Source organism: Cnephaeus nilssonii (assembly GCF_951640355.1).
Source record: "Cnephaeus nilssonii genome assembly, chromosome: 13".
In the NCBI taxonomy this organism is placed as follows: Eukaryota; Metazoa; Chordata; class Mammalia; order Chiroptera; family Vespertilionidae; genus Cnephaeus; species Cnephaeus nilssonii.
Genome location: NC_137084.1, coordinates 5,077,633 through 5,141,280, shown reverse-complemented (window position 1 = coordinate 5,141,280; position 63,648 = coordinate 5,077,633). Strand labels below are relative to the sequence as shown.

The 63,648-nt window shown below is 53.9% G+C and overlaps 5 protein-coding genes across 6 annotated transcripts; 2 read left to right on the top strand and 3 right to left on the bottom strand.

The window, feature by feature from the left end:
* Positions 1–12,861: 12,861 nt before the first annotated feature.
* NAALADL1 (N-acetylated alpha-linked acidic dipeptidase like 1) lies at positions 12,862–21,626 on the top strand (the record flags this gene model as incomplete). The annotated part of the gene is made up of 18 exons (XM_079787950.1): positions 12,862–13,061; positions 13,145–13,317; positions 13,469–13,590; positions 13,962–14,084; positions 16,506–16,789; positions 16,883–16,984; positions 17,649–17,734; positions 17,842–17,961; positions 18,821–18,906; positions 18,984–19,047; positions 19,134–19,201; positions 19,406–19,497; positions 19,585–19,675; positions 20,402–20,483; positions 20,565–20,738; positions 20,812–20,899; positions 21,010–21,102; positions 21,386–21,626. 18 exons carry the CDS (start codon positions 12,862–12,864, stop codon positions 21,570–21,572), a joined length of 2,235 nt encoding a protein of 744 aa, XP_079644076.1. The 3' UTR covers positions 21,573–21,626.
* A 74-nt stretch (positions 21,627–21,700) lies between these two features.
* SAC3D1 (SAC3 domain containing 1) lies at positions 21,701–24,328 on the bottom strand. Its single transcript, XM_079787951.1, has 3 exons — positions 24,227–24,328; positions 23,488–24,067; positions 21,701–22,646 (listed from the first exon to the last, which is right to left on the bottom strand). Exons 1-3 carry the CDS (start codon positions 24,320–24,322, stop codon positions 22,144–22,146), a joined length of 1,179 nt encoding a protein of 392 aa, XP_079644077.1. The 5' UTR covers positions 24,323–24,328; the 3' UTR covers positions 21,701–22,143.
* A 405-nt stretch (positions 24,329–24,733) lies between these two features.
* Positions 24,734–32,935, bottom strand: SNX15 (sorting nexin 15). The gene is made up of 8 exons (XM_079786879.1): positions 32,708–32,935; positions 30,733–30,768; positions 30,438–30,558; positions 28,938–29,053; positions 28,671–28,839; positions 28,224–28,367; positions 25,554–25,811; positions 24,734–25,270 (listed from the first exon to the last, which is right to left on the bottom strand). Exons 1-8 carry the CDS (start codon positions 32,804–32,806, stop codon positions 25,164–25,166), a joined length of 1,050 nt encoding a protein of 349 aa, XP_079643005.1. The 5' UTR covers positions 32,807–32,935; the 3' UTR covers positions 24,734–25,163.
* Positions 32,936–36,334: 3,399 nt separating this feature from the next.
* On the bottom strand, positions 36,335–41,753 carry ARL2 (ARF like GTPase 2). The gene is made up of 5 exons (XM_079786853.1): positions 41,595–41,753; positions 39,312–39,422; positions 39,053–39,215; positions 37,600–37,680; positions 36,335–36,801 (listed from the first exon to the last, which is right to left on the bottom strand). Exons 1-5 carry the CDS (start codon positions 41,657–41,659, stop codon positions 36,667–36,669), a joined length of 555 nt encoding a protein of 184 aa, XP_079642979.1. The 5' UTR covers positions 41,660–41,753; the 3' UTR covers positions 36,335–36,666.
* A 12,441-nt stretch (positions 41,754–54,194) lies between these two features.
* On the top strand, positions 54,195–59,049 carry BATF2 (basic leucine zipper ATF-like transcription factor 2). Of its 2 annotated transcripts, none has more exons than XM_079788276.1 (3): positions 54,195–54,404; positions 55,565–55,669; positions 57,224–59,049. In XM_079788276.1, the coding sequence occupies exons 1-3, from the start codon at positions 54,366–54,368 to the stop codon at positions 57,857–57,859; spliced, it is 780 nt and encodes a 259-aa protein (XP_079644402.1). In that variant the 5' UTR covers positions 54,195–54,365; the 3' UTR covers positions 57,860–59,049. The 2 variants fall into 2 exon arrangements, with proteins under 2 accessions (XP_079644402.1, XP_079644401.1); XM_079788275.1 differs by having other exon boundaries at positions 57,221–59,049.
* Positions 59,050–63,648: the final 4,599 nt, after the last annotated feature.

Here is a 63,648-nt window from a genome sequence, read left to right as displayed (position 1 = left end):
ATGTTCATTTTATTAGAAACAACCACCCTGACCCAAAAAAAGTTTTGACCAGCCTCTCCTTTTAGCTACTACCATTATTCCTTTTGAGGTTAAGCTCCTTGAAAAAAATGTTAGGAAATTGCTCGCTGCTTCTGTCCCATGTACTCTAGGTGCCCTCACTCATTTACTGCTCAGTGACCACATAATCCGCAATGCTGCAGGCTCAGGCCTCTGCACCCTGGGCCAAGAGCACCCTTCTTCGGGCCCCTTTCTTTGCTTCCACTGAAATGTCAGGACACCTAGGTTCAGTCCTGGACCCTCTTTTTTTCCTTTTCTTTATTGATTAAGGTATTACATATGTATCCTTATCTCCCCATTGTCCCCCTTCACCCCCCACTCATGCCCTCGCCCCCCTGGTGTCTGTGTCCATTGGCTAGGCTTCTATGCATGCATACAAGTCCTTTGGTTGATCTCTCCCCCTTGCCCCCACCTTCCCTCTGAGGTTTGATGGTCTGATCAATGCTTCTCTGTCTCTGTTTTTGTTCATCAGTTTCTGGACCCTCTTTTCAATCTGCTTGACCTCAAGCTCTCTAGGCCACCTTGTTGCCCAAGATTGGCCAGTCTTTCTCTCCCACCCGTATATCTCTCCTGAACTTCAAACCAGAATCTAGAACTATATTCTAGAACTGTATCTCAACTCAGAAGTTACCTCGAACTTAGCTTATCCATCAGCTTGCCTCTTCCTGTGCTCCCTACGTCGTTAGCATCACCTCGAGCTGACCCAATCACACAAGCCAGGACATTGGGGGTCATCTGCAGCTCCACACTCTCCCTCACCCCATCCCTTCAGCCCAATCTCAACATCCCTCCATCCTCATGGCTACTGGACAATTGCCTTGGCCTAGTGATTTTCAATCTTTTTCATCTCATGACACACATAAATTACTAAAATTCTGCAGCACACCAAAAAATAAATTCCTTGCTGATCTGACAAAAAAAAAGTGTAATTTTGATTCATTCACACCAGACAGCTATTCTGTTGGTTGTTGTCTTTTTTGTTTTTGTTAATCCTCACTCAAGGATATTTTTTTTTATTGTTTCTTTAGAGAGTGGACGGGAGGGAGGTAGTGGAGAGAGAAAGATCAATGTGAGGCACATTGATTCATTGCCTCCTGCACACTCCCTGACTAGGGCTGGGGATCAAATCAGAATCCAGGTTGTGCCCTTGACCACAAATCAAACCTGCAACTTTTCAGTTTGAGGGCCGATGAGAAACACTGGCCAGGGTGATTGTTGTCAATTTTTTTGTGTTTTTATTATTATTTTTTAAAATATATTTTTATTAATTTTTTTCCAGAGCGAAAGGGAGAGGGATAGAGAGTTAGAAACATCGATGTGAGAGAAACCGATCAGCTGCCTCCTGCACACCCCCTACTGGCGATGTCCGCAACCAATGTACATGCCCTTGATCGGAACCGAGCCTGGGACCCTTCAGTCCGCAGGCCAACGCTCTATCCACTGAGCCACACCGGCCAGGGCTGTGTTTTTAAAAATGTATATATTTTAGCCCTAGCTGGTTTGGCTCAGTGGGTAGAGCGCCGGCCTGCAGACTGAAGGGTCCCAGGTTTGATTCCTGTCAAGGGCACATGCCTGGGTTGCAGGCTCAGTCCCTGGTAGGGGCGTGCAGGAGGCAGCCGATCAATGAGTTTCTCTCATCATTGATGTTTCTATCTCTCTTTCCCTCCCCCTCTCTGAAATCAGTAAAGATATATTTAACAAAAAAAGAAAATATATCGATATTTTTATTGATTTCAGAGAAGGAGATAGAAACATCAATGATGAGAGAGAATCATTGATCGCTGCCTCCTGCATGCCTCCCCCCCCCCCGCCCCATTGGGAATCAAGCCCACAACCCAGGCATGTGATCTGACCAGGAATCGAACCAGTGACCTGGTTTATAGATTGATACTCAACCACTGGACAACATTGGGCCATTTTTTAAATTTGACAATCTAAGTTGAGGTCAATGCCCTGACTAAATAGTCATGTGTTGCATGTTTTAAAAGTTCTTGCAGCACATCAGTGTGTCTCTTGTGCTACACCAGTGTGCCATGGCATACCAGCTGAAAATCACTGCCCTGGCCTAGTAGCTCTTCAAACTACACTGCGGCCTGAATCAGTTTCCAAGAGAAAATATGGTGTTGTTTTTCCCCTGCTTAAAGCCTTTTTAAAAAAAAATTATATATATATATATATGTATATATATATATATATACACTTTTTTTATTGATTTCAGAGAGAAAGGGGAGGGGAAAGAGAGAAACATCAATGATAAGAGAGAATCATTGATCAGCTGCCTCCTGCATGTCCCCTACTGGGGATTGAGCCCACAACCCGGGCATGCGCCCTTGACTGGAATCAAACCTGGGACCCTTCAGTCCGCAGGCTGACATTCTATCCCAGCGGTCGCCAAACGGTGGTCAGCGGACCACTGGTGGTCCGTGAGGTCCGAAAGGTTGGCGACTGCTCATTTAAGGAAACCTTTGGAGCAGCGGTTGCCAACCGGTGGTCCGTGAGGTCTGAAAGGTTGGCAACCGCTGCTCTATCCACTGAGCCAAACCAGCTAGGGCTGCTTAAAGCCTTTTGATACAATTCCATTTCTGGGTGTAATACCCAAAAGAATTGGAAGTAGGGTCTTGAAGAAATATTTGTACATCTATGTTCATAGCATGGCTCACAATAGACAAAAAAGGTGGAAACACCATAAATATCCATTGATGGATGAATGGATAAACAAAATACAGTATGTAGGTACAATGGAATATTATTCAGCTCTATCAATTTCAAAAGGAATGAAATTCTGATACATGCTACAACATGGATGAACCTTGAAAACACGATGATAAATGTAATGGGCTATACACAAAAGGATAAATATTACATGATTCCACTAATAAGAAATACTGGAAGCAGTCAAACTCATGGAGACAGAAGTAGAATGATGGTGGTTGCCAGGGGATGGAGGAGGGCGAATGGATTATTATTTAACTAGAGGCCCGGTGCACAGGATTCATGCACTGGTGGGGAACATGACCTGGGGAGATTGGCCCGCTGTGGGAGCAGCTGCTCCCAGTCAGTTGAGCGTCTGCCCCCTGGTGGTCAGTGTACATCATAGCGACTGGTCGATCATTCTGCCTTGGTCGCTGGGCTTTTATTAAATGGAATGAGTATAGCGTTTCAGTTTGGGAAAATCGATGGTGGTGATGGCTGCATGGCAATGTGAATGTACTTAATGCCAATGAACTGTACACTTAAAAGTGGTTAAAATGGTAAATTTTATGTTATGTATTTTGTCACAATAATTTTTTTGAAAAATACCCTTTGGTGACTTTCCATTGTCCATGCAGTATCATAATGATGGTTAGTGGGTTTTTGGATGCCCAGTGTCTCAGTCTCTATAAGTGAGCTGGCTGCATGGGACATGCTTACACAAAAATTGTTCATTGTTTATCTGGCAATGAAACTTAACTAGCTCACACTGTTTCCCATCGGAGTGCCCCACATCTTCGACACCATCCTGCCCAAGCTGTTCCTTCTGGATTGCCCTTCACTGGCCAGGATACCCCACTTGTGGAAGATCAAGCAGCACCTCCCTGATGGAGTCTGCCTGGAGCTCCTAAGCCAAGTGTGTGGCCCCCTCCTCTTGAGACCAGGGCTTTCTGTCCGGGCCTCTTTATGGCACATCTCCCTGCACTAGGATCCCCTGTGAACTGGGCCCTCTTGCGTCCCCTGAAGCTTCTCTGGGGCAGAACCAGATCACGATCATCTATCTGTATGTTCTCAGGACCCGGCCTGAGGCCTGTCCTGCAGACCTGTTGGTCAACCAGTGCTTCCTGGGGACCATTAATTGCAGCGTGAATTGTATTATATTACTTTTGTACATCATAATTTATTTACCTTTTCTTATATTTGGGCCCTTTAGGCCAGTTTTAGTTTTTCTTCTTGGTATAAATCAGCCACTGTGGGCCTCTGTACAAATTTTTATTTCTTTTGGAGTCATTTCTTTAGACCTAGTTTCCAAAGCGAAGTTACCTCGGAAGCATTCTCAGGCTCAGCCCAGCTCCGGCTCCTCTGCCGACCCAGCTAGGGAATACCAGGGGAGGCAATTTTGCTCAGCAGAGAAAAGTATGGTCCGAATTCAGATTGCAGAAGGGGATGGGAATGGGACAGGGGTGAACATTATGGGCAAGAGCATGGCATTGGGGAAGGTTTGGCATGGGGTTGGGTTCTAACCCACATAATACTCTGCTCCTGGCTGGTATGAGCAGAGTATTATGTGGGTTAGAAACAATGGTGTCCATAACAGAGGGTCTTGAATGCCATATTAATTACTTTTCAATGTCCAACTAATAGATGATTTCTATGCCCAAAATGAGAGGCATTCTCCACTGTTTACAAGTTTCTCTAGGGTTCCATTACATAGTGCCATCCCAGCCCCCAAATCCCACCCCCATCCCTTGCGTTTGCAGGGACCTGGTTGGCTGGACAAGAATTGGTGATAGAGACTCTCCAGGCTGGAGGCTGCCCCAAGATAACCAGATGAGGCTGGAAAGGGGAGGCCCATGGGTTGATGGATGTGGCTTACCAACTGGGCTTCTGTCTTCCTCAGTCTCCCCAGAGCAGACAAAAAGCCCATTCTGAGCCCGTTGAGGAGCCAGTGGTACAACCTGTTGAGCAGGAGAACCTGGAAGACCCTCAGGTCTGTGGGGAGCTGGGCACAGAGGTGGCAGGAGGGCTGGAGACGTTCTTCTTTCCCTGCTGGGAGGAGACTGAACTCCCAGCCAAAGCTCCCGGGTGTGGGAGGACCCAAGCTCTTGGGCTGCCAGCCCCGTGTCACTTTGGTCACCATGACACCTTCTCTGCCAAAGCCACCTTCTTCAGAGTCACAGCAGGACCTGCAACCAGAACCCACGGTCAAGTTCCTGTTTACACTCCTGAGCTCGGTGGAGCCCTCTGAGCCCAAAGAACCTCAAGAGTAAGTCTGTGTGAGTGTGTGAAGGGGAGGGAGGGCCATGGTGCTTCTCTCCCTATTCCCAACCCCCATATTAACACTCAGATCTGGGCCAGGGCTCAGCCCTGGGGTGGGCAGAAGGGAAGCCCAGATAGGACTGAAGGAGCCTGGGCCTTGGGCTGCCCCACCTCTCTGACCACCCAGTTCTCTCCCAGCCTATTGATCCTCCATCCTACCCTCACTGCAAACCCATCCTAGGGACTTGGAGGTCCTGGAGAGCCGGTTCCTGGATAAGGAAGACTGGGGCACCCAGCAAACCTCGAAGGAAATTAACCATTTGCAGAATGCTTGCATGAGGTGAGCCAGGTCTGGGCAGGTGCAGGCAGGTAGGGTGACAGGACTTTTCTCCAAGGAGGTCATGGCCTGGGGCTTGATGGCCGCAGGCTTGCACCTTCTTGCCCCTCTTTCTTCCCTCCTTCCCTGTTCTACTGTGGAGACATCCTTGGCCCACAGTCTCTTTCCTCCCAAGCATCATGTCCTTGTATGTTGGTGGACCTGCCCTACAGGTATAGGGGCCACAACTCTTCCCTAGCAATTGACTGTGTGCCCACATGCCTGCTTATTGGGCAATCTCCTAATAATCAGCTTAAAAATCAATATCCCAAAAGGCAATTTTGGGGTGGTAAAACTTTGGTTCCCCTCAATAAGACTGGACTCTGGGTGAAACCCTGGGCTCAGATGGCTGTGCCAGGTCACACAGCTCACACAGGAGGCATGGGTTGGGGGTGGGGCTGCCTAGGACAAGAGCCTGGGGGCTGAGGGGACATCTCTTTCAACCCTAGGCTTCATGAGTCCCTGAGCACTATTCAAGCAGACAATGTGGCCCTGAGGGAGAAGCTGCAAAACCTGGTGAGGCCCTCAGCCAGGACTTCCTTCCTTTTCCCTACCTCCTCCCTGCCTCCCAGCCCAGCTCCCTGCTGGGGAGCCTCGGGCGGTCCTGTCAAGGTCAGCTACCCCCCTCTCACCCCTGCAACCCTGTGTTCTAGCCCGACTTGTTGTATAACATCCTAACGGAGGAACTGAAGGATGTCCCGGAAGAAGGGAAGGCTGCCCAGGAGGAAGAGCAGGATGTCCAGGAAACAGGGCTGTTCCAGGTGGACAGGCAGCCCCACGGAGAGTGGTGAGGGGGACACACCTCTCTCCCCTTGCCAGCAACAACCCAGCGTCCAGAAGGCAGCCCTGCTCTCCCTGTAGCCTGATGCTGCCCATGACCACAGAAACCAATGTCAGCCTGAAGAGCCCGAGGCCAGAGATGGGCACCTCCTCAGGAAGCCACTCCAACAGCAATAAACTTCCCTAGAGCTGAGCGGAGGCTCCCGTGTGTCTGTGAGACCCTGAAAAGCAGGTGGAGCAGGAAGCCACCAGCTCCAAACTGAGCTTGGTTCCTGGATGCCCTCTGGTGTCTCCCACGTGGTTTGCTGGTGCTGAGCTTCTCCCCACCCTGAGGAGGTTCAGGTCTGGTTAGTGTCAGCCTCAAGGTCGATGTACCTGGGATAAGCACTGGGGCAGGACTGGATGGGGCCACACCCCTTTCTAGGAGGATGAAGGTACCAGGTCTAACTCCAAAGGGCAGATGTTCTAGGGAGGGGCAAGAAGAACCACTTCCCACCTTGTGACCCCACTGGATCAGTCTCTACCCCTTTGTCAGTCATGTTATGGGGGCGGGCAGTTAGTAAGAGCTCCCCAAGGGTGCAGCACCCTTCAGGCTGGAGTTGCATCTGGAATTTGAATCCCCCCTCTCACCCAACCTTCACCCTCCAGCCAGGGCTTTCTGGGGCCTCCCATGAGACCTCACTCCCTTCATCTCTAGGGCTCTCCTTGTCCAGGGCCACCGTGCTGGCCCCTTACCCGCCTCAGGACTGGCTTCCTGAGCTCCCAGCTGTGGTCACTGTGTCCTGGTCACCCATAGGCCTTCAGGGCTTGTGTCCACCAGCCTTGCTGCCCTCAGTGCCTGGCTAGTCCTAGGGAGCCTTGCCTTCTAGTCCCATGATTCATGATGTAAGGAGAGAGAGAATAGGTAGAATATTCAAAAACTTAGAAATAATTCCCATACAGCTAGACAAGGACTGTGCTTCCATCTTTTTGTGTTTTTTATTTTCAACTCCTTAAGAGAGATAACAGCAGGATGACAAAGCTAGTTTAAATGAGAATACAAGAAACTGACACATATATGTAGTCAAGTGGGGAAAAAAAGAAGGAATCCTGAAATTTTGCTAAATTGGATACAAAATTGGTCAATACCATATAGGGTAATCTTTTTCAAAGCCCTATAAGCCTAAGGGTGACATTACTTACTGGGCAGAAATCCTCTAGTTCGTCATGGAAAGGACTGTAACCATTTTTCTGCTTTATACCCACTGCAGGGGGACACTAGCCAAGCGGATGGAAATTCAGGTTTGTGGCCCCTCCTCAGATCTGACTTAAACCAGACCCCATGACCATGCCCAGACCAGTAACTGATGCCAGGATTGATTAGTGAAGGATTGATTTGGTCACAGCTGCAGGCTGAGCTGAGCGGAGCTCTGCTTAGCAGCCCACCCCTCCCAAGACCCACCCTTCTTGCCCGATGGCTTTAGGTGCCCCAGGCATCCCTCATATAACTTCCTGACCAGTTCTGGACAGACCCCTGTTCCAGCTGACGGGTGACCCATTTTCCCGAAGGGAGTCATCCGATGCTGAGATTGAGGGAGGATAGTTGGACCAACAGCCTAATGGTTAAGTACATTTCACCGCTTAAGGACTTCTAGCAACAATACATAGTCATCAGGATGGCTTCCTCTAGAAACCTCTGGCATCTCAGCCTGGGAAAGCAAGCCCATGTGGCTACATTGGTAAGACTCCGCTGTAGGAAATGGGAGTCTGTTACAGAGCCCCTCCCGGCTTCCCAGGTGTCTAAACCACAGAAATTGCTGACAGATGCCCTAAGTGCATCCTGGCTACTGCCCAGTGGCCCAGGGCCCCAGCCCTGCACTGCCCTGAGCTCAGTCCCTAACAGCCACTCCTGCTGACACCAAGTCCCACCAGTACTGCAGCCCAGTCAGCAAGGCCCTTTCAAGGGGAGCTCCCAAAGCAGCAAAGCTGCCTGGGCCCTAGGGCACTCCCAGTCTTTTAACTCTCTCTTTCTCTCTCTCTCTCTTTCACACACCACACACACACACACACACACACACACACACACACACACACGCACACACACACACTCTTCCCAGAACTGCTAGTCAAAGTAGGCTACTGTGTCAGTCACAAGCTTGGCTCAGATCTTCCAGGCCTCTGTTATTAAGACACTGGGGCTGCATCCAGCTGGTGTGGCTCAGCGGTTGAGCATTGACCTATGAACCAGGAGGTCAACGGTTCGATTTCCAGTCAGGACACATGTCTGGGTTATGGGCTCAATCCCCGGTGGAGACGTGCAGGAGGAAGCCAATCAATGATTCTCTTATCATTGATGTTTCTTTCTCTCCTCCCTTCCTCTCTGAAATCAATAAAAATATACTTTTTTTTTAAAGACACTGAGGCTGCCGAAACCGGTTTGGCTCAGTGGATACAGCGTCGGCCTGCGGGCTCAAGGGTCCCAGGTTCGATTCTGGTCAAGGGCACGTACCTTGGTTGCAGGCATATTCCCGGTGGGGGGTGTGCAGGAGGCAGCTGATCGATGTTTCTCTCTCATCGATGTTTCTAACTCTCTATCCCTCTCCCTTCCTCTCTGTGGAAAATCAATAAAATATATTAAAAAAAAAAAAAGACACTGAGGCTGGGTTAGAAAACAAAAGACACCAGGGCTGGGTTGGCAAACCCCTTCCTGTGTGTCCCCCTGGTCCCATCTCTCTTGTGAGGCGTGGGATGGAACCCTCCCTCTTGCCTAGTGTCTGAGAGGTGGTACTGCTCCTGGCTAAGGCTGCAGGAGTGCGGCCTCTCCCTGAACCCTCATCTCAGCCGGGCCAGTTGTTAGCATTCCGTGAATGTCGGCGATTATGAGCTGACCTCCAGTGGGTCTACCCACTCCGAGAGGCCCAGTGGAAGCAGGTTGGGGTACCTGTGCTCCCTGCAGGCTCCCCATTCCTGCCCAGCCTAAAGGTCCTGCCATTCCTGCCTGAGGATGCCCGACCCTGCAATCTGGCAGCATCACCTCCATCCCATGGCATCACCCTTCAGAAACATCTGCTCTGGAGGCTGTGAGGTCCCACATTCTCGTCTCATGAGGGCACCTGTGTGATGCAGGCCTACACCCGTGGCTGGCTGCAGTCGTAAGAATCAATCAAAGGACTTGTATGCATGCATATAAGCATAGCCAACAGACACAGTAGGGGGTGAGGGCCTGTGCTGGAGGATGGAGGTGGGCAGGGAGAGGTCATGGGGGGAAAAAGACATGTAATACTTTCTACGATAAATAATTTAAATAAAAAGAAGCAATCAATTCTATGGGGGGGAGGGGGACGGATAGGCAAGCACAGTCATTGGCTGAGAGAGAGGGTGGAGGCGACCATGTTGGAGGCTTGAGAACAGAGGAGAGGGTGTGGCGTCACCATCTAGGAGCCTGGGAGGGAGAGTGAGTGGGCCAGGAAAGATGGCAGGATGAGGGCCTGCTTGAGGTGTGGGATCATAAATTTATTTTATTTATTTATTAAAATTTTTATTTGATTTTATTGACTTTTTACAGAGAGGAAGGGAGAGAGAGAGAAACATCGATGAGAGAGAAACACGATCAGCTGCCTCCTGCATACCCCCTACTGGGGATGTGCCCGCAACCAAGGTACATGCCCTTGACCGGAATCGAACCTGGGACCCTTGAGTCCGCAGGCCGAAGCTCTATCCAGTGAGCTAAACCGATTTCGGCATAAATTTAAACCAAGATCAGCGGGGTCGTGTGGCTCTGCAGGCACATTAAGGGTCAGGGTGCAGGTGCAGAGTGGGTGGTGGGTTGGATATAACCAGGTTGGGGTTTTACCCAGTGACTGTGACCAAAGCAGAGAGGATCACGAGTGGTGAGAGGCTTTGCAAGGGACTGAGTCTGGGCAAGGAGGGAGGTGAGTCCACGTGGGAGGTGAGGGAGAGTGGCAAGGAGCTGGCACAGATGGATTGGCAGTCCCGGAGAGACTGAAGAACTCAGAGTGAGCACGATCCTGGGAGTGAGGTGAGAAGATAAAGGAAATCAAATGCATTGGCTACCTCAGGCGATTTTCATCAACACCCACAATTCAAAATATTCAGGGAGGGGCCATACCACCCACCCAACTAAGACAGGGGAAGGAAGATTGATCAAATTAACGTCTGCTGCCTACAGCAGTGTAGACACCAGCTGACTCCCACAGCCTGCGCCAGAGTTCTCGGGACTCTCTCTCTCTCTCTCTCTTTCTCACTCACACACACACACACACACACACACACACACACACACACACTACACTCAGGTGGAGTAGCTCACTCAGATGTCACATACTCTTGTCCAGGTGTCGTGTTTGTAACTTCACATGTTCAAGGGACTAAATCCTTCCAGGAGGGGGCGGGGGTGGGACCATAAAGCTGTACCTTGTGGTGTCCTCACCCTGTCTCTGCCTCGGTTATCAGCTGACCTTGGCGTCCCAGTGCCTTCCTGGTGGTAACCGTCCTCCTGGGTCCTCGTAAGGAACATGTGTGCTCTCCATGCTGACAGGCTTCTGATAAGATCCAACGTCAATAACCTGGGTGCTGATAACCACCTCGCCAAGAACAGTGGCTTCCTGGTACATGTCCCCTAAGTCACTGATCACACTCCCCCCGTCTCCCCGCCCCCACCTCCAGTCCTCCTATGCTAACATGCAAACCTTCCTCACCAGCAGCACAAGGGAGATGGCATGGTGGGGCCTGGGGCAGGTGAATCAAGGGGGCTGCTCCTAGAGGGGGCTGTGAATCACACACACACACGCACACACACACACACACACAGTCCACCATGGCCCAGCTCCCTCAGCTCTTCAGGCATCTTTGGGCCTGTCAATGGGCAGCAGCCTGACTGTGCCAAGGCAGGATAACATGGGAGGTGGGAGGAGGCACAGCTTGATGCCCAGGGACCTTCCCGGCTCTGCTTGGCGCTCTGTGAGATGTGGAAGAGGCTCATTATTTGTGCTCAGTACTTAGTGTCTCCCTCTCCCTGTCTCCCAGCCTTTGCACATGCTAGGCCGTCTGTACAGAGGGCCAGTCCCTCGCCCTCTCTGTGTCTAAATTCCTTCTCATCCTTGGAAGATCCCCTCCAATGGTCCCTCCCAGACAGAATTCCTCGTTCTCCCCACTGGGAGCACTTTGGTCCTCCTTCTGTAGGGCACTTCCCACATGGTGGAGTCCAAGGCCTGTCTGTCTCCCCTGCTGGACTTGAGTTCCTGGCCACCTTTGCTTCCTTAGGGCCTGGCATGGATCTGGCATAGAGCTGAATGAATCAAGGATGCTTGCAGGTATAAGTGATGGAGAGAAAAAAAAATGGAGAATGGATGGATGGATAGATGGACAGGTGGATAGGAAAGTGGGTGGGTGAGTGGGTGGGTGGATGGATGGATGGGTGGATATGCGTGGGTAGTGGATAAATAGGTGAATGGATGATGAACAGATGAATGGATTCCATTTTTTAAAAATATGGTGTTTATTGATTTTGAGAGAGAGAGGAAGGGAGAGAGAAATAAAAGCATCAATGAGAGAGAAACATCGATTGGCTGTCTCCTGCACAGCCCCCACTGGGGATCGAGTCCACAACCCTGACCAGGAATTGCAACTATATCTCTTGGTGAATGAGTGGATACTCAACCACTGAGCCATACCAGCTGGGCAAATGGATTCCAAATAGGGCCAGGAGATGGAGGAGGAAGTCACATTTCCAAAGAAGCGTGGGCTTCCCTTCTGTCTTCTAGAACAGCCTCCCTAAGAGTTCCCTTTCCTCCCATAAGCTGGACCCCTGCAGGCTAGATACAGGGGATTCTTGTGGGTCCCCCTTCTTCCTTTAAGGGGTCAAGTGAAGCAGGAGCGGCTAAAATGTACTGAGCTCCCACTATGTGCCGGCCACCACGCGAGTTGTTTCTATACATGTGGTCTGTAATGAAAACAGAACCACAGTTCTGTGAAATAGGTTTTAATATCCCCATTTTACAGCCAAGGAAACAGGCCAGAAAAACCAAGTGAATTGCCCCAGGTCACACTGTTTATGTAAAAAAAAAAAAAGGGATTTATTTTACTTTTTAGAAAATATATTTTTATTGATTTCAGAGAGGAAGGGAGAGAGAAAGGAAGATAGAAACATCAATGAGAGAGAATCATGGATCCGCTGCCTCCCGCACACCCCTTACTTGGGGATCGAGTCTGAAACCCAGGCATGTGCCCTGACCGGGAGCCAAACCTTGACCTTCCAGTTCATAGGTCGATGCGCAGCGCTGAACCAGGAGCTGGGTGGAAGGATGGGATTTAAACTCAAACCTGCTCAAGCAGCCAGTGCTGGATGTGCTGGAAATCAAATGACAGCGAGGAGGCAGAGGCAGGGATGACACGCAGCAGGCGCAGCCCTGTCTGGACACGGGCTCGGAGTCCTGGCTTGGCCTCTGTTTTACTGAGCACCTGGGTCCCTCTCTGGGCCTCAGTGTCCCTGTGCGGAGGTAATGCCCCGGGAGGCCTTTTCCAGGTGAATGATACAGACACTGGGGGGTGTGAACAGCTCCAGGCCCTCCCTGCAGGGCTTTCCCTCACTCTCCCTGATAGCGTGGAAGCCAAAGGGCAGGGCCATCCTGGGGTAATGGTTATCTAGGCCTGACACCCCATCTATAAGAAGCCACCCTAGCTGGCCAAGACTCCACAGGATGCAGTGGGTGAAGGTGCTTGGGGGAGTTGTGGGGGCCGCTGCCCTCTTGGGGCTAGGGATCATCCTGGGCCACTTTGCCATCCCCAAGGCAGCCAACCCGCCAGCGTCCGGTGCCTCAGCCTTCCAGGACCTGGACCCAGAGATCCTTGAGACCGTCATGGGGCAGCTGGATGCCAGCAGGATCCGTGAGAACCTTAGGTGAGAGGCCTATCTACCGGCCCCTTCTGTTTGCCAGAGGCCCCTCCCTGAGCCTGGGCCTGCCCCCCTCTGCCCCCCTGCAGAGAGCTCTCCAGGGAGCCGCACCTGGCCTCCAGCCCCCAGGACGAGGCGCTGGTGCAGCTGCTGCTGCGGCGCTGGCGGGACCCAGAGTCAGGTCTGGACTCGGCGGAGGCATCCAGCTACGAGGTGCTGCTGTCCTTCCCCAGCCAGGAGCAGCCGAACCACGTGGCCATTGGTGAGGTCCGGCCCCGCTGGCTTAGGGATGCCTGTGGGGTGGGGAGCTGTGGGGCCCAAGGGCGATACCTCAGGCACATACCTCGGGCATGAACCTCATACCTTGGTTGCAGGCTCGACTGTAAGCTCCTAACACTGCCCCCCTTCCACAGTGGGTCCCACTGGGGACATCCTCTTCTCCTGTCGCCAGAGCGAAGAGAACCTGACTGGGGAGCAGGGGGGTCCTGATGTGGTGCCACCCTATGCTGCCTACGCTCCCCCCGGAACCCCACAGGTGGGCCTAGAATACACCCTCCCACTGGCATGGCCCAGCTGCCCCGGCTCCCACTCCAGCTTCTCCCATCCTGACTCAGGGGCAGTTGAGAAAATGTCTCAACTGGGGCTCAGCTCCCCAACCCCAGAGTTTACTCAGCTCCACACTCCATTGCTACTTGTATCGCCCATCTCTTAGTAACTCAACAAATACTAATGGCTCCCGCTCAAGGCCGGGCCAGATAATGGTACCTGGACACCAGGAAACCAGATGGGACTGACCTTGGGGAGCTTACAATGGAAACCCTTTATCCTGCCACCCAGCTGTCCCTCTCCTTCCCCACTCCATCTTCCCTGGGCCTGGCTCTAAGGGTCACCTCCTCTTGGGACTAGGGCCTCCTCGTCTACGCCAACTGGGGCTCAGAAGAAGACTTTAAGGAGCTACAGGCTCAGGGCATCCAACTCAAAGGCACCATCGCCCTGACCCGCTACGGGGGTGTAGGACGCGGGGCCAAGGTGAGCAGCGGCCCCCAGTGCAGGGTGCTGGGTGCGGGGAGGGGCGCAGCAGTGGACGGGAGGAAGTGTGGGGAAGGGGAAGAAGCAATATTGAGTGGTGGGGTGAGCTGTATTGTGTTAGACCACTGATGTGCTGTGTGACCTTGGATGCCTCCCCTAACCTCTCTGAGCCTCATTAGGCAACATTTTCAGCTTTGATATTTTAGGAGTCTAAGACCTCCTGTGAAGTAATTCTTCCCAACATTCAACTTAAATACCTCCAGCTGCCCTCCCCACAACCTGCTTCTTTTCACTTAAAAATTTTGACTAAATATTACATGTCTATAGTTTAAAAAATTTAAAAATATATACAGGTATAGCGCGCAAGAGAGTGTTTAATGGATATGGAATTGCAGATTTGCAAGACGAAAAGAGTTCCAGAGATGCATGGTGGTAATAATTGCACAATAATATGAATGTATTTAACACCACTGAGCGGTACACTTTAAAATGGTTAAGACAGCCTAGCCGGTTTGGCTCAGTGGATAGAGCATCAGCCCTCGAACTGAAGGGTCCCAGGTTCGCTTCTGGCTAAGGGCACATACCTCCACTGCAGGCTCAATCCCTGGCCCTGGTCAGGGTGCCTGCGGGAGGTAACCCATTGATGTGTCTCTCTCACATCGATGTTTCTCTCTCTGTATCTCTCCCCCTCCCTTCCACTCTCTCTAAAAATCAATTTTAAAAATCCATGGGGGAGGGTTAACAATAAAATAAAATAAAGTGGTTTAGATAATAAGTTTTATGTTGTGTGTACTTGATCATAGTTTTTAAAGAAGTGCCCATAATAAGAGCTGAAAAAAATAAAAAGGGGAGAAAAGAACAGAATAAAAGGGGGTGGGGACAGGCATGATGGGATTTCCCGTTTAAAGAAACACCGTCTGAAATGAAAAGTTCTCCTGTGAGCCCATCCTCCGAAGAGGCCGCCACTCTCCGGCTCCTGGGATACCCACCCAGCGTTCCCTCTGGAGGAAACAAACTCTGTCCTGTGCTGCCTTTTGGAAAGGCACAGTTCTGTTTTTGTTGTAGCCAGATGTACTACTTTATCCGCCTTTAAGTGTACAAGGCAGTGGCATTAAGAACATTCACAAAATGGGGCAGTCACCAGCAGCAGCCACGCCCAGGACTCTGGCTCCACTCCAGATGAAACTGTCCTCACAAACTAACTCTCCTCAGCCCTGGTAGCCTCTATCCACCTTTCTGTCTCTCTGAATTTGCCTGTTCTTGGTATCTCGTGTAAGAGAAATCATACGGTGTTTGTTCTTTTATGTCTGCCTTATTTCCCTTGGCATAATGTTTTCAAGGTTCATCAGTGTTGTATCAGCATCTCCTTCCTTTTGAGGCTGAATGATTCGTTATATACCACATTTTGCTTATTCATCCATCCGTCGATGGCCCCTTGGGTTGTTTCTACCTTTTGGTGATTGTGAACAGTGCTGCTATGAACATGGGTGTGCAGAACATCCTTGCTCTTTTATACAGCTGCACAGTATTTATGGGGCGCGGCTACAGGGTTGGGACAGGTTCAAGCCTTGGACTAATGAGAGGTCACAGTCCTCTCATCGCCACGTGCAAGTCCCAGCTTGGAGGGCAGAGCCCCACGTGTCTAAGTGATACAGGCTGCAAGTAAACAAAGCTTGATCCGGTGCATGTAATTGAGTAGGATCGAAACCCATGAGAATGTTGTAAACATCTTGACCACACCCTTACTTTGCCTCGAGGCATCTGCTATAAAATAAAGACAGGCTTGTAGTCCGTGGAACTGTCTCTCAGGAAGCAGAGTCCCACCCAGACCCAGCTCTCATTCTCTTGTGTGTGTTTTTTAAATATATTTTATTGATTTTTTTTACAGAGAGGAAGGGAGAGGGAGAGAGAAACACTGATCAGCTGCCTCCTGCACACCTCCTACTGGGGATGTGCCCGCAACCAAGGTACATGCCCTTGACTAGAATCGAACTCAGGACCCTTCAGTCCACAGGCGGAGGCTCTATCCACTGAGCCAAACCGGTCAGGGCTCTCTTTTCTAAGCCTTTCAGCCGCCCCCACTCAGGGTCTCTGAACCTGGTGGAGCTGGTGAGGCACATACGGCGCCCTGGGGCTGAGTATGCCATGGCCGTGCCAGCCCACCACAAGCATTCCCTTGTGAGATGCTTCCACTTATTCAACCAGCCCCCCACCCCCACCCCCATAAGCACTGGCTTGCCTATGTCCAAGCAGAACTGCAATAAATGACTTGGGTTAGCATCATCCTGCCAGTGGGAAGATAGATCTGTCCTGGCTTCCACAGCCAGAACAATAGGTGTGCATCCTCCTCACCCCTCCCCTAAACATAGCCTCCTCCTTCACCTCCTCCTCCTCCTCCTCCTCCTTCTCCTCCTCCTGCAGGCTGTGAACGCTGCCAAGCACGAGGTGGCTGGGGTGCTGGTGTATACAGACCCCGCAGACATCAATGACGGGCATAGCTTGCCCAACGAGACCTTCCCGCACTCCTGGCACCTGCCTCCCTCTGGGGTGGAACGAGGCTCCTACTATGAGTATTTTGGGGACCCCCTGACTCCCTACCTTCCAGCCAACCCCTCTTCCTTTCGCCTGGACCCAGCCAATGCCTCCGGATTTCCCCCAATTCCCATTCAGCCCATTGGCTTTGAGGATGCCAAAGTCCTTCTCTGGTGAGCTTGTGCCCTGGGGTCTCCTGCCCATCCTCCAATGGCCTCCAAGTTTCTACCCATATTTGCTCTGAAGGCTCTCCCTCTCCTCCCCAGTAACCTCCAGGGACCCTCAGCCCCGGCTGCCTGGCAGGGGGCGCTGGGCTGTGACTACAAGTTGGGCCCGGGCTTCCAGCCTGGTGGCGTCTTCGCAGGCAGGTGAGCTGGGCCCCTCCTCCCTCAACTCCTCTCCCCTCCCTCGTTATGCTTCCCTGACCCTGAGTTTCCCCTCTGCCCACTTCAAGGCCTGGCCTTCCCCTTACTTCTCTCCCAAGCTCTCCCTTGACTCCAAAATGTCTGTCTTGACTTTGGGGAACCAGTGAGACAGCTGTGTGGCCCACAAGTCCCTGTGGGGTACCCCTGCTTTATCTCAGACCTCCACTCTCCAGCCGCCCCCTCTGTTGAGCACACCAAGCTTACTCCCAAATCAGGGTCTCCGCACTTGCTGTTCCCTCTGCTGGGAACACCCTTCCGGGCGCTCCTGCCATTCCTGCTGCCAGGGAGCCTCTCACACGTCCACTGCAGTTGGTTGCTTCCTGGTGGTCTGGCTCGGGAGAGGGAGGCCCCTAGTGCGGTGCCGGCTACACCAAGTATCTGATAAGCACGGAGGGAGGGAGGGAGGGCGGGCACCAAGGAAAAGGAGAACAGGAATCAGAAGAGCTGGGCTCTCGCCTTACTGTCTCTCCTGGTACTTCTGGGCACGTGATCTTGCCTGTCCTATTCCGCCCTGGCCTCAGTTTCTCTTGCACTGGGGCAGAGAGCGGGGCGGTGGACGTGGGGGTGGGGGAGCGGGGCCAACACTGCCGTCCCCTTCACTCCGCAGCCAGGTGAACGTGAGTGTTCACAACCGCCTGGAGCTGCGCAACTCCTCCAACGTCCTGGGGATCATCCGCGGGGCTGTGGAGCCTGGTGAGCCCCCAGGAGCATCCCTGCTCTGAGCCCCTGACTGCGCCCCCTCCACCCTGCCTGGCCGACCCACCCTCTTCTCTGGTTTCTGATTCTGCTCCTCCCGCCAGACCGCTATGTGCTCTATGGAAACCACCGGGACAGCTGGGTGCACGGGGCCGTGGACCCCAGCAGTGGCACCGCGGTCCTCCTGGAGCTCTCCCGCGTCCTGGGGGCCCTGCTCAAGAAGGGTGAGGCCCGCCCCTCACCCAGGGCTCTCCCCCGGAGGGCGCCTCCAAACCCACTCCTTCCTAGCTCTGGACTTCCTGTCCACCTCCTGTCTCATTCTCCCGTGCCCACTTGTGCCTGAGGGCCCTGGAGGCAGACACGCGTGGACACCAGCCCTGGCCTCGAGTAGCCCAGTAGGGTACAGGGAACGGAACGGGCCATTGATGAATTCGTACAGTAGCTTCTGAGGCCTGTTGTGCCCCTGGATGGAAGGAGGCTGGGATGCCGCTGTGAGCAAGGCGGTGTCCAGGCTCTGCCTCCGCGAGCTTCCGCCCACTTGAGGCAGGAATGACAGTCCTTAGCTCAGCAGATATGTCTCGGTGCCACTACATGTCAGGCCGGTTCTAAGCACCGGGGGTCCCACAGTGAACCCCCAGAGCGCCTGCATGTGATGACAATTGGGATGGGCTATAAAGAAACGTATCTGAGGGGCTTTCCAGGTGCAAGTCGGAGGGCAGTTCGGGAAAGGAGAAGGTAATGTATGGTCGCCAGGTGAAGACTGTGGGCCAGTGTTTCTAGGATGATGGGTGGAGAAGGGAGTTGGAGGTGGAGGGTCAGGAGGCCTTCTCAAGCATGCCTCTAGCGAAAAGGGAGGCTGGGCGTCTGGGTAAGGGACCACCTGACTGAGGGATACTGGTGCTGGGGGCAATGTTGGGGTGGTGGTGGGGTGTCACAGCAGAGGAGGGAGCCTCTGGGAAGACTTGGCTGGAGAGGTACCAGGACCTACCTCCAGCCCTCCGTCCTCTCCACATCCCCAGCCTTTCTGTGAGTCACCCCAGGATCTGGGGACCTCTGCCCTCTAACCCTTTACCCCTTCCCCAGGCATCTGGCGTCCCCGCAGATCGATCGTGTTTGCGAGCTGGGGGGCAGAGGAGTTTGGGCTCATTGGCTCCACAGAATTCACGGAGGTGAGTGAGCCTCCAGGGTAGGCGATCAAGGGGGTCCCGGGCCGGGCAGTGCCGGGCTGACGTCCCCCTCCCCGCAGGAGTTCTTCAGCAAGCTGCAGGAGCGCGCCGTGGCCTACATCAACGTGGACATCTCGGTGTTCGGTATGGGGGAGACTGGGCTGACTGGGGGGGGGGGGGGAATAAAGGGGCTGGGGTCAGGATAGAGCCCTTCTCCGGTCCTCCCACAGCCAACGCCACCCTGAGGGCGCAGGGGACGCCCCCGGTCCAAAGCGTCATCTTCTCCGCAGCCAAACAGGTGAAGGGGGCGGGGCTACATGGGTGGGCGGGGCTGGGACTGGCACTTACTGTAGGGGCTGGGGTGGGACTGAGCCTGGAGGCGGGCCTTGTGGGACCCGCAGGACTGTGCGTTGGCTGGAGACTAGGGTGGGCCGGGCCGAGGACCCGTTCAATGTTGGGTCGGGGAGGGGCCCACCCCGAGACTAGATTCCCCTCTGGTCAGGTCCCCGCACCAGGCCCTGGCAGCCTCAGCGTCTACGACAACTGGATCCGGTATTTCAACCGTAGCAGTCCAGTGTATGGCCTGGTCCCCAGGTGAACCCGGGGCTGGGGCCGGGACCGGGGCCCCGGGTGGGCGGGCCGGCCCAGCAGCCTCTAGCCCATCCATCTTCCTTCCCGCAGCTTGGGCTCCCTGGGTGCCGGCAGCGACTATGCACCCTTCATTCACTTCCTGGGCATCTCCTCCATGGACATCGCCTACACCTATGACCGGGTGAGCGGCACCGCTCCGTCTCCCAGCTCTAGACTTTGCTCCACTCGCCGCCCCCTCCTCTCCTGGCTTCTCTAGAGCAGTCTGAAGCAGGCTCCATCACTCAGTAGCTGTGCTACCTCGGCCAACTTTCTTCTCTGATAATCTGCTTATGCTCATCTAACATCAAATTTAAGACACTATTGACTGTAAGATGCACTATTATGATATGCACTATTCGGGGCGGGGGGGACTGCACTGCCAATTAGGTGTAGAATAACATTGACTGTAAGCATCTTGATTCCAGAATCCTTAAAAGATGAAAAAAAGTTTATCTCAGAATAGATTAAATGACAATGTAAAAGAGGACAACTCATGGCATTGGTGTGAGAGTGCAATGAGATGGGTGCATACAGAATACCCAGCCTGTGTCTCCACAAGTAGTCGCTCCCCTTCCTGACCTGGGTAGTGAGCTAGATTTAATCCTGTCTCACTCCAAAGCTCCGGGCTCTTCTTCATGTGAAACAGGAAACTGGCACCTGACCCAGCTCTGCCACTTATTAGCTGTGTGATAGCAGGCAGGTTACTTAACCTCCCTGAGCATGTTTCTTCTATGAAGTGGGAATTCTAAAACTACCTCATGGACGGGGCAGTGATTTGAGGGAATGTGTCTACATTGTAGCTCACTGTAGGTACACCTCCTCCCACTTCCCATCTCAAGCCTGTCACCTCTGGACTTTGTTTCTCCAGAGCAAGACCTCTGCCCGGATCTACCCCACCTACCACACAGCTTTCGACACCTTTGGTTACGTGGACAAGTTTGTGGACCCCGGTGAGGACAGGGTCAAGAGCATCCTGAGGCTAGGGAGGATGGGCTGAAGACTGAGCCCTGGCCTTGTCGCCCTCTCTGCAGGCTTCAGCAGCCACCAGGCCGTGGCCAGGACGGCGGGGAACGTGCTCCTTCGGCTCAGTGACAGCCTTTTCCTGCCTCTCAATGTCAGTGACTACAGTGAGACCCTCCGAAGCTTCCTGCAGGTTGCCCAGCAGTTCTTCGGGGCCCTGCTGGAGCACCACAGCATCAGCCTGGGTACGAAGGCCCCCTGACAAGAGGCACGGGGAAGCCTGCACCCCCCGGGCTAATATGCTGGCTGTACCCACAGGGCCTCTGGTGACGGCAGTGGAGAAGTTCGAGGGGGCAGCTGTGGCCTTGGGCCAACACATATCAGCGCTGCAGAAGGGCACCTTCGAGTGAGCAAGGGCAGCAAGCGGGTGTCTGGGAGGGTGGCATCCAGGGCAAGATGCAGGCTGGCAGCTGGGCTGCTGGCTCCAGAGTGACTAGCGAGTCCTGCCACCTCCAGCCCCCTGCAGGTACGGATGCTCAATGACCAGCTGATGCTCCTGGAAAGGGCCTTCCTGAACCCGCGAGCCTTCCCAGAGCAACGCTACTATAGGTGAGCCTGTCCCAAAGCTCTTGGGAGGTGCAGTGGGGTGAGGCTGGGTCATGGGCACCGAGGGAGGAGAATGTCAGCATTTCACTGGCCTTTAAGGGAACCAGGCTCAAAGGAAGGGATGCAAATCAGTCACGGTCACCCTGGGACTAGAATTTACGTCTTCTACCAAGAGCCGCAGCTTTTAGAGGCAGTGGGAGGTGCTTTTATGCCCAGCTCTATACGGGAGCTGAGCCCATTCCAGGCTGAAGCAAATAACCCTGATGCTCCCTATTTCTCCTGTTAGCCACGTGCTCTGGGCGCCTCTTAACAGCTTCGCAGATACATTCCCGGGCCTGGCCGATGCCTGTCTCAGGGCCTTGAACACAGACCCAGGATCTGCGGCCTGGGCTGAGGTGCAGAGGCAGCTCAGCATTGTGGTGGTGGCCCTGGAGGGTGCAGCAGCCACCCTGAGGCCCGTGGCTGACCTCTGACCCCAGCCCTCCTTCCTCAGCTCACCACTACCCCCCCTTTATCTGAACCCTCTCCCACTCCAGTTTTCTTTGGGTGTCCCAGTCTTCCCTGATGCCAAGAGAGGTCATGACTATGGGATCCTTTCAATCTCTGGGGCAACAGCTCAGGGCCCTACCAGTTGTGGTCACCTGAGGGGAGTGACAAGCCCTGAATGAATCTCCCTCATCCTGGCTCTTGGTTGACAGAGGGTAAAGGAGGCAGGGATGGTGGGAATGGCAAAACCCTCAATTGCTCTTGGTGGTGGGTGGGTGAGGATAGTACACATGCCAACCTTAGATGCCAGCTCAGAGCCCACCAGGGCTACTCCTCAGGGACCAGCAGGGAAACTGAGGCTCAGGGTAAACAGGGCCTTGTCCACTCTGGGTTCCTCCACCCTCATACCTCACACTTCTCAACTCCTTCCTGCCCTTCCCCAAATAAATCAAGCCTAGCTATTGTCCTTACAAAACAAGTTCCTTTTATTGTGTGGGAATCGTGAGAAAAGGAGCCTGAGTGTTCAGACCCAGCTCTGGGAGACGGCACAGTCCCTCCTTACTCAAGGGGCTTGGAGCTGTCCCCACCCACCTCTTCCTCCTCCGCCATGACTACTTCCTCCAAGGAGCGCCCTCCAAGCTTGCTTCCCACCAGCACCTGGCAGGTCCCCGCTGGCGGCAGCCCGTCCTCAGTGTAGTAACCCCTCTGGAACACAACTCTGTCCTGTCCCACCAAGGGCAGTCCATGGGCCTGGCACAGGTCCCGTGCCTCCTCGGGGCCATCCAGGGCCAGCAGGCGGACCATGTATCCCAGGGGTAAGGTCTGGCCCTTGGGGGTGCTCAGGGCACGAGCGAGGCAGGCCAGGGCTCTGCGGCGGGCGTGGCCCACGTGGCACTGCACGGCACAGCTCTGCAGGTATGGCAGGGTCCGGAGCAGGCGGAACAGGCGGGCAGCATTGCCTTCCCGGAAGGCTGCGTCCACAGCCAGGGCTGTGCGTAGGGCTGGGCAGGAGCGCAGGGCAGCTGGCAGCCGCAGAACACTGTGAAGGGCCTCCACGGAGCCTGTGAGGGCAGAAAGCTGGGATGAGGCCCAGATGAGTCCTTCCAGGCCCAGGCCCAGCTTTCATCCCATCCGCTTCTGCCTCCCTCCCCCACCCGAGCACCCAGGGCCTCCAGGCCTCCACCAAGCCCATCTCCCCACCTCAGTCCGGCTACCATCCCACCTGGCCACGCCCCTCCCCTAGGCCAAGTGCACCCTCACCTTTTCCCATCAGTCCTTCCTGAGACATAGCTGACTGAGGTTGCCCTTTCAAACAGTTTGGATCCTTCTAATAAAGCGAAGCAGTGTTTATGGATGAGGGGAAAAGGCCCAGATGATTTAACAACTTGCCTGAGACTTGAACTGTCCTACAGTTCAGATGTAGTAGAACCAGTGCAATCAAATCCAAGTTTTCTGACTTGAAACCCAGTTCTTTCTCCACTGCCCTACCTGCCCCACAGATCAGGGCACCGGCTCGGCCACACCTTCCCTGTCCCTTTGGCAAGGCCATTTCTTCGAGGAGATACTGCCCCTGCTTCCCTTCTAAAAGAATCGGACACTTGGAACCTTTGGCCACTTTTGGAAGCTGAGGCTTCTGACCCGTTAGTGGGTTGTGAAGTCAACAGCATTTTATTACATTTAAATAGACTATTACTTATTAGAATGCACCATCCATCCACAGAAAGGATCTAAAAGTCTTGGTTGGTGGATCTTGTGCTTTGACTTGACACACATTTAAGAGGCAGGGAGGGGGAGAGGGCTAAGGGTGAGATTTTGAAGCTTCTCTTTCCTTCCCGGCATCCACTGTCCACATACAGGATACCACACCGCCGCGTACTGTCCCGCCGCTGGGCCCCGACTCACCCAGGTTATAGAGCAGAAAGAGGCCCTGGAAGGCGGCCTGGCGGGGGTGCGGCCCTGCACCCTGCGCGTAGCAGCGCCGCAGCGAACCGAAGCCCTCCTGCACCTGGGCCTGCAGCAGCACCGGGTCCACTAGCCCGTACGCTGCATTGGGCCGGAGCTGCGCCACCACGGCCAGCAGCACAGCCAGCGCCGCCTCCAGCACCGCCGCTGACTCGGCGTCGCCCGCGCTCTGCAGGGCCAGGTCCAGACGCACGGCGCGCAGCCGGTCCGCCACGAAGCTGGCCACCTCCGCGCGGGATGCGTCGGTGCGCTCCGCCACCTCACTGGCCAAATAGCGCACCGTGGCCAGCAGCACGGCCGGCGGACGGAGCTGGCTCGGCTGGGGCCGGACCTTGCCGGCGGCTGGCCGGCTGTACTCCTTCACAGCGCGCTGCGGGTCAGCGCGGGGCCAGTTCCCGCAGCACCCCGGCGCCACCTCGAAGCGGTGCAGGCGGCCCTCCTTCTCGCGTCGGGCGCGCTCGGAGGCTGGGCACATGTCCGGGCAGGTGCCCACGGGCAGCTCGCAGCCGGACATGGTGGGCTGGGGAGAGAGGATGGGCGCTCAGCATCCCGAGGACAGCGGCGGCCCCTCGCCCCATTCTGCAGGAAGTGGGGGGCACGCCGAGCCCGACAGAGGACCGGAGAAGACGGGGCGGGGTGTAAACGTCCCCGCCGGCGTCGGCAACCGCCCTCCTCTCACCGAGTCAGTTGCTTCCCATAAAGCTCGGAGCAGGCTTCCCGAGATGCACTGCGTTGTAGTTCCGTGCGGCACGCTCAGGACCGCAAATGCCCCCATAATGCGCCGCGCTCAGCCTGGGCCACTCCCATGATGCACCGGCTTGTAGTCCCTCCCACAACCAATCGCTTTGCAGCGGGGCGGGCAGGAGCAGAGCCACGCCTTCCCAGCATCCTGCGCACATAAGGGTCCTTGTTTGGCTTTGGAGACCCACCTCTGCAAAATGGATAACCCCGCTTCGGGTTCCTCTCCATCATCCATCCCCGTCGGCCAATAACCTGGCCCAGTCAGCCTTACTGTCATTCTCCCCTGTTTCCCAGGAGACTATTCTCCCCATTTTCTAGATCCAGGGTCAGCGAGTTAATGTTTGGGACTTTTGGTAGCTACTACATACCTCGGCTACTAGTCAACCCTTCTGGTGGAGTGAGAAAGCAGCCATGGACAATACTAAATCAATGAGCCTGGTTGTAGTCCAATAAAATTGTATTTTTAGATACTTAAACTTCATTTTCACCTGTCACAGAACATTATTCTTTTGATTTTTTTTCAACTATTAAAAAAATGTAAAAACCATTCTAGCTCACAGGCTTTACAAATAAAAAGGTGGTGGGCCAGATTTGGCTGCAGGCTGCAGTTTGCAGACCCCAGTTCTAGAACGATAAACAGAAAGTTTAGAGCTACTGCCCACACATCAAGATAGACAGGCAGGATCAAAAGTGTGAGTCCCTGGTTCCATGCTGGCGGGTGTGGTCAGGGAACTAAGTTATTGTTTTTCTCATTCTTGGTCCAGTTACATACAGAAATGGTCTCTTGAGTTAAAGACCAGGAGATAGGGCAGGCTCCACGGAGAGGAGAAGGGGTGGCTGGCAGTGCTGGAGTCCTGGGGAAGGGTGGCTCCCTCTCAGGGTGGGACTTTGGACAGGTGTCGGTGCAGGATTTCCTCTGCCCGCTTTAGGTACTCCGCTGCCTTCTTCTTCACACCTTCCCGCCGGGCAGGCGATGGGTCACCTGTGGAGCGAGAATGGCTCAACTGAGGTACTGGGTTCAGAACCAGTCTAGCCCCTTATAGTTAAAGCATGCCTCTTTCCCCTTCCCTGGGGATCAGATCTAGCTTCCCATTTGATAAACAAGAAAACGGAGGCCACAAGAGGTAGAGAAACTGCCCAAGGCTTTACAGCTGGTCAGTAAGGAGCAAGTCTCATCCTTGACTTGCTTGTTCTCCACGTTCCCTTCCCTTCACCGCACCATCTGGGACCCCAGGGCTGACCCTCATCTCTCCAGTCCTACTCACCGGGAACTCCCTGAAGCAGGATGTGCACGCCGTCCCGATAGCCCTGCAGAGCTGCAGGGTAGGCGCCTGCCTTCTCATCCCGCAGGGCCTGGGTGATGAGCTCAGTGGCTTGGCTCAGATAGGCAGGGGTGGGCCCTCCTTCCTTGTCCTCTTCCTCCTCCTGTCCTCCAGGCTCCCAGGCTTCCTGGTCCAGCCTCTCAGACTCTGCCTCCATTGCTGTCAGCTCACCTATGTGGGTAGGGCTGGGGCCTGCACCTTCTGCAATCAGATATGGAGGACTCAGGTTATATCGGCCGTCCCTTTCCCAGGGCCTGCTGCCCACCCCCAAACCTCTCTTCCCATTAGGGGACCAACCTGTGGGGAGAAGCAGTGCCTGAGCAGTTCAGAAGCCATGTCTATTTGACTGGTGGAGTTCATATGCTTTTGTGAACACAGCCTACCTTCCTAATTATTTAAGTACACATTAACGTTCGTTTGCAAGCTCCGGGCCACTAGTCTTACTTTCCTCCTGACTACAGTTGATCTATCAATCCAAGAATTCCCTCAATAAAGTTTAATTGAAGGATGCTAGGCCAACTACGCCAGGCCAAGGGTAGAAATACTCCAAGCCTTGGAATCTTAGGGCTTAAAAAACACACACACATATTTTTATTGATTTCAGAGAGGAAGGGAGAGGGAGAGAGAGACAGAAACATCAGTGATGAGGGAAAAATCATTATCAGCTGCCTCCTTCATGCCCCCTATTGGGGATCAAGCCTGCAATCTGGGCATGTGCCCTGACCAGGAATCGAACCTTGACCTCCTGGTTCATAGGTCGATGCTCAACCACTGAGCCATGCTGGTCGGGCTTAGGGCTCTTGTTGAGGCCCCACATGCGAAGACACTGGGTAGTAGGTATCCTCACAGTCCAGAGAGAGGGCTCATATCCCCCCCAGGACTGGCAAAGAGGTGGCTGAACACCCCCTTTGTAGCTTATACAAAAGAAGACTAGCGATCTGGTGAATCTGTGATGAAAGGCCTTTGGAGGCAAGGTGCAGGAGCAGGAGGCACCATGGCACACCCTGGCCCAGAGAGGGAAGTGACCCCATGAGCAGCCCAGGGCTTCCGGCGGGAGGGAAGGTGGCAGCTCACCTCCCAGCTGCACCTGCAGCCCTCCCTGTGCTGCTGATGGAGGAAGGCAGGAGAGTACTGGGGGCCCTGCTACTTGAGTTCAGGACTTCGGTGTGAGACGAAGAGAGGCAGTGCCACTCCTGTCTGGAGGTTCTGATGCCGAGGGGCTTGCTGAGAGGCCACAAGAGTAGGGCGAGAAGACGAGGCAGCATCTGAGCAAACCGAAGTTCCCGGCTTGGGGGGTCAGGGGTTTGCGAGTTCCCCCACAGGCTGAGGGAATGTCTCATGGGAGCCACCTTGGAGGAATCTTTTTTAAAAAAATATATTTTATTGATTTTTTTACAGAGAGGAAGGGAGAGGGATAGAGAGTTAGAAACATCGATGGGAGAGAAACATCGATCAGCTGCCTCCTGCACACCTCCCACTGGGGATGTGCCTGCAACCAAGGTACGTGCCCTTGACCGGAATCGAACCTGGGACCTTTCAGTCCACAGGCCGATGCTCTATCCACTGAGCCAAACCGGTTAGGGCGTCTTGGAGGAATCTTAATAGGGCTCCTGTCTAAGCGTCTGGCCACCGGGCAGCGCAGGATGGGGCAAGGCCGAGTATGTGGACACCTGCCTCTCAGAGCCGGCACATCAGTCTCAGTGACACCACTCCTGCCTTGCCCCTCCAATTCCTTCCTCCCCACCCTGGAGGGGCCGGAGCAGGAAGGGGAGGGGGCAAATTAGAAGAGCAAAAGAACCCTCATGCCCTTGGTCACCATGGGCCTGGTCACCAGGACCAGGGGCCAGGCCACCAGTCAGGACTGAGCAGGGTCGAGAGGGTGAGGGTGAAAACCGGATGAGAGACCGAGGGCCTGGTTGGGACCAGACCTGAGGGTGAGAGAGCTCAAATGTCTGAAACTGATCCGAAAACTCAGGATCTGCCAGGAGGTCACCAAAGGAGGAATAAGAGAAGCCAATAAAATGGGCCTACAGGCTGCTGAGGAATCCAAATGAAGCTGATTCACGATGATCCCTCAGTGAGATCAGCCACTTCCACACAGCAGCTGCAGGAGCAGCACAAACCCAGAGAATCTCACCATGAAGAGATGCCGGGCCTCAGAGTCCAGGACTGTTAGCCCCCCCGATCTCACCAGGACCTCTATGGCCCCCACCCCAACAGCTTCTCCAGGGCCCTCCCCTGCTGCTCTCTGAGCCCAGGCCTCACCCGCCTGGACCAATAGGCCTCTCCTGACTTCCGGGTCTACAGCCAGACCCTGAGGCAGCCAGAAGCAGGTGGCCCCTGCTCATCCCAGAGCTTTTGCAGGGGGAAGATCCACGCTGGGGAGTGGCTTATTTCATTCCTCCATGGTTGCTCACTGCACAAGGGCGTCCAGCTTGCCACGCCCTGGCACAGGGCTATGGGACCTGCTTCTCATGCTCATGGAGGCTGCATTTGCCACAGCGGGCACCTTCTCAGGTTTACAGGCACCACAGCTACCCGGTGGCACCGCCTGCCTCCCTCCCTCCGAGCACCTTCTGCCCAGCCCTCCCTCTGACCGTCCCAGCTTGTTACCTTCCTTGGAGAAGGGGTCGAAGAGGGCCAGCTCGGCCTCAGTGAGGGGGCCTCGGGCAGGGGAGCTAGACGCCTCCTCGGTGCTCCCACAGTTAAAGAGGAGATCCAGGGCCTCCTGGGCAGGGCTGGATGGCAGGGGCTCCGCTGAGGAACAGATCATGGGGGACATTTACGTCTGCCCTTATTACTTCACAGCTTTCACAATGGAGCTATCTCACTGAATCCTGGCAGCAATCCTGAGTGTAGACAAGCCCATTCTTAGGGTTTGTGCCCATTTTACAGATTAAGAAACTGCAGCCCAGGTCCCCTGTGCAGAGCTCCCGGCAGGCTAGTGGTAGAGGAGCCGGAACACACCCCAGGCTTTTCACTAAGATCACTGAGGAGGGAGTGGGCCCCCGCCCCGCTCTGGACCCTCCAGCCTTGGCTTCCTCCCCCACCCCTAAGTACCTGGCACCTCCAACTCCTCAAGGCCCCTCTTCTCTGTGGGGAGTGGCTGGGGTAACCAGGACTCATCAGGTGGTGGCTGGAGCTCCTCGGGGGGCGGTGTGGGGATCAGAGGGGGTGGCAGGATGTGCAGGTCCCTGGACACCTGGGTGGGCCTTGTCACCTCCCCACCCTGCAGGAGAGAGACCAGCCAGGAAGAGTCACAGGGTGCAGCCGGGGAGCAGAAAGGTTCCCCGGGTGCTGGGGCGGGGGGCGAGCAGGTGCACATACCCGGAAGAACTCCTTGAGCTGGGGGCTGTTGTTGAGCGCGGGGATGTGCACAGTGAAGCGAAGCAAGTCCTCAGCCCCTTTCCGCCGCTCCTCAATCACAGAGGCCTCGAACCTGCCTGCGGCCCCAAGAGAAGGGGCAGGAAGAGAAGCGGTGACTCCCAGGGCCTGTGGCCCCCAGGCCACTTCTGGTTCTGCCTGAGAGGGTCTGAACAGCCCATCCGAGCTCCCCACTCTCCCAGCAATCTTCCCCAACTCCTCCAGGGTGGGGGGCACTTGAAAGAAGGGACCCATCTCCCTGTTCATCCATTTACCAGACGCTTACTGAACACCTACTATGTGCTAGGTTCACAAGGTGAATGAGAGAGAAGCAAGCTCTCTGCTCTCATAGATATCACATCCTAGACAGAGGGAGGCAAGCAACCAACAAGAAACAAAATAATTTCAGATGGCTTTGATGTAATGAGGAGCAAAGTAAGGCTCAGAGAGGGGCAGAGACTTGCCCAAGGTCACACAGCAAGTAGCCCCCTTTTATTACAGTCTCACTGCTCTGTTCTAGGTAGCTGTCTAACTCTAGCCTAGACACCATGCTGCCCTGCTGCCCTCGCCACGGCCTGGCACAGCCTGCCAGCAGAACCTGGCTGCAGAAAACATCTCAGGTGATTCTAGAGAACCAAGTGCAGGTCAGCCCCGTCCAACAGAAATATAATATGTAACTTACAATTTCCTAGTAGCCACATTAAAAAAAAAAAAAGTAAAAAGAGCCCTAGCCAGTTTGGCTCAGTGGATAGAGCGTTCGCCTGTGGACAGAGGAGTCCCAAGTTCTATTCCTGGCGGGGGCACATGCCCAGGTTGTGGGCTCAATCCCCAGTACAGGGTGTGCAGGAGGCAGCCGATTAATGATTTTCTCTCATCACTGATGTTTCTATCTCTCTCTCCCTCTCCCTTCCTCTCTGAAATCAGTAAAAAAATATTTTTTTAAAAAAGTAAAAAGAAACAGATTGTAATATTTTTTATTTAACTCAATATATTCAAATTATTCTCATTTGAACATATACTCAATACATACATTGTTGTGATAGTTTACATCCCCCCTGTTTATGTGACCCAAAAAGCCCATCATATCTCCAGCGCTGCCCGGCCACGTGTGGCTCATGGCTACTGTTTTGGGACAGGGCAGGTCTACTGGAAACGGGATTTGTGGGTAGGAATTCTGGTTCTGTCACTTACAGGCCCAGCCCCTTCATTTCCCTGAGCCTCGATGCCTCATCTTGAAAAGGGTGCTAATGAGGACAGGAATGTTAAAGGGTCTGACACAACCAGGGCGGGGCTCCTCTGGGCCTCCAAGTCTCCATCGGTTACAGGAGGCCAGCTCCCAGGGCCTCCCAGCCTCCGGAATGTCCCCGCAGGGTGTCCGGCCCTGTCTCTCCAGCCCCCACCAGCAGAGGTCCCCTGTGCCCAACTCTTCCACCCTCTTTGGCCGGAATGCCTAGATGCACTCACCAAACACTTGGGCCCGCGGGAAAGCAGGGAACTCCTCCAGGCGGCGGAAGAGGTTGCGGTGGGTGTAGGCCAGGTCTCCGTGCAGCTTGCGGAAGTCGCTGTACCGCTTCCAGACCACCACCTGCGAGGAACAGGGACTTGACGGGCCCAGCAACGTGGGAAGAGGCCTTCCCCATCCCCTGCCTGGCCCAGGGTCAAGGGGGCTGGTCTCCGCACAGAGTTACCAGCGGCTGCTCCTTCCCTGTTTCCAGATCTGGAATGGGGGAATGGGCCCCCTTCTTCCCAGGAGCCTCACCTCTTTGACATCCTCTGGGTCTCTCTTGGAGATGAACTGAGGAAGGAAGGCAAGAACCAGGTGAGACCGGAGACCGACATCTGTCATCGCATCACCCTGTAAGATCCTAGGATGCCCCAGGTACCTCCCAGCTCCCTCAAAGGGGCAGGCAGTGGCCACTGGCCACGGGTATCCAGGTGTCAGGCTTTGAGTGTAACCTGGGGCAGTTTTTCTATCATGCACCTCGGTTTCTTCATCTGTCAAATGAGAGGATCCCTAAAGGCCGCTCCAGACTCCTCCATCCTCAGCCCGACTTTTATGTCAGTTCCCTCAAAGGGCCAAGTCCCTGCAGCTCCTTCTGAAACCAAAGAACCCCAACTTCTCTAAAAAATGAGGTTCTGCCCCAGGAGCCTCTCCTTCCTAAAGGAGGAGCCTCTGTGGATGGATACTCCTGGACAAAGAAAAACCATCACTGGGCTGTGACCCCTGGTCGAGCAGACAGGCCTGAGGTAGTAAGAAGACTCCAATTCACGGTTTTGTTCATAATAATTTGAAAATAACATCCTTGGAGTACTTGACAGTTTTCAAAGTAAAAGAAGCTTGTTTTAAAAACCATTGAGGAATATGTACCTAACAAAGGACTCGTATCCGGAATATAAAGAATTACAAAAAGATAAGACAAACAACCCAACTTGAAAAATCGGGCAGAATGGGCAGAATACTTGAATAGACACGTCCCTCAGAAAAAGACATATGAGTGGCCCATAAGATTATGTTGTGATGTTGTTGTCTTTTGTTAATCCCTACTCAAGGATATTTTTCCCATTGATTTTTAGAGAGAGTGGAAGGGAGGGAGGGTGGAGAGAGAGGTGGAGAGAGAGAGAGAGAGAGAGAAACATTGATTTGAGAAAGACATATCAATTGGTTGCCTTCTGCACGTGGCCTGACTGGGGCCTGGGACTGACCTGCAATCCAGGTACATACAGGGAATCAAACCTGAGACCCTTTGGTGGGTGGGCTGACACACTGCCACTGAGCCACACAAGGCCAGGGTGCCAATAAGATTATGAAAATACACTTAACATCATTTCTCATCAGAGAAATGCAAATTAATACTCCAATGAGATATTCCACACCCACCAAGAATGGCTAAAATTAAAGATGCTGATTATATCAAGTGCTGGCAACAATGGGAGTATAAAATGGAATAATCACTTTATAATTTTTTTAAATGTTCATTTATTGATTTTAGAGAGAGAAAGGAGGGAGAAACATCAATTTGTTGTTCCACTTATTTATGTAGTCATTGGTTGCTCTTTTTTTTAAAAAAATTAATATGTGTTTTTTTTTAAATTGATTTCAGAAGAAGGTAGAGGGAGAGAAACATCAATGATGAGAATCATGGATGGGCTGCCTCCTGCACGCCCCCTACTGGATATCAAGCCCACCACCAGGGCATGTGCCCTGACTAGGAATCGAACCCTGACCTCCTGGTTCATGGGTCGAGGCTCAGTCACTGAGCCATACCAGCCGGGTGAACTGCATGAATATTTAAAGTCATAGACAAGTGTTTGTTTTTTTTGTAATTAAAAATAAACTCTTTAGAGGGCTTTTATGTAAATATCCAACAAACCAAAAAGCAAAACTTACTTTGAGAGATTGGAGAACTAACTAATATTTGGGTTGAGCCAGAGATTTCACGTTAATTTAAAGGAATTCACAGCCTGATGCCAGACACCACATTTTGGGCGTGGGTACGCCAACTCTCAGGTCCAGGAACTGCAGTCCACGCCCCTTTAAGAGGACAGCGCCCTCCCATGGCTCCGCCCCCTGACGGCGACCGAGGCCCCTGAAGACTCGCACCTAAACCTCCGCTTAAAGGGGACACCTATTTCTGTCCGCCAAAAACGGAGCTTCCAGCAGCGACTTGCCTTAAGGTCAAACACGGCCCCTCTCTCGTTAAAGGGGTAAGGTCCCCCCGCCGGCCCCGCCTCACCTGCGCGGTCACTTTATACTCGGTGTAGCCCTTGGGGTGCGTCCGGGGGTCGGAGACTGTGTAGTGCCGCAAGAAGTCGTCCTTAGCTCGGCGGGACATGGCCACCCAGCTGGGGCCGAGCCGCCCGCCGCCCCCGCCCCTCCGGGTCAGCCGCCGCCAGCCGCCGCCTCTCGCGGGCCCGCGCCCAGCATCCTCCCGCCCAGGGAGCTGGTCGCAAGTGACGGCGCAGTTCTCGGCCGGGCACGCGGCCAAGGGAGCGTCTAAAAAGGTCTCGGAAGTTGGTAAAGCGTAAACTAGGTGATGTGAGGATGAGGATTGGGGAGGTTGGGTCACTCCCCCCTGCCGAGCGATCCAGCCCACCCCCTCCAAGAGTGAACCCTCATCACACATCTCCACAGGCTTCTCCTCTGCTTCCCAACCCCCTTTCACCCATTCACCCAGTTTTTATTGTGTCCAGTATGCGCCGGGCACAGCTAAGTTATTTTCCTGTCTCCCTCCATAGGATTCCCTAATTCATGTTTTCTGGAAGCGGGGGGGGGGGGGGGGGGGGGGGGAATGGGGGGGGGGGGCAAAAAGAACTCCGGAGAAGCACGTTGGTGTCAAGGGTTCTGAAGTTACACTTAGTTGTACGACTTTCCCATAACGACTCGAGCCTCAGTTTCTCATCCCCACAATGGGGATATTGACAACGGACTCTATTGCCGTGGGTGTTTCTTTTCTCCCTTCCTGTTAATATCATTTTGGAGGTAGTTCTGTAGTATGTGTAGCCCGTCAGCCTCCTACTCCAGAATCTAAAGGTGTCACCTCCTTTTCTTGCCCCAGGTCCCAGATGGGGGTGAGGGACTCTCTCCTGACACCTTGAATCTTGAGTGAAGGACAGAGGGCACAGTGCCTGGCCAGGAGACCAGTGTTGGCTGTGGATTGGCTGCCCAGCCTCTGAAGCCCTCTGTTTTCCAAGCCTGGACATCCAGTCTCCATCGGGATGCCGTGAGTCCCCAGTACCCTTCCAAGAAATGTCCTTTCGACTGCAGGCAGTTGTACTCTGCTTCTGGGCAGGCCATCACGGACCCTGACTATGGGTCACCTAAGCATTCATGACCACTCTTGTTACGAGAACTCAGATGTGTGGACACTGTTTCTAGAAAGAAACACACAGCAAAATCCCAAATCAGACTCTTGGAAACTCAGAAATGAGGTAGTTCATGCCCTAACCAGTTTGGCTTGGTGGATAGAGCGTTGGCCTGTGGATTGAAGGGTCCCAGGTTCGATTCCGGTCAAGGGCAAGTACTTTGGTGGCGGGCACATCCCCAGTGGGAGGTGTGTAGGAGGCAGCTGATGGATGTTTCTCTCTCATCGATGTTTCTAACTCTCTATCCCTCTCCCTTCCTCTCTGTAAAAAATCAATAAAATATATTTTTAAAAAAGAAATGAGGTAGTTCATCTAGGAGGTGTTGGGGAGTTGGCTGGGATGGGGTTCCTCTAAAGACCCCTTTATAGCCGAAACCGGTTTGGCTCAGTGGATAGAGCGTCGGCCTGCGGACTGAAGGGTCCCGGGTTCGATTCCGGTCAGGGGCATGTGCCTTGATTGCGGGCACATCCCCGGTAGGGGGTGTGCAGGAGGCAGCTGATCGATGTTCCTCTCTCATCGATGTTTCTAACTCTCTGTTCCTCTCTATAAAAAATCAATAAAATATATATTTTTTAAAGACCCCTTTAGACATGGCTGCTGCTTTCCATACCTTTCTGGGCAGGGCTGTGGCTCCAAGTCTCCTTCTCACCCATCATTACCTCCCTTCCTGACCCGGTAGCTCCCAATGCTCCCCTTTCTGCATTCTTTCTTCCCGCCCCCTCCAGAGCCTTTCCTATCTAGATCAGTGTAGTCTCTGGCCTTCTCCAGATCACCAAACTCCTCCAGTTCTGTTACTAAGAGAAGCAAACAGAAGAGCCTTCCAAGAAGGTGGGGAGAGGGAGGAGCCGCCAGCGTGCAGCTGCAGGGAGCCTGCTCCCCACAGTCGCCCTGCTTGACCATGTGATGCAGACTTTCTGCCACAGCTCAAACTCCCCGTCCATAGGCCTTTGTGATGAGTATAATAGCCTTGTTATTTTCCTAATGTGCGTAATTCACAGTTTAAATCAAGGATGCTGCTTACCAAGGGCCCCGGGAGGACTTGAACACGGGTGACTCACCCAGATCAGTGGATGGCTGAGTTCATATTGCTTGGATCTGTTTGAGCTCCTACTGGCTCATATAATGATAATGATAGCTAGCTTTAATTTAATAAGTGCTTAAGACACAAGACACCCACCCATTTGGTCCTCATCACAACCCTAGGAGGTCGGCGCCATTATCTTTCCATAGATGGGGAAACTGAGGCCCTGATAGGTTAGGTTATTTGCTCAGCATCCTCCAGTGAGAAGCACAGCTGGGGTTTGGCCCTGGAGCCCGGATGTGTTTACTCAGCGCAAGATTTGGGGGTGTGGGGTCCATGTGTCTGCCTTGCATAGAGGACAGGGCAGGCGGTTGTAGTGTTCTACCCTGAAGGACAGTTGATGTTCGAAGGTTGTCCACCCAACTCCCACTTCCCTTCTTTCACCCCAACAGAGCCCAGGTTTTGTACAGGTTTCTACCCCTCCAGGAAGGGGTCCCAGAGCTAATTCAGGAGGAAATCCAGTGTCTCTTCCTCCCCTCCCTTGGCAGAACTACCTGCTCTCATTAGACCTTCCCCTGCAGTTTGAATTTTGAGAGAGACAAACACTGAAAAGTTACAGGGCTAAGTGTGCTGGGTCCAAGTCTCAGCTCCCCACTTCCTCACCAAGTGGCTTTGAGCAAGTCATGTAGCCTCCTGGAGGCACGTTCCCATACACTGTGAATGGAATACTGAGGGTCTGTACTCCTCAGGTCATTCTCAATGCAGCAGTAAGTGCAGGTCTCCGGACAGAAGCCTGCAGGGTAAGCAGCCGCTGCTGAGACCACCGCACAGGTCCCGTGGACTATCATCCGTCCTGCCATCCTGGGGTGCCCTTGTTCCCATCCTCTCAGACCAGTCCCTGCTTCAGAGAGTCCCCTGGAGCCTTCAGGGAGGCCCTTCCAGGCTCTGCTCTTGGTTAGCTCCTCCTGCCTGCGCCCTCACCACTCCCTATTTCCCAAGAGCCCTTGCTCTTTATTCCTGTCACGTGATTTCCTCTGCTTGAACCTGTGCTGCCTGGTACAGCCTGCAGGCTGTCCACTGCATGTGGGTTCCTGGCTGCCGCAGGAAGTTGGGAGCTGAAATTCAGCCCGTGTTCCATTCAAGAAGCTGAGTCCTGATGTAGAGGTGTATGTGTGTCCTTTTCTAATCCATACCTCTGAGGGTAGCAGTCGCTCTGTTAAACTGTCCTCTTTCCTCTATCCAGAAAACTCCTACGCACCCTTTACTCCCAGCTTTACTGTCACCTCCTCTGGGAGCCTGCCTGGACTCTTCCAAATGGCAATAATTGCAGCCCAGTCCTATGCTTCTGTGCTCTGCACATCCCTCAGACACAGCACCAGTTAGCCTCTGACTGAAGTGATCTGTCCCCTGGTTCCCTGGACTGCGGGCCCTCGGTGGTCTCCAAAGCTGTTGAATTAGCAAATGACTCAGCCAGGAATCGGGACAAGGAAGTTTATTCCCACAGCTGAGCAAGGACGAGGCCCACAGCCTGGATAGCAGCAGAGGCAGCCCTCCCAGCCTCAGCCCCTGCCTCTTGGTGTGGCAGCTGCAGGAGGGCCGGGTCACGAGCGGGGTGACAGCCAGGGCAGTAGCGCACCCGCCCTGGGACCTGGGCTGGCCGTGGAGCAGCGGTGGGCAGCAGCAGCAGGTTACGAAGGGGGCGTGGAGTGTTAGTTGGGCTGGCTGATTCCCATCCTCCCCTGGGTAGTGCTTGGTGAGGGTCGGGGGTAGGGGGGCCCCGGACTGCGAGGTGGGGGCATCTGGAGCGGCTCAGTCGGCTGTGAAGATGCGGCTGGAAATGTCATCTAGGAGCCAGTCGATGCCGGGCAGCAGGTTATCCCCGGTGACAGCGCTGCAGCCCTGGATGCACCAGTGGTGGCTTCGGATGGAATCCAGCTCCAGGGCCTGAAAGGGAGGGAAGTGCTGGGGGTCCCGGGAGCTCCCAGCCCGCCCGCAGCTCCCCTCCTCTCCTGGCCCAGGGGAAACCGGGGCTGCCTCCAGGTCCTGCCCTGGGAAGTCCCCTGCTCCCCAGTGAAGATCTCCCGGGCACCGGGCTCTGCACGCTGTCAGGCCAGCACTACCCCTTAGGAAGGAAACAGCAACCCAGGCGTCCAGGCGTCTGTTAGGGTCCAGGCCTTGTGCTGAGGGCCCCACAACGTCCTCACCCCTCCTCCCACGGCCACACTAGCCAGCGCCTGTGCTGGCCACCGACCACGGAGGAAACCACGGCTGAGAGGTTAAGCAGCCTGTCTAAGGTCACACAGCCAGTAAGAGGCAGAACCAAGGTTCTAGCCCCACTCTTCCTCCTTCCGGTGCTGAAGCTCCAGAGTCAAGGTTAAGACTGGGGTCAGACAGGCCTGCGCTTAGATCCTGGCTTGTTGGCTGTGACCTTGGGCGAGTTACCTCGCCTCGCTAAGCTGGCTTCGTCATCTGCAGAGTGGTAACAGTTCCTACTCCATGAGGTGGTTGTGGGAACGGAATGACTGGACCAGGCAGAGCCTCGCACACAGAAAGCACTCAGGACGCTTTATCCTGTGGAATGACCTGTTTGCGTCTGCCCCCCACAGCCTGTGAGGCCACTACTCTTACTGATCACAGACCCTCCAGTGCCCTAAAGAGGTCCTGCCACACAGCGGGGCTCACAATGCTTTTAAAATAAATGAACCAACACGTGCCTCTTTCCCTCCACGGGCCCGAACTCACCTCCCGAATGGCGTTAGAAGATAGTGCTCCCGGCAGGTCCTGCTTGTTCGCAAAGATGAGGAGGGTGGCTCCAGCCAGGCGCTGGGGGAGACAAACGGGGACGGGGCTCAGAGAGCAGCCCGGCTCCTCATCTAATTGCCCAGAGCAGCTGGAGCCGGAGACCGACCTGGAGCACCAGGGCAGCGCACCGTGGAGGTGGGAGTGGGGCGGGCAGTGTGGACACTGCCTTTGAGGCCGGGCGCTCATGGGGGTGATGGGGCCCTGGTTCTAGTCCAATAACCACCCAGTGGGCACCTTTCTCCTCCATGCCTCAGCTTCCTCTTCCGTAAGTGGGGAGGGGGTGATGGGCAAGATGACCCGAGAGCCCGTTGTGGTCTGGAATGCTCCCCCTGCTGAGCTGACGTGTACGAAGGCCCAGGGTCTGCTGGGAAGGCCTTTCCCTCTTGCACGTTCACAGAGCCCTTCCACTGCCCACGGCCCTGCCAGGCCCTCCGCCTCCAACTCCAGTTTTTCCTACATGTGTTACATGTGTTCCGTCCTGGGAGCTGCTCCACGTGGCTGGATCTAGCTCGGGCTGGGCATTTGATCTCACTGGACCTGCTCGACACCCCTGGGAGGCAGCTACTGTTATGCCAGGTGACCATGTGGCCCTGTGTGCCCAGGACAGCCCCATTCATGCCTGTTGTCCCCTTATCATTAGCAACTCCCTCTTTCACTCTCAAATTGTCCCTGTTTTCACCCAAATGCAGCGTAGTTAACTAGATCAGATCCCGGAACAGAAAAAGGGCATCAGTGGAAAAGCTGGTGAAATCCAAACAAAATCTGTAGTTCTTAAAGAGTAGCTTCCCAGTGTTAATTTCTCCGTTTTGACATATAGTGATTATGTAAGATATTAACGGGGAGGCAGGATAGTCTCTCTTCATTATCTTGGCAATTTTTCTGTAAATCCCAAATTTTACTTTTTCAAAAGTGTTTTGGCCCAGACAATAAATTATAAGATCACTCTAATTATAATGCCCACCTTAGAGATGAGGAAGTGAAGGTTCAGAGAGGTTAAGGGCCTTGCCTGAGGTCACACAGCGAAGAGGCTAACTCCTGAGCCAGGCTCCCTGCTTCCCAAAGCTTCACACTGGCCTGCAGTCATCCCCCTACAGCTGGGTGGGGGTGGGGAAACTGAAGCTCAGTGTGGGAAGCAGCAACATCACAGGCGTGTGAACTCAGGTCTCGGCCCATAGCATGAACTGCCTGTGGCACCGTGGGCACACGGGACCAGGTGTACAGGTGGCCTCTGCCTCCCCCAGGGCGCTGGGCACACGGGGCGGGCTCAGGGAATCTGCGGAGGCAGGTGTCCACACGTCCACTTCCACGTACGCGCACAAAGCACTGGGGCCTGGATGCAGGCGCGAGCCCAGCTCCCCACCCCTTCTTCCCGCTCCGCCAGGCCCCTGCCCACCTCCTCCACCAGCAGGCTCTGCAGCTCGCGCTGGCAGTCCTGCATGCGCTGGCGGTCGGCGCTGTCCACCACCCAGATGAGGCCGTCAGTGCTCTCAAAGTAGTTCCGCCAGTAGGACCGCAGGGACTTCTGGCCGCCAACATCCCAGATGTTCAGCTTGAATCTAGGCAGGGAGCGGGTGGCTGCAGGGTCAGCCTGGCCCCTCACCCACCCTCCCCGCCTTGCTCTGGGCTGGCCCGCCTGCAGGGACCCCGCTCACCCCCGGTGCTCCAGGGTCTTGATGTTGAAGCCCAGGGTCGGCGAGATGGTGTCGATGTCTTCTCCATTGAACTTCTTGAGGATCGTTGTTTTGCCGGCGTTGTCCAGGCCGCTGGGGCACACCAGGTTAAGGAGAAACCCCGTTGTCCGCAGGGTGGTCACTCGGTGACAGTGCCCCTCTCTTACGGGACACATCATTTCCCACCACGTACCCAAATCAGTTGAGCACATAACCGACCCATGATAAACGTGGAAGTATCAAGAAACAAGACTCTTATCTTCTCCTGACCAGAGGCTCCTTCATTAACTCCATAACATTTACTGAATACCCACTAAATGCCAGGCCCCCTTCCGGTGCTGGGGGCCCCTGTGTCAAAGTCCGCCCTCGTGCAGCTTAAGTGAGGTCTTGTGTGGAGACAGTGATAGAGTGTAAACCAATGAGAAAGTTCTGTCAGATCCTGGTGAGGGTTAGAAAAACAAGAAATACACGGAAGCGGTTTGGAGAGGGCCATCCGAGGCGCCTCCTGTAGCTCAGGTGCCAGGGAAGGCCTCTCGGAGGGTCTCGAGGTTTTTGGAGGACGGGGGAAAGAACGTTCTAGGCAGAGGGAACAGCAAGAGCAAGTATCTGGAGGCAGCCACCTCACTTGTTTGGAATATTCCAAATCTTTTGCTGCCGAGTGAGTGTGCAAATGTGAGCTCACCAGCAGGAGAGAACCACCCTCCTCCTCTTTCCTCCTCCCTTACCGGGCCTTGCAGCTGGGACGGGGCCCAGGCCTTTCTGCTCACCTGACCTAGCAAGTGACTCAAACCAGTGACATGGGGGTGACAGAGCACCCCTCCCGAGACCCAGCCTTAGCCCCTGATAATTGGCCACTGATTATCCCCTCATTCTCCCCACCTTCCAACTTCACCCACATTTCCTTCTCCACCGGATCATTCCCTTCAGCGGACAACCTCTCTGGCACCTCTCCCACCTTAGAAGAAGCAAACATCCTCCTTAAAAAAAAAAATTAAATGTCAGGCCCCAGGCGATGAGCAGCAGGCCAGTGTCGTGATGTTGCTGCAGCCCCCCAGCTCCAGAACCTCCAGGCCCTTGAGCGACTGGGACATCCTCCTCTTGATCCCTCTTCCCCTTGTCCCTTTATATCCCTCCTTTAACAGCAACTCTCCTCAAAGCCTGTCCATTCTCACCTCCAACTTCTGTTCTGCTCTTTCTGGAACCCATGAGGCTTTTGCTCCAACTTCATCCCTGCAACTGCTCTCGCCAAGGTCAGTCCCTGAAGCATCCATCTGGGTTCCTCCTCCGAGGAGTTTGCACCTGCTGTCCCTCTGCTTTAAAGAATGTCCCCAGACATCTACCTGGTTCACCCCTCACCTCCCTGTCTTCACTCAGCTGCCACTTTCTCCATGCGGCCTCCCTTCTCCATCCATACTGCACATTTCCTCATTCATTTTATTAACATCTTTCTCCCTCCAGCATCACAGACTGTCCATGAAGGTCGGAGTTGTTTATTTTGCTGTTTTACCCCAGCCCCTAGGACAGTGCCTAGTACACAGTAGGTGCTCAATATTTACTGGGTGAGTGAATTCTCTGTGTCTTTCTCAAGATTCTTTAAAACGGACATGATGTGAATATTGTTTTTGAGTTATTTGCGTAGGTAAATGTCTTCTCTCCCAGCTAGAGGAGTCGGATCGGGGTGAGGGCAGCCCAGTTCTTGGATCTCAGAGTCGTCCCCCATGGGGCCTGGGGCAGAGGAGGCGAAGAGTGCCGACGCCTGTTAATGGGACTCGGAAGGTCGATGGGGCCCTCGGGGTCCACTGACATCGACAGGCCGTGGGCAGCAGAGACTGGACAGTTCGACCCACCCGCGAAAGGACCCTCGCGGAGGCTACACCGGCTTCTCCAAGGAGCTGAGGGCGGGGCGGGGCCGAGGCCTCACCCCTCGGACAGGGGTAGGAGGGCAGAGCCGAGGACAGCGGCCCCACGCTGGGCCAGACCGAAGGGTGGTGGCGGCCGAGTTACTTCCGCCCCCCCCCCCCCCCCTACATGGGACACCTGTCCGGCCGCTGCGCCCTAAGGCCCACAGCTTTGGCCCTGGGACCGGCGTCTGCTCGCCCCGCGCCGCTGGTTCGGCCCCCGCCCGGCCCCCGCCAGAGTGATTGGTAGAACCCACGTGCGTGACGCACAAGGGCAGTTGGCACCCCGCGCCCGGTAGGGGGCGCCTAGCTCCGCCCGCCCGGCCGGGCCCCGCTACCCTGGCGGCTCCGGCCTCCGGGAGGATACAGCATGAGCAGTCGCAGCTCCCGCTCTTTCTGCTTCATCTTCTTCAGGATGGTCAGAAGGCCCATGGTCCCCGAAGCCCCCTCCCGGCCGCTGTTTCTTCCTGGTCCGGGGACTCCTCTCCTTGCTCCTATTGGCTATCACGCCCACCGAGAGCACAGCCTATTGGCCGGCCCCTCGCTTAGTCCCGCCCTCGATCTCACGTGACCGGTGAGGTCACCGAGCCGTGCTGCTCGGGCCCCTCTAGCGGCGATGGGGGCTTCCGCGCTGCCCCCTGCTGTAACCCTTCGCACCCCGAGGGCACCGCCATTCCTCCCTCCCCAGGACCCCAGGCTCCGCTGGGGACGGAAACATAAAGTTCCTGGGTTTGTCTTGGCTGCATGGAGAGTAACCGATAGCCCGGGCTTGCTGACGAGCTCATCCCGGGGCCAGTGTAAGGCTCTGTTCCCCAGAAACGTGGTCCAGACCTTCCTCATCTTGGGCCTCTGGCGACATCCTGAACCTGCCAGTTACAGGGCCTCCCCTTTCCCTGGCACCTGCAATCGTGGAGGGTGAGCTTGGGGGGTGTTTCTCCATGGAGGATGGGAGTGCCCCCTAGGGGGCATTTGGAAATGAGCGATGGCGTCATCGTGATAATGTCAGGGCGGGAGCAGGTCTGCCTCTGGACCTACAGCATGCGGGTTCTTGACTTCCTGCAGGAACAATTGCACAACCTGAGTCCAGGTGGTTCTGCGAGTTCGTGTATTAATGCTGGGGTCAGTGAAACAGGAAGGGCTTCGAACAGAAGAAGCAACAGGAGAGAGACTAGACTGGGCTGCTTGGCTCTCTGGAAACGTTATGGAAAAGAAGTTAACCGCCCCCCCCCCCAAAAAAAAAAAAGAAAAGAAAAGTGAGCCAAGGGGGGGGGGGGGCAGTTGTCAGCTCAATAGAGAGTCAGAAAAGGGGGCCTTGGGGACAGGTTCAGGGGGTTAGCAGGGAAGAGCTGTCGCTGCCCATTGCTCCCCTAGTTGCAAGTCTCATAGGTCCCACCCTTAGAGTTTAGGAGGTGCTTGTCTGTGGGGGAACAAGAGGGGAAGGGAAAGGCTCAAGTGTGCTCTCAGGAGGGAGAGAGGTGCTGGGTCCTTAGTCGTGAGGGGTTTAAAAGCTGGGGATTCAGGGGCGGTCTTAGGGGAGGATCTCAAGCGAATATTCACCAGCTTTTCCAGGTTATCCTTTCAGGCCCGGTCTCCACTGATGGGGCGTCCCCAGGGCAGGGGGCCATTATTCATCACAGATGGTCCTGGTGTCACTTGCCTGCTTTTGCTGCTTTTGTGGGCGTGGAGCTGAAATACAGCTGAGGCCTAGATGTTATCTCTAGGGAGGAAAGGTCAGGGGTCTAAACTGCCTGGCCAGCCATATGCCAGGGGAGGAAAGGCCACCCCGGGGCCGAAGCCTGGCACCAGTTTTGCGTGTTGCTGGACACCCTGGCTGTAAACTGCTCAGCCAGTTTGTTCATCTATTTGTGTTTCCCCATTCTACTTGCCAGGGAATTTTCTTGGCTTCTCACTATCCTGCCTCAAATTGGATTGTCCCCATTACCAGATAAGTACCTGTTGTTTAGAAAGCAGGGGTACAGACCTGCACAAATAATTATTTCGCTCGAGATGCCCACCATTTTTCTATTAAGAAGCACAATTCTTCGATTTATTGATGAGAAAGTTGAGGCTCACCTGGTGCTTGGCATAGTGACTGGCAAATAGTAGATGCTCCATAAATGTTTGTTGTCGAAAGGACTGTTCAAATGTTTGGTTCTTTTTTTTTTTTTTTAAATGTATTTTATTGATTTTTTACAGAGAGGAAGGGAGAGGGAGAGAGAGTTAGAAACATCCATGAGAGAGAAACATCGATCAGCTGCCTCCTGCACACCCCCTACTGGGGATGTGCCTGCAACCAAGGTACATGCCCTTGACTGGAATCGAACCTGGGACCGTTGAGTCCTCAGGCCGACGCTCTACCCACTGAGCCAAACCGGTTAGGGCAAATGTTTGGTTCTTCACCTTAATGATCAAGTACAGAAAAAAGTGAAGCTGCTGAGGCCGGGACTAGGCAAATTGCAAACTCAGAAAGGTGTGTCTTACTGTCTTATTTTGAGCCCTTTCGCCAGCCCCCTACAGGGTAAATGCTAATGGGCAGCACAGAGGAGGCTTTGTCTCATGCTTGGGAAAGAAGTCAGGCTCTGGGCAGTTGCTCAGTGGTTAGAGCATTGGCCCACTGATCGAAAGGTCTGAGGTTTGATCCCCCATGTGGGAGGCAACCAATAGAGGTGTTTCTCTCTCGTTGATATTTCTCTCCCCGCCCCTCCCTTCCACTGGTCTGAAAATCAATGGAAAAATTATCCTCGGGTGAGGAGTAAGAAGAGAAGTCAGGCACCAGCGGAAGGTAATGGCGGACTTCTCTGTAATTGTTTACAAAGCACTCCGAGTTTTCTATTTCATCCTCCCGGCAGGATGAGAGGTTTATTTCCTGTTTGTAGATGTGATGGTGGAGTCCAGAGAGCTTAGTGTTTAGACAGCAATTTAAACTCACGTCTGGTTGACAGTAATGTGCAGTGTTTTCCGGGTCCCTAAGAAATCTAAGTATAACCCTGGCTGGGTACCTCAGCTGGTTAGATCATCCTCCTGATATGCCAAGGTTTTAGGTTCGATCCCCAGTCAGGGCACATACGAGAAGCAACCAATAAATGCATAAATAAGTGGAATAACACACTGATGTTTTTTTCTCTCTCTCTCTAAAATACATAAATTGAATTAAAATCTAAGTGCCTTCAGTGGGGATCAGTTACCTAAGCTGGGGCACGTGTGTGTGGTAGGTTCCATGAAGCCTTTGAGAAGTGTGAGTTGGGGCTGTAAAGTTCATGGAAGATGCCCATGCCCTATTAAGTGAAAAAAGGGGACTTCGATCCATTTTAATGTTAAAAATAACAATGACCCACTAAACAATGTTTTTCAAACTATGGGCAGCCAATTAATGAGCTTGTGAAATTACTTTAGTGTCACGAATAAGTCGAACCATAAGAAATCGCCTGTAGCCGAAACTGGTTTGGCTCAGTGGATAGAGCATCGGCCTGCGGACTGAAAGGTCCCAGGTTCGATTCCGGTCAAGGGCATGTACCTTGGTTGCGGGCACATCCCCAGTAGGGGGTGTGCAAGAGACAGCTGATCGATGTTTCTCTATCACTGATGTTTCTAACTCTCTATCCCTCTCTCTTCCTCCCTGTAAAAAATCAATAAAATATAAAAAAAAAAAAAAGAAATCGCCCGTAAACAGAGTGAACAGAGCGGAAAGCGTTTCTGCCTTTGCCCAGGAAGTAGGGCGGCGTGCTTGCTTCAGATATTTATATGGATGTGTGTACTGCTCCCTAAGAGTCAGAGTCACAAACATTTGAAAACCGTTGCAGTTCCACTGCTACCTCTGGAGTAGGTTTCAGGGAAACGTGGAATGATTACCGCACGCACTTCCGGATTGCTTGACTTCACTGCGGCCACCGGCACGGCAATCCTGGTTTAAATGTCAGGCTTCAAACCCTGTCCTGTCCACGCTGTGGTTCTGGCTTCCCAGGGGCCACGTAACAGGATCACAGTGAGCATCAATGGCAAAAGCCTGGGAGCTCTGTGAAAGAGTAGGAGACCAGGCAGTGGCCGTGTTTCACTGTGGAATAATAATTGCCTATTGCTGGAAGTCCAGGCCGGGGTGCAGGGGCGTTTAAAGACAAGGGTAGGAGCTTTGTGGCAGGCGGGATTCTCATTAGCCTGGTAGAAAGGAGGAGAGGGCGCTCTTAGGGGAGTAACATCTGTAGGGAATGCCTTCGGGAGAAAACTGGGAAAGAAGATCTGTAGTTAAATATAACTGTGAATATAGTCACGAGACAGAATCATGAAATTAAAATACCTGAATTCTGACAGCTGTGAAATCTGCTTCTGAAGGGAGGGTTTCTAAGTGGATTGTAGCTGCCTTTCAGAGGTGTGTTTACCCAAGTGTCTGGGGAGGACCATTTGGCACTGTAGTTTTACATTTAAGAGAGAGAGCCTTTTTGCCCTAACCGGTTTGGCTCAGTGGATAGAGCATCGGCCTGCGGACTGAAGGGTACCAGGTTCGATTCCGGTCAAGGGCATGTACCTTGGTTGCGGGCACATCCCCAGTGGGGAGGGTACAGGATGCAGCTGATCGATGTTTCTCGCTGATCGATGTTTCTCTCTCATCGATGTTTCTAACTATCCCTCTCCCTTCCTCTCTGTAAAAATTCAATAAAATATATATATATATTTTTTAAAAAAAGAGAGCCTTTTTGATCCAGCCATGCACTTCATGTATCACCTTTCAATCGTGAAATAAAAATAAAACTTCTTATCCTGGACCACCAACACAAACAAAAAGCCAGCGCAGGGACCCTGTTTGACTTATAATTGCTGATCATGAAGCATTAGCAAGAGGTATAGCTAAGTACTTTATTTATTTGTGTATCTACACATTCATTTTTAAGCTTGCTCTGGGTGAAATTTCTATTTGATTCTTTAAGACTTAATGTACACATATGAGGTTTAAAGTTACAGTTTTGATAAGAGAAATCCTATGTTTTTTCTCTGGTGAAACACATCTGAGACTCAGGTTTTCTTTTTTTGGACCACGTGCTCCTGACGGAAGCACCGACCAGCACGCCCAAGTGTAGGTTTTGTCCTACTTATTTGTAAACCAAGAACTGGATGTCTGAACGTGCGGCCTGATCACGGAAATGGCAGCTGCCTGTGCACTGCCCTGCCCTGGCCTGCTCTAGGAGTCCCACCCCGTAAGGATGCAAGGTGGCCTGTCCCCAGCCAGTGTGCGCGTGGAGCAGGCCACAGCTGAATGCCTCAAATGGCACGTCAGAGTCTCCAAGCACCTTGCGCCCAGGTGTCAGCCCAGCTGCCTGGCGTGGGAGGCGGAGGAGGTGTCCTCTCCAGCTCCAGGTGACAAATGAGCTGTTACTCACACCCTGCCATCCGCTCCAGGGCGCTTGACCTCCTTAGGCCTTTCCAGAAATGAGGAATGGGGAAGGATTGAGAATCTGAGCTCTTCCAACAACTGAGTTCACCTCCCTGTGCCTGGGGCATCCTCCAGAGCAAGGCTGTGCCGGACTGTGTCTCCCAGGGCCTGGCAGGGGCCTGAGGGGCAGTTCACTGAGCCTTCTCAGCAACTTGAGAGCCAGGTGCCCTGTTATCTCCACGTGACAGGTGAGCCAGGAGCTCCACTTGCCCAGGTGGAGTCCCCCACTCCCCCAGCGCATTCCCACTGCCCCCGAGACATACCTCCGTGTCACCTCCCCCTCTTCAATGCTTTGCTCAAATGTCGAATGTCTCAGAAAATATTTTTCAAATATTTCAATGAGGCCCAGCCTGACCACTGTTTACATTGGAAACTGCTTAACCCCCCACCCACATTCCCCAAATCATTTCTTTCGCTTTATATTTCCCCACAACACTTAAGGCCTGCTGCCAGCCTATACCATCCCCTTAATGTATTACATTTATTCTCCCCGATCCCTCCGTCCCCGCCAGAAAGGAAGCTCCACAGGGCAGGGATTTGGCTCTTTCTGTTGGTTGGTTTTATTGAAAAGTCATTGATCTACATCACTATGTAAGCTTAAGATGTACAGGATGGTGGTTTGATTTACCTGTGCTGTGATTACCACAAGCTTCAGCTAGCATCCATCTTCTCATACAGATGCAATGAAAAGAAAAGGGCCCGACCGAGGTGGCTCAGTGGTTGAGCGTTGACCTATGAGCCAGGAGGTCCCGGTTCAATTCCGGGTCAGGGCACATGCTCGGGTGCGGGCTCAATCCCCAGTGTGGGGCGTGCAGGTGCAGGAGCAGGAGGCAGCCGGTCAATGATTCTCTCTTGAATAGCACAGCCCCCTCGGGCCGGAGGTGTCAGTCTCCCAAGAGGCCTTGGGCTGGCCCCAGCCTCCAGCCACAGCCAGAGGGGCCCCGAAAGGGACACATCCCTCATTTTACATTTAGGGAAACTGAGCCCCAGGGCGTGCACGTGAGCTGCCTGAGGCCTCAGGCCTCTGAGCACGTGAGCTGCTGGTGAACCCAGTTCTTCTGGGACCCCTCCCAGCCTTTCTTCTGGATGGGGCCCCCTCCTGGCTTCAGGACCCACCCGTGGGAGGCCCCGTCTTCGCTGCTGCTTCACTGTGGCTCAACAACCCTTCCCATGCTGACCCCCAGCAGGCTTCTGCCTTGGGTACGAGCGTCCCTGCCCTTCTGAGGGCCCCGTGTCCCCGTTATTTCCCCTCCAGGCCCAGGAGACCCTGCTCTTGGCACCTTTGGTGTGGTGTTTGACTGGGTGGGCCGAGGCGGGCGCTCTGTGTCTGTGGCGTGGAGTCCTTGGCCATGCTGGGTTGGGCTCCATCCCCCATCCAGCCTTCCAGGCCTTGCTCGTGACCCTGCCCGACCACTGCCCCACACCAGCCTCCGAGAGCCTTGTGGGAAGAGAAGGGGGAGAGCTGAGGGGTGGAAAGGCTCCCTCCAAGGCCAGGAGACAGTTCTTTCTCTCCAGTGTCAGGGTCTCGGCAGGGAGCCCAGCCGGGGCTTCTCCGCCATTCACAGGGGACAGTGGGAATGTGACATCACAAGGAGGCCCCGCCAGAGACACTGGACAAGAGGGTCTCACTGGTGACTGCGTTCCGTGTGTGGTTTCAGTTGTCATGACAGCCCTGGCAAAGCAAGGGTGTTATCCCCATTTTACAGACAAGGAAACTGAGGCCCAGAGAAAGCCAGGGTCTTGTTCAAGGTCACACGGCTAGAAGTAGCAAAGCAGGGATTTGAACCCAAGCCTGTCGGGGACCCCCTGGGGAAATCCAGGAGCTGTGGTCACCACTGCCACATCTCACAAAGCACTGGGAGGCTCGAGGACACTTTGGCACCCAGCTGTTTATTTTATTTATTTATTTTAAATACATTTTTATTGATTTCAGAGAGGAAGGGAGAGAGAGAGAGAGGATAGAAACATCAATGATGAGAGAGAATCATTGATTAGCTGCCTCCTGCCCGTCCCACACTGGGATCAGGCCCGCAACTCAGGCATTGCCCTGACCAGGAATCGAACCATGACCTCCTGGTTCATAGGTCAATGCTCAACTACTGAGCCACGCAGGCTGTGCTCAGCTGCTTATTATTAATGCTGCCTGCCCACTTCCAAAAGTTGGAGCCAGTTTCCTGGGAAGAGGTGTGTGTTGAAGGGACTAGCAGAGAATGAGAAGCACAAAGCTTTGGAGGTGGCAGCCACCCCCTTCCGCAGGCCTGGGAGGCAGGGACGGCACGCTCTTGCTAAGGACTGGGCGTCATGGCGCCATAGAGGCCTGGCGAAGTCACCCCGCTCCCGGGAGGCCTGGCTATTTGCAGAGTCCGTTAATGAGCACTCGCAGGTCCTGTGCCGAAGTGAGTCAGTCCTTTCCTCCTGTGCCCTGGGGAGTCCCCACAATGTCACTGCCCCCCCCCCCCCCCGGTCCCTGCCCATATTCAGTGCACCTGGCATCGTCCCCTCAGCAAGACTTAGCTCTCCTACCCACAGTCCCTGTGGAGCAGTGGAGAGGATGCCTGAGTTGGTGAAAGAGACGCATGGGCGTTGAGTTTGCCCCGCCGGGGATGTGACTCGGCCAGGGGATGATGTCCCTCTGAGCAGCAGCTTGCTCATACCCGAGTCTGAGCCTCTTCTCCCACCAGCAGCATCGATGCCCTTTGGTAGTTGCCCCTTCCATACCTCCAGTCCCTACGGGTAAGACGGTGCTGCCTACCTCCCGGGACCCAGGGAGGGCCTCGGACTCTGCCTGGCCTATCTCTCTGGTCTTTACCTCCTGGCCACAGTGACTCATGTCAGGGATTAGCCACGTGACTCAAGTCAGACCAGGGAGACCCAGGCATGGGACCTTTGCTGGAGCTACTGTACTAGGAAAGTAGTAAGGGGTAGAGAGATGCGTCCCCGTCCTAGGGCAGCTAAGCTGGTGTTTCTGGTAGCCATCTTCCTGCCACAAGTGGTCCCTGCCCGAGGATATAGCCAGCCTAGAGCAGAGCAGGTAGGGTGAAACACTGACCCCTTATGACCCCATTGTTTGGGCATCATGATCCAGCCATGCCTGAAGCTGGAACACTAGACTTGTCAGTGACTTAAACTTGACTTAGACCATTCTTAAAACTAAGAATCCAGAGAACCCTAATTTCCATTTCTTACTGAGACTCCTTTGTAAGCTTGAGAAATTTTGAGCAATTTATGTCAAATATTAAGTGCTACTTCTTTTTTTGGTTGTTAATCTTCACCTGAGGATATTTTTTTCCATTGTTTTTAGAGAGAGTAGAAGGGAGGGGGAGAGACACAGAGAGAGAAACATTGATGTGAGAGAGACACATCAATTGAGAGCTTGTTTGGAGGTTCTAGCAGGGGAGCGCAGCTACTCGTACACCCTTGACCGAAGACCGGTCCTCTCCTCTGGGGGGAAGGTCGTCCTCTTCGACCGAGCGTGCAGCTTCGGGAGGGACGCACATGGATCGGTGAGGGAGGAGGGGGACACCCGCCGAGCCAGCCAGATCAGCCGAATCAACCCTGGCGATCAATGGGGTGACAGATGTCGCAGCCAGATCGCCCTCACATCCGAGACACATCAATTGTACTGGGGCCTGCCATGGAGCCTGCAACTGAGATACGTGCCCTGGACCGCAATTGAATCTGGGACCCTTCAGTCTGAGGGCTGACGCTCTAACCACTGCGCAAATCAGCTAGTGCAAGTGCTGCTTCTTACACATGGACACAGTCATTAACTTTTTTTCCATCACAAAGGTATTTCATTAGGTAAATAATCTCACCCCTGTTCTTATACTCCACCATTTTTTCCTTAAACGTAATAATAACAATGAATAAAATACAAGCCTATTGTTACGTGAACAAAAATTTCATCAGGAATTTATTGAGTGCCTTTGTGAAAAGTAACGGATGTTTAACAGTGACTTACTGTGTGCCAGGCACTGTTCTAAGCCCTTTACATACCTTGCTTCATCAAATCCTTGCATTATTATCGCCTCATTTTACAGGTGAGGCAGAAAGAGGTTAGTTAAGTGACTTGTCCAAGATCAAGTTCCAGGCCCGGAGAGCCCGCCCACTTCCCTGGAAGGCCTTTGCGGACTCCCCAACGGAAGCGCACCTCCTGTCCTGCCGGTCCATGTGCCCTGCGTGTGTCCCAGCCGAGGCTTAGTTCCCACCAGGCCCATCCTCAGTTGCTAGTGGGAAGCCTCAGCCCTGCCAGCAGCCACCTGGCCTCTTTCTCTGCTGTTCATCGTCGGAAGCTCCTTCAAGATGCCCTGAAGAAACCAGGCCCCAAGTGAGGGATACCCGTGGTGGGCGGCCTAGAAAGAAGGCTCTCCTCCCTGGGCAGCTGGAAACCCCCAGAGCCTCTCCGCCTTCAGGTGTGGTAAGGAATTGGGGCAGAGCATCGGTGCATCCTAACTTCTCCCAAACCAGCCCTGTGACTGTCCCCCTCCCCCCCCGCCCAGTGCCTCAGTTTCCTCGGTGGTAAAATGAGAAGGTTGGTTAGGGAGAGTCTCCCCAGAAACCCAGGGCAGGTCCTGGAGGAATGAGTAAGGCAAAAGTTTCTTTACTCGTCCAGGAAGCTTTTGGGGTTCCTGGATGGCAAGCGGTCTGCTGGACTTTGCTTCCTATATTCATTAATTGAGCACCTATTACGTGGAGGCAGTGTTTGAGGCACCGGGGGATACTTCAGAGAGTAAGAGAGGTCGTGATCCTGCTGCCCAAGAGCTTACCCTGTAGCTGTGGTTTTGGGAGGCTTCCGAGCCTTCACCCATCCGGGCTGCCGGCTTCGAACCAGGCCCTTCCACAAGCCTGATTCAGAGGGAGGGCCGAGGTGGGGGTGAGGGGGGAGAGGTGTGTCCTCCCTGCAGCTCTGCCCTCTCCCACCAGACAGCCTTTCAGGCATTAGCTTCCTCACTCCTAAGGGAGAGGCTGGACTGGATGGCCCTGAAGCCTACTCCGACAGCCTGGGAGGGTCCCTCCCTGCGGGGAAGCCTTGCACAGCCGTTCATGGTTAAACATTACCCACCCCTCCCTACCACTCCTCAGCGACATCAGGCCATAAACAGTCTTCTCCGGTTTTCCTCCAGGGTCGTGGCCTCTTGGGAGGGGCCACAGGCACACTTGCTGACAGTTCCCACGCTAAGCCGGGGTCTGGAGATGGGGAGACCGGGGTTCAGGTCTGGGGCCAGGGACTCCCGCCCTAGCCACCTCCTCCCCACAAGATGTTTTTTCTTTGTTACATCATGCATGTGGCTCCCGGATCCTTCTGTGGACTGCCTTAATGAGCCCCGTAGGTGCTCGTCTCAGACAAGACGCCCAACCCTCCTGGTTTCTGGGAAACAAAAATAATTCGGAGAAATCAGGGCAGTCTCACTGCCTGGGGTGCCCCACTCCAGCCTCTGCTCCCAGGCCCCTCAAGCAAGGAGTGCGGGGCCCAGCTGTCACACCCAATCCCATCCACCCAGTCGTTTTATTAAAATATTTGTTTTTAAATTTGATTTTTAGAGAGAAGGGGAGAGAGAAAGAGAAATATCCATGTGAGAAGGAAGCATGGATTAGCCGCCCCAACCAGGAAGTGACCGGGCAACCTCTCCGTGCAAGAGATGACACCCAACAACTGAGCCACCCCAGCCAGGGCCACCCCGTCCTTTTGAATGATGAGCCTGCACGAATCCTGAATTCCCACACAGTCTCAGGAACCGGGATGAATGCCGGCTGAGCTTTCTTCTCATTTCCTTCTTTTCCATCTTCAAAACGGCTTTGTAAAATAGGTATGATTTCTTTGTCAGGCCCAGCATATACATGAGAACACTGAGGTGCCAGGCATAGACCTGGTCAATAGAGAGCCAGCTGTCAGAGTCAAATCTTCTAACTCTAAAGCCCAAACTGGTTTCATCCCCAATTCTAGGCGGCTCAGGGAACTATTACTCTCAATGCTCTGCTCATGACAGACATCGCTAATCAATCATGGCCTGGCAGGCATTGCTAATCAATTGAAGTGCTCTTTTATAAAAATACTAGAGGCCCAGTGCATGAAATTTTGGCACGAGTAGGGTCCCTAGTGGCTGCTGGCTGGGGCCTCCCTTCCCCCACTGCCTGCCACCACCGCCGGCTGGGGTAGGGCCAGTCGGGGGGAGAAGCCATGGGCAGTTGGCCGGCCGGCCCTACCCCCTGGTCAAACTCCCAGTCAAGGGGACAATTTGCATATTAGGCTTTTATGATATAGGATCAGAGGCAGCTGTGCACTCCTCAGCACAGTACTCCAGGACGCCATCTCCAGGAGATCAAATCCACAGTATGGCTGTTCTTTAGATCCCACACCATCAGCCTTGGGCCTTCAGGACTTAGGCACAACTCCCAGATGCTCTGGTCATCAGACCACAAGAATGCATTGCGCGTGCAGTTCTTGGACAGGGGTTACTGGCTCCTACCCCCCAAAAGATGTCCCTTCTAAGCATGGTCTCTCTCAGAAATACAACCACCATTCAGGTTTGCCTGGGGCTTCCAGGTTTGCTAGTAGAATTTTTTAATTATAAAGCATTTCCTATATACCCTAAAGTGTAGACAATATCATCACACAGAACTGAGTTCCCACAAATTCAGCAGCAAAACACCACAGACACAACTGAAGTGCCTGTGTCCCCCTCGGCCCATCTCTCTGAATCTTTCTCCTGCACAGTTCACACTTTCATTACCTATTTACATATGCCTATTTATCAACCTCACAGACATTATATTCAGAGCTTGTTGCCGCTGTTACGGTCACACAATTGGGTGTTACGGACTCACAGGCATGGTGGTCAGTGAAGCTTTGACTCTCCCAGCGGGTGGCAGCCGTGACCATCTGTGGAGCCCTCACTCTGCAGCAGGCACGCTGAGGTGCCTCACCTGCCTTAACTCATTTCATCTTCACAAAACTGTCTTTATCCCCACTCACAGGCTGGAAACAGCGGCACAGAAAGGTGGAGTTACGTACCTGAGTCGCGTAGCTTGCTTGGCAGCTGTGCTGCTGACACCTTCTCCGCTGCTGCGAGGTCTGTTGAGTGAGAACCCAGTACTTTATGCGTCTGCTCTCCTGTTTAAGGGCCACTGATTATTTTTGCCTCAACATTGGTCTCCCAGGGTTTGGGGTGGTTGCTTTACCTCTCGTGGTTCCTACATCAAGCCTGTGAGTGGGTATTTGTATCACCCCCCCACACCCTTTCCAAAACTAAGGCTCAGACAGGGTGAATCACCTGCTCAAAGCTGCAGAGCTCCCGTGTGCCAGAGGCGGGCCGCGAACCTGGCTCTTCCGGTCCCATAGCCCCTCTGACCTGCGGTCCCCATTGTCTACCCTTGGCTCTGTCCCTGGCAGCCTGCTCTCCCTCCCCGGGAGCGCCCTCCCCACACCTGGGCTTTGATCTCCCTCCTCTGGCCCCCTCCACTGCCCTCCTCCCAGAGAGGTGGCCCAACCGGAAGGCCAGTGCATGTTAGGAAATTCCAGCCACGTGAGCCAACCGAGCTAGGGATTCTGGGCAGCCCGTGGCTTTAGAAGAAACTGAAACTTGGCTTGCTGGGGGCGGAGTGGTCACTGGGGATTTAAAAAGCCACCACTTCCTTGGGTTCCCAGAGGGCACTGGGAGGTCACAGCAGCTGGGGGACACCCTGAACAGATGTGAGCCTTTTCCCACTGCCCAGGCCATGCACCTCTGTGCGGGGGAAGGGCTGCTGACCGGGACGGTGAGTACAGGGATCCAGGGAGAGGGGGGGAGAAGGGACATGTGCCTGAGGGTCCCCAGAGCCTGGGTGGGGAGAATAGGGTCAGAGCTCCTCATCCCAGCTCTGTACACGGGCTGGGCTCCACACCCTTCCCTCTCCGGCTTCAGTTTCCTCAGGGATCAGAATGAGGGCTTTCCAGCTCTCACATTGCAGATCCAGTCTCCAGGTTAGAACTTGGCCTCAATAGTGCTCTCTCCTAACCCACCTGTGCTCCCTTCACTGCCCTTAGGGTAGCCTCTCTTACCTCCCCAAATTATCCGGAGTGGTGTCCCTTGAAGGCCCTGCCCCTCTACCAAGACCCAGGACCCAGAGGCCACCCCCTTCTCTCACTGGGGATCTTTCCCCCAAGCTCCAGTCTCCCCTCCCCTGAGCCTCCTCAGCCCCCAACCTCCAGTCTCCCCTCCCCTGAGACTCCTCAGCCCCCCACCCCCAGCACTTGGAATGGGCCTGCTGTGGCCATGGACCTAGGAGCAGAGCATCCTCAGCCAGGGAGGCCAGGGCTCACCTGAGCTCCCTACACTCAGGACACACCTCCCTGAGGGACCTGAGTGAGGGGAGGTTGGGTTGCGGGGCCTCCAACATTCCTTCTTGCCTGACCTTCCAAAACGCTGGACATTTGGGTTAAATAGTTCATCTAAGTATCATGGACCCCTCATCTGGGGCCCGGGGGCAGGGCAAGGTCACAGCTGTCCACCTTTGAGTCCACCCTTTTATCAGAACCAACTTCATGCGTTCATTCTAGGTTGTTGCCCTGCTAGAATGTGAGCAACTTGAGGGCGGGGAAGGAAAGGGCCCTGCTGTGTCCCCCTACCTCAGAGCCTGACACACAGTAGGTGCTCAGTAAATGAGTTGAGTAGGTGAATATCACCTTTGGGCCTGAGCTGAGCAGGGGCTCATGGAGCAGAGTCAGACCCCGCCCCCTCACGATGGGCAGCTAGGGAAACCACTTGACTGTGCCACGCCTGCGATGGGGTGTGTGGGCTCCAAGGGAGCCAGAGGTGGCTTCTGGGAGAAAGGGGACCTTTGGGGACTTGACTCGGGGAGGGCATGGCTTTACAAAAGGCCAGGATGGAAGGCACAGGCCGCTGCGGGGGCCCGAGCCCTTTGCTTGTGCCCGGCAGGACCCGGAGGGGCAGCAGCAGCAGCTGAAGAAGAAACAGAAGAACCGGGCATCTGCCCAGCGCAGCCGGAGGAAGCACACGGACAAGGCGGACGCCCTGCACCAGGTGCGGATTCTGCCCTCCCCTCCCCGCCTGCACTCCCCTCCCAGCCGCCTCTCCCCACCCACCTGTGGGCAGACCCCCACACGGCTGTGTCTAAGCATGGAGAGACAGCTCTGAGCTCAGCAGCCGAAAGCAGCCCACCCTCCCAGGGCTCATGTTGATATGGGGAGCCGGGCAGACAAATGAATGGCTCATGAGGTGATTGGCATGTCAGTGGTGATAGCTGTGGGGACAAATTAAAGCAGGGAAGCCAGGGGACTGGAGGGGGGGGATGGAAACCTAACAAGGGACGCCCTCCTTGAGTGGGTGACATTTGAGCAGCATAAGGTGGCGAATGAATGAATGAATGGAGTGACTCCATTTCTGGAGGCAAATTGAAGCCTTTGGAGAATTTAGGTGAAGGGTGACCTAACGACATTTTAAAAATGTCATTCCACATGTAGAGACCCGCCTGGATGGGGCTGCTGGTGGCTTTGACGCCTGTTAGGACTTTGAATCCATGACCTAAGCAACATTTTTATGTAAAACACTCTTTCAACTTCTTCTTTCAAAAAGTGTCCACAAGAGGAGGGCGAGGGAGGAAACCGAAGGAAGTCATTCAGCCTCATGAGCCAAAGAAATGGAGTTTTTTTTATTTTATTTGTTCTTTATTGTTTAAACTTTAACTGGTGGTCCGTGAGGTCCGAAAAGTTGGCGACCACTGGTTTAAAATATTACATATGTCTCCTTTTTCTCCCAAGAAATAGAGTTCTTTCTGCTTTTTCCATCTCTGCTCATAAGTGGTTGTTTAGAAGTGCACGTTGATTTTTGTCCCCGTGGGTTCTCAGAACCCAGCAGGACAGAACCTGACCCAAGCTGACTCAGGGATGCTGAACAGAACCCGGGCCTTGGTGGGCGCGCAGGGCGCTGGGAGGTCCGGCAGGGCGCTGAGCAGCCTGGAGGTGTCCAGGGCAGGAGGAGGCTCAGCTGCATGAGAAGTCATCATCAGGACTGGTCCAGGGGAGGGGGCGCTGGACGGTGTCCAGACAGAGGAGACAGGAAATGCTCTGAGGAAGGAGAGTCCATCGAGGGACCGGAAGTGGGAGGGGTGGGAAAAGTTGAGAGAGAAAGCTGGACGTGTGAGCTGGGATCACCACGCACAGGGGGCTGTGGGAGCCTGTAAAGGCTCTAGTGTTTGGTTAATGACATAGTTGCCCAATGGTTCCTCGGGCCAAGAAAACCGGGTGGTTTGGGGAGTCGCCCCAGTTAGGAGGCTGGTGGAGCTCCCAGGTGAGTGGAAACAGCAGGCTGGGAGAGACCACCGCCGGGGGAATTGAGGCTAGGGGCAAGCACATCTGAGCCCCGGGAGGAGGTGGATGGGGGAGACTTGGTGGTGGTTGTGGAGGGCTGGCCAGAGGTAGCCAAGGGCCCCAGCTTGCGCATTTGCATGGCGGTGGTATCTTTTCCCTCGTTGGGAACCCTGAGGGGCTGGTGATGGGTGGCGGTGGATAGGGCTCGTGCTGAGCCCCTAGTGTGGGCTGACCTCCCTCCCTGCCCCTCTGCCTCTCCCTGCAGCAGCACGAGTCCCTGGAAAAACACAACCATGCTCTGCGGAAGGAGATCCAGGGCCTGCGGGCGGAGCTGGCGTGGTGGGGTCGGACCCTGCACATGCACGAGCGCCTGTGCCTGATGGGCTGTGCCTCCTGCTCTGCTCCTCTGCCCCCTGGCTGCTGGGGCCAGGCCAGGCGGCCCCTGGGCCCCGAGCCTCACAGGCAGCATGGCTGCCAGGAGCAACCAGGCCTGTTCCAGACCCCAGTCTCCTCTCCCCCGGCTCAGCAACTCTCTCCACACCCGCAGCCTCGGGGCTCCCCTGGCCTCCTGTCCCCTCTGCCCTGGCTGTCCCCGAGCCCCACCCAATCTGCGTCGCCCTCTGGCTCCAGCGTATTGGCACATTCCTCCAAGCTCAAAGCCCCCTCACCCTACTCATCAGCCCAACCTGCCCCTCACCAGCCCCATGGGCCCGAGCACCTCAGCAGGGGGAAGCTGGTGCCCTCCCCGCTCAGCCCCTCGGCTGCTCTGGGGCTGGCCTGTCTGCAGGACCTGGAGCACAGGCCTGCTTTCTCAGCAGCAGACCAGCCCGGGCTGGGTGTGGACCTCGGCCCCCACCCGCTCCAGGCCTTCCCCCTGCTCTCCTCTGCTCAAGTCCACTTCTGACCCGGCCCCTGGAGCTGGGCTGGCCCTTCCTCAGGCTCAGGAAGCGGCCTTGGCACACAGCAGCTCCTCCACGGCCCCCGGAGGCTGCCCTTCCGGCCGACCAGCTGGCCCAGGACTTCCCAGGAAAAGGAAGCCGGCACCGTGTGCCCGCCGCCGACCAGGCCCTGCCACCACGGCTCTCTTATCTCAACTCCATGGTCATCCTGCAAAGTCCAGATGATCACTTTTTCAGAGAAGCAGACAGAAGCTCAGAGAAGGCAGCGACTTGTCCAAGGTCACACAGCCTTTCTTGGGGCCCAAGACGCCACTCTCTGCCCCTTCCTGTGCTGGTGGGATCCTGGCCCGGGCACCGCAGGGGCTGAAGTCCCAGGAACTGCAGGCTGGTGTGAGGATGTTTAAGTGCTGGGAGCAGGGAGGAGCTCTCCCTTCCGCTTTATGATTCCCTGGGCCACAGAGCACCGAGTCCCTGAAACCTTGTCCTAACGAGGGGGGTCCAGAGTCCAAGCCTGGGCGGGGAGAAGCCTGGCGGGAGCCTGGAGGGGACTCTTTCTTCCGATAGCAGGGTTTTCAGTTTCAGAACTGAACCTGGGGGGAGGGAGGGTTGGGGAGAAGCCTGGAATAGTCTCCCCTGGGGTTTCTGCAGGTGAGGTGCCTACAGGCATACGAAGACCTGGGGAGATGCTGCAGGGTCAGCTTTCCAGGCTTTTCCCAAATAGTTCCCTGCCTCCCGCCTGCCCGCAAGGCCACGTGGGGGGCGGGGCGTGATGTCCTGAGAGCCCTGCACGTTGTGCACAACAGGCTGGAGGAAAGCGTGAGGGAAGGGCCGGGTGCAGGGTTCTGTTGAAGCAAGTGCTAGACCTGAACCCGGCAGTAGAGAGACCTGTCTTCTTCAGCACCACCCCATCCTTGTGCCGCCCCCAGGCCCCTCGACCAGTGGCCCTCATTGTTCTTTGGTCTGATGGTTCCTGGAAGAACAGGGTCTGGGGACCAGGCTGGAGCTCAGCTGCAGTGTCTGCTCCAAACGGGGTTCTCACTCAGACCCAGGACAAGCACTGTAAGGGGCTTCAGGTGAGCAGAGCCCACTCTTTGTCCAGATGTTCAGCAGACACTGCGCTGGCGAGTGTTAGACACACTCCAGGATGCTGAGCCTAAGTCTCCGCACATTGCTATGGTAAATAAAGTGTTTTCTGATTCCCTTTGCTTTGGCTAATGGTTTAAAGCTCTGCTTGTACATTGTACTATTGAAAACAAAGGGCTTCTGAAAGAAGAGGGAGTGGTCTAGAATCTTAGGGGTGGGCAGTCCCTCATGGACCTCCTAATCTAACCCCCCTCCCATATTTCAGATGAAAAAACTGAGGCCCAGACATGGGATGGACTTGCCCAAGGCCACTCAGCAAGAGTAGGTTCAATGGTCACAGGATTGTGGGTAGCAGCAGAGCCGGGTCACCAGAGGTTTGGGGAGAGCAGACTGGTGGGAGGGAAGCCGAGATGTTAATTAGAGGGACCAGAGTTGATATAATGCACATGGACCAGGATGTGATGGGGGATGAGGATACCAGGGTCTGACTTGTGTCTCTATACCTAAAATTTGTCAGGCACCTGCTTGTTTTACTTGGGTTAATTCAGTGACACCTCTACTAACACTGTTCAGAAGGGGAAACTGAGGCCCAGGGGAGTTAAGTACCAAGTTCAAGGTCACACAGCTAGGAAATGGCATAGAACTGATGCAACATCAGGACCATATGGCCACAGGCAATCTTGCCTCCCCATCTTCCCCCTGTAGGCCCTGCACGGAGGGACAGCCACAGGCTGATAGACATGACCCAAGAAGGTCTAAGCCTTCCTTAAGTTTATAACAAATAAGAGAGGGATGTGACTAAATTAGCCTTGGTACACTCATACGATGATGACTGAAGAGGTCCTAAGAACAAAGAATGCTTTGAAGAATATTTAATGAGATGAGAAAATGCTTTGACATATTAAGCAGAAAAAAAATAGAATGTGCAACTGTCACTATAGTTGGATATTCTGCTTGTTTAAAAAATATAAACTGAATCGAAGAAGTGGGCAGAGGTAGGGTTGATTTTGGAGGGATGTGTGCTAATATCTGTGAAGCCATCACTATTGCAGGAGCCTTCCACATGCTCAAAGAGATGGGAAGAATCTATATCTGAGTGTATCTATTGCTACATAACAAATTACTCCAAAACTTATCCTCTCACAGTTTCTGTGGGGGCAGGAATCTGGGTGTGACTTCGCTGGGTGCCTCTGACTCAGGACACAAGCTCCAACCAAAATATTGGCCAGGGCTGCAGCCACTCGAAGGCTCGACTGGGGGAATTCAATTCCAAGCTCTCTGCGAGGGCTGTCTTCAGGCCTCAGGAGGGCCACTTCCAAGCTCACTTCCAAGGTTGGTGGCAGGATTCTGTTCCTTGCGGGCTGTTGGACTGGGGAGCTCAGCTTCTTGTAGGCTGTTGGCTGGAGATGTAAGCTCCTTCCTGCGTGGGTCTCTCCGCAGGGCAGCTCCGCATATGAGCTGGCTTCTCTAAGCTAGCTTGAGAGCAAGGAAAGGTGAGCACATGGAAGCCACAGTCTTTTTGCAACCTAATTTCAGAAACGACATCCTCTCATGTTGACTATATTCTAGCAGTAGAGGCAAGACACTGGATCCAGCCCACAATCGAGGAGAGAGGACACAAAAACCAGGAGGGGGGTCAGGGGCATCCATCTGAGAGGCTGCCTACCACCCTGGGTGAGAACCAGCACTTTCTTGGGTCTTTCTTTTCGATTTATCACCAACACTAGCAGTTGGCTTTTTTTCAGGGAGCCATTTTTCAGAAGGGAGCAACTTTGTCCCCTCTCCAGCAGTGGCAATACCCCCAGCAGTGAACAGAGAGGAACTGGTGGGTTTGGGGCTGAGAAATCCGCTCTTCCCCCGCCCCCCCCCCCCCCAACTCCTTCCCTAGAGCCACACAGCCTCAAATTAGCCTTGCAGCAAGCACAAGGCAGCCACTGCCTCCTCAGAACGACCTTTGAAGTCACGCATGGACAGTCAGGGCTGAAATCGCCAGTATGCGCAGGCCAAAAAGTCTTCTATGCTTTCAAAAGTAATCACTCATGGAGGACTAAAGTTTAAACTCAATTTAAACTCTTTTAGCCCGCCCCCCCCCCCTCCATTCACCTTTGTAGTGGGTTGAACAGTGGCTCCCTAAAAGATCTGTCCACCCAGAACTGTGAATGTGACCTTATTTGGAAAAAGTATCTTTGCAAATGTAATTAAGTTAAGGAACTAAAGCTGAGATCATCCTGGATTATCCCGGTGGGCCCTAAATCCAATGACCAGTAAAAGCAGGTCACCAATAACGGGAAGAGAAGACGCCGAGAGAGGCCCTGGGAAGACAGAGGCGGAGACTGGAGTTCGGCAGCCTCACGCCAAGCAACATCTGGAGCCACCCCAAGCTGGAAGAGGCAAAGAAGGCTGCTCCCTCGGGCCTTCAGAGGGCGCATGGACGCAGGGAGGCTGCGAGGAGGCTGCTGCAGTCCTTCAGGTGAGCGATGGTGGTGGCCACGCCCGGGTGGTGGTAAGGGGTCAGATTCAGGTGTGCTTCACAGATAGAGCTGATGGGATGTGCTCACGGATTGGATGTGGGGAGAGGGAGGAAGGAAGTATGATGTGATTTGGGGCCTGAGCAATTGGTGGTTGGTAGTGCCAGGACTAAGGAAGATTGAGAGAGGAGCAGTTTAGAGGGTGTGTGTGTGTGTGTGTGTGTGTGTGTGTGTGTGTTTGTGTGTGGCGGGGGGATCAGGAATCTTGTTTGGGCCATGTTCAATTTGAGGTGCTTATTTGTCATCCAACTGGATAAAAAAGAGGGCATGTGTGTGTGTGTTGCGGGGGGGGGGGGGGGGGGGAGCGGCCGGGGAGAGGTCAATGGGGGAAAAAGGAGACTCATGTAATACTTTAAATAATAAAGAATTTAAATAAAAAATGTTTATATCAATAATACCTACATTTCAGAAAACTGAAAACAATCCAGATGTTCCATCAATAGTACAATGAATACATTGTGGAATATTTTGCTCAAGGTAATGCTACAGGGCAAAGAGAATGATCAGATTACAACCACTTAGAACAATATGAATAAACTTCACAAACCTAATGTCAGGCTATAGAAACCAGACACAAAAGAGGAGACAATTTGTATAATTTGTTTATGTAAAGTCTAAAAATAGAAAAAAAGAACCCAATCTACACTGTAAAAGTCAAGGTTATGGTTACAGTGGAAGGACAGCACCAGAGGAGGACACAGGGGCCTTCTGGGTACCGATACTCTGTTTCTTGATCTTTGTGGTGGTGACGTGAACGTATCCACTATATGACAGTTCGGTGAGCTCTGTGTTTATGATCTGCGCTCTTTTGTGTTACGTCTGATATACTTCAATAAAAAGAGGGTGGCCCAGCTGGTGTGGTTCACTGGTGTGTGTGTGTGTGTGTGTGTGTGTGTGCAGGAGGCAGCCAATCATTGTTTATTTCTCATTATTGATGTTTCTCTTTCTCTCCCTTCATCTCTGGAATCAATAAAAATATATTTAAAAAAGTAAAATCAATAAAAACATATTTTTTAAAAAAGAGAGAGAAAGAAAATAAAGGAAGGTGAATGGAAGAAGCATGTCACAGCCCCGACAAAGTAAGTGCCTCAATAAACATTAGCTATTGCGAAGGAATGAAGGAAAACCCATGCCTTGTCCCCAAGTGAAACGCATGAACAGTCAGAACCATGGACAGATTAGTCTGTCCCCAAGGAAGGCTGGAGGAAAAGCAAGAGGTTCGGGTCTGATGCCTGGGACAGGACCCAGGACAGACTCTGAGACCTTTTCCGTTAGTTAGTGGTTCCGTGCCTCTGGGGCATTGCTACCATGCAGAAGGGAGACTCTTCCTGGGGGACCGTGGGTATCTGTGTGTGTTCCTGCAAATTTCGTCCCTTTTTAAAATGTCTGCAGCACCTTGTTTTTCTAAGCCAGTGAATGCTGAAAGCTCCCTAGCGAGGCTAGGCCTAGATCTAGTCTACCTAATGGTTTGCTCAGGCTCTTATAGGCTTTCTCACGGTCCTGACCTTGTATTTATCTGGTTAGGGGACAGGAAAGAGACTCCAAGCGGGGTAACCTGTGACAGATCTTCTCTCAGTCATGCTCAAGGTCCAGGAAGGAGGCATATTTTCTGTCGATTTACTGAGCTGCTTTACTTGGTAGTGAGTTCCCTGTCACTGAGAGCATCCACTCAGAGACTGCACAACTACCTTCAGGGTATTGCAAGGAGTACTTACTTCTACCACATGAAGAATTTGCCCAGATGCCAGCTGAGGGCACTCCAAGGCTAAAATTCCATTATTTAAATCAACGCCAAATTTCCTTGAAGGCATGAACTGCTTCTTTCTGCATTGCCACCCCCACCAGTGTTTCCCCTTTTTTCCCCCCTAAAAATTGAAATATATCATGTTCAGCAGGAAATTTGAAAAGCAAGGGGAAATGTATCCATACCACTGAATGCTACTCAATGATAAAAAGGAATGAATTATAGATACGCGTAATAACTTGGATGGAGCTCAAGGGCATGCATTATGCTGAGTGAAACAAAAAGCCAACCTCAAAAGGCCACATAGTGTATGCCTCCACTTACGTAACATTCTCAAAATGATAAAATCATAGAGATGAAGAACACATGAGTTAGAGATGGTAGGGGGAGGGGATGGATATGACACTTTCTCTGTCATTAACTACTCCACACAACAATC

What these genes read in the sequence shown, in the direction of transcription:
- SAC3D1 (XM_079787951.1), bottom strand. Translation starts at nt 24,322, where the DNA reads ATGGGGGCATTTGCGGTCCTGAGCGTGCCGCACGGAACTACAACGCAG. An exon ending in TATGGGAAGCAACTGACTCG is followed by an intron (nt 24,068 to 24,226) that starts GTGAGAGGAGGG and finishes CTCTCTCCCCAG; the next exon opens with CCCACCATGTCCGGCTGCGA. An exon ending in CTTTCTGCTCTATAACCTGG is followed by an intron (nt 22,647 to 23,487) that starts GTGAGTCGGGGC and finishes CTGCCCTCACAG; the next exon opens with GCTCCGTGGAGGCCCTTCAC.
- SNX15 (XM_079786879.1), bottom strand. Translation starts at nt 32,806, where the DNA reads ATGTCCCGCCGAGCTAAGGACGACTTCTTGCGGCACTACACAGTCTCC. An exon ending in CCCGCGGGCCCAAGTGTTTG is followed by an intron (nt 29,054 to 30,437) that starts GTGAGTGCATCT and finishes TTGGGGCCGCAG; the next exon opens with GCAGGTTCGAGGCCTCTGTG. An exon ending in CGACCCCTTCTCCAAGGAAG is followed by an intron (nt 25,812 to 28,223) that starts GTAACAAGCTGG and finishes ATCTGATTGCAG; the next exon opens with AAGGTGCAGGCCCCAGCCCT.
- ARL2 (XM_079786853.1), bottom strand. Translation starts at nt 41,659, where the DNA reads ATGGGCCTTCTGACCATCCTGAAGAAGATGAAGCAGAAAGAGCGGGAG. An exon ending in GAGCTGCGACTGCTCATGCT is followed by an intron (nt 39,423 to 41,594) that starts GTATCCTCCCGG and finishes GGTGTGCCCCAG; the next exon opens with CGGCCTGGACAACGCCGGCA. An exon ending in CTTCTAACGCCATTCGGGAG is followed by an intron (nt 36,802 to 37,599) that starts GTGAGTTCGGGC and finishes CCTCCCTTTCAG; the next exon opens with GCCCTGGAGCTGGATTCCAT.
- BATF2 (XM_079788275.1), top strand. Translation starts at nt 54,366, where the DNA reads ATGCACCTCTGTGCGGGGGAAGGGCTGCTGACCGGGACG. An exon ending in AAGGGCTGCTGACCGGGACG is followed by an intron (nt 54,405 to 55,564) that starts GTGAGTACAGGG and finishes TGTGCCCGGCAG; the next exon opens with GACCCGGAGGGGCAGCAGCA. An exon ending in AGGCGGACGCCCTGCACCAG is followed by an intron (nt 55,670 to 57,220) that starts GTGCGGATTCTG and finishes CTCTCCCTGCAG; the next exon opens with CAGCACGAGTCCCTGGAAAA.